The sequence below is a fragment of the Sphaerodactylus townsendi genome, linkage group LG15 (assembly GCF_021028975.2).
Source record: "Sphaerodactylus townsendi isolate TG3544 linkage group LG15, MPM_Stown_v2.3, whole genome shotgun sequence".
NCBI lineage: Eukaryota > Metazoa > Chordata > Lepidosauria > Squamata > Sphaerodactylidae > Sphaerodactylus > Sphaerodactylus townsendi.
This window is the reverse complement of record NC_059439.1, coordinates 12,802,621-12,873,859: the sequence shown is the minus strand read 5'-3', so window position 1 is coordinate 12,873,859 and position 71,239 is coordinate 12,802,621. Positions and strand designations below refer to the sequence as shown.

Below are 71,239 nucleotides of genomic sequence, written 5' to 3'. Positions count from 1 at the left end.
TACATTTACTTCAGAGCTTCTCCTCTCAGGAGCATTAAATTCATTCCTTGCAAATTTTACCTTTCTCTTCCCTCCCCATCCACTGCAAACATTTCAGCATTTGCTGTTTCCCTTTCGACTGTTGAAAGGAGGCTGAAAGTGACAGGCCAAAACCTCTTCCAGGGTTAAAACAAACAGCAACCAGGGCCAGATCTTTCCGGTTAATGCTGCTTCAGCCCTGAGGACTCCTGACACATTTGCAGGCCGCAGCTGAAGTCACCTATCCAGACCTGTCCATCCATCCAGTATCTGGAAGTGTGTTTGACTGACGTTTTGTAATGCAGGATGGTTATGATTGCTGCTCCGTTGTCCATCATCCCATTCCTCGGACCCCACCCCAGACGGAGTGGAAAACATAGCCGATTCCCCCGACATTATTGCAGCTCGCCATTTAGCAGTTCCGGTAGCACCGGGGAGATAACGCTGGGGGCCGCATTGAACTGTGGGTAAGGTCCCTTGGTGCAGCGTGCATATTGGGTGGGGCAGAAGCCGGTCAGATGAGGAAGTCTCCAATTTCCCTCCACAGTTCAGCTTGAGAAATGGGGTCCAAAGCTGCTTTCAAATCTAGGAAGGCAGCGTAAAGGGGAGTTGTGCTGCAAGAAGCATCTCTTTCGACGAAGTCTTGGAGTCCTGGGTGTTGAGTCCTGCCTTGGAGTCCTGCCTTGCCTAAAGCCCACGCGCTCTTCTGTCTGTAGGGAGCAGGGTCCTCCCTACTGGGAACGTGACCACGGGTATCGATGCAGGATGGGGGCCCAACAGTCCTAGTGGCCTTTAGTGGCCTCGGCGGGAATGAGGGCTTCGACTGGGGCCTTCCCCGGTTTTGGTTGGGCTGTGAGATTCTTAATCTCTGACCCTACAGAAGCTGTCCATATTGGGGAGTTTTCTGTATTTGTTTTTTCATCGCAGCTGTCCATTCCGAATTCCTCAAAGTATTTCCGCCAGGTGCCTGGAGGGATATGGCCATCAGCCGCAGGGGACCCCCATCCCTTTGGCGGCATGGCACAAGGAGGCCAAATAACGTCGAGGCGCTGGAATCGACTGCCTGAAGGAACGGTGGCCAGTTGTTTCCCGTGGCTTCCTCTTTCTTGCCTGCTAGCAGCTGTTCATCAAGTCTCCTCTGCTGGAGAAGATCCAGTGCAGCAGTTGGAGTCGTGTGGGAAACATCAGCCGGATGTGAGGTAGCAAGAGCTTTCTTGGCACTAACACCGTCCTCCTCACACCCTGGCCTGGAGTGGCGCTGTTGTTGTCGCAAGGCTGCACTGTCATCGGGGTTGTGCGCTGGCGTAATTCCTGAATTCCTTGGGCATTGCAGCCGAGGAAAGCCATAAGAAAGCGAGGTGCGGAGATCAGGCAGGCCGCAAGCCAGGTCCTCCAGAGGGAACAGACAGGCGAGGTTCGTGGGTGGAACGTCTCTGAGGCCCAAAGCTCCGATAAGCTCCCCTACTGGATCCCCTTTGCAGGCCACAGGACTCGTTGATGGATCCTGGTGTCTCCTCAGGCAGGAGAAAGGGAAGAATGGGCTGCAGGAGGAGGAGGAGGAGGAGGAGGAGGAGGAGGAGGAGGAGGGGCGCTCCCGCATTTATTGGGGGTCATCTGGGTGGGAGAGAAGACAGAGAAACTCTTTGAATGATCTATTTGTGTTGCCTGTCCAGGATTGGACAGACCTCTGAAAGAAAGACAGGGAAGAATGGCTCCTGGCCTGGGTGGGGTCCCAAACGGTGGGGTCCCAAGCAGGGCAGATTCACTCTGCATTAAGGCGCTTTCTCAGAAGGAGCCATTCTTGGTTGTGGGGGAAGGGCAACGTCTGGAGAATGACCAGCATCCGGTCGGGTCTCTTTCAGCCGTATTTCTGCAGAATAGGGGCCCTCGGGGCTCTTAGGGGCCAGCTGGGGCGACTGAGGATGAGCCTCGTGGAGCTTCAGCACCTTTGGCTCCTTTGGTGGCTCTAAGGACCCCCCTCTTTGGTGGCTCTAAGGACCCGCATTTCCATGGAAACTGTGGCCTTACCAGTCTTGGGCAGGAGCGCTTGGATCTCACTCGGAGCCTCCCTGCCCTTCTAAAGCTTGTAGAGGAGGGCAGAGAGGCTCATCCGGAGGTCGTCTTCCTGGAGAAGAGGGGAGAAAGCCCCCAGTGATCCCGGTGCTCCTTTTTCTGCCAGCACACGGCTGGGATGTTGCCCTCCGTCGCCTCCACACACACCCCTCCGCCCCCGTTCCCTTCCCCAGCCCAGCTGCTCACCTCCTCCTCCTCCAGGAGTTGGCGTGCCCGGCCCAGGACGGAGTACAGGAGGACGAGGCTTCCCTCCCGCACCCAGTCCTGGGCCAGGTGGGACACATTGCCTCATGCTGCTTGGGCGAAGGCTTCCTTCTGCTTCTGGGTGAGGTGTCCCAGGAACACCTGCAATCAAAAAGTCACCCTTTGAGTTCTCTCCTGCCCTGCCCCAGCTGAAGCCGCAGTGGGGAAACTGCCCTGACCTCCCTCCCTCCCTCCCTCCCCGGACAGCCGGGCTCCTGCCCTGCTCCTTTGGCCTGCCTCCTGCCCTTTCCAAACGGAGGCCTGAAGCTCCCAGAGGAAGGGACGCCCCTCTTTTCTTCCAGGCAGGGCCGGGCACTTTGAGGGGACACGGAATTCAGACCAGAGTCCAGGGGTGGCCCTTGAAGCCAAGGGAGAGGGCAAACTATCTCTTTGGCCTTCCTGGCCCCGGGGGAGGGGGGAATCCAGAGGCCCCTCCCTTTCACGAGGACGCCTTCCAGCACCCCCAGAGACCCCGCTTACCTCACCCACGTGGCGGAGGTGCAAGTAGCCCTCCTTCCAGGGCTGCCCTGGGTTCGCCTCCCAGCGGGGGGCCCTGGTCTTCTTGCGGAGCCCTGAGGAGAGGAGAGGAGAGGAGAGGAGGGGTGGCCTGGGTGGCCTCGCACACGACAGCCGGCCTTCTTTCTGGCTGCTCGGCTCGGGGTGTCTCCCTCGCCTCAGCAGGGAACTGCCCTTGAGACGAGGGCCTCTCGGCCCGATCCAGACCTCCCGCCTCGCCATGGCAGCGTTTTCAGAGAGGAGCGCAGCCGAGCGTTCCACTGTGTTCACCGGCCCTTTCAGGTGGGCCTATGTCAGTGATGGCGAACCTTTTTGAGACCAAGTGCCCAAATTGCAGCCCAAACCCCACTTATTTATCGCAAAGTGCCAACCCGGCAATTTAACCTGAGTGCTTTTAGTTTAGAAAAAACCGGTTGGCTCCCTCTTCCTCTTCCCCACTCGCTCGAGCAGGGGCCAGTCTTCTCTAGCCTCCAGCAAGTCCCGCATGCACTGCTCTGTGCCTCTCTAGCATCTCTGCCTCCTCTGTTCCCCCCCCTGCTCGGGTGGCAGCCACCCGGAGCACAGGCACCAGGCCTGCCAGCCGAGTCCTCCCTGCTCACTGCGGTGAATGCACACCGTGCTTAGTGGCCCAGGCCAGCCTAGATGGGTGTGTGTGTATGTGTGAGTGAGTGTGTGTGATTTTCTGCCCCCCACATGATGAACTCTGTGTGCTCGTGCCCACAGAGAGGGCTCCGAGTGCCACCTCTGGCACCCGTGCCATAGGTTCGCCATCACTGGCCTATGTGATGGAGCTGTGGGGACTAGTGGGAAGAGCACCATGGGAAGAACTGTCACAACGTGAAGAAAGGAGACCTCCAGCAAGAAGTGGGGCCAGAGGACGTGACCCAGTTCCAGTGAGGTCAGAGAGGTGGGGACCGGCTTCCAGCAAAGACAGCGGGCCTGATCCTGCCCCGGTAACTTACCCCGCCGGCACTACAGCAGCCTGTGCAGCTGGCCCAGGGTCCCCCTGGCCTGTTCCCAAATCCCGGTGTCCGGGTCGACCAGGGAGACAGCCAGCTGCACCAGAAGTTCCCCAGGGCAGCGCTGTCCTGGATCTGGAAGGACAAGGAGAGAAGGCGTGGCTCGCTGATCCCCGGGGAGAAGAGCAGCTCCTTCCAGTGAGCTTTCTGCCTCCTGGTCCCACCTGTCCACAGCGTGGGGAGAGGCAAGAACCCGAAGGCATAGGTGGGGGACGCTCTGGCTCGCCTGAGAGGTGGGCACGGGACCCAGGGAGACCCACTTGCACAAGGGGGAGCTGGAGATGAGGAATCTGCAGGGTGGGAGATGGGGGCGGAGGCAAGGAGAGGCTGGAGCGGGGGCCCATGAAATTCCCCAGCTGAACCCACCCCCAGTGAGGGAGAAAGAAGACCCCCATAGCTCGCCAGCCAGCCCAGCACTATCCGCTTGCCCCGGCCCCCTGCCAAAGTGTTCCTCTTAGCAGAGAGGGGAGGATGCCCCACGGTCAGTTGGGGGAAGCCTGAAGGTCCGGACCTCGGCTCCCCCTCCCCAAGTGGAAGCAAAGGAGCTTGGGATTCCCCCCTTCTCTTGCTTTGCTCTGTGGCCCTCGGAGTGGCGGGCGGGGGACTCACCTTGAAGGAGGGCAGGCGGCCGGATGGGGGGTGCTGGTTCTTTCCGGCAGGAGGTCTCCCTGAGAGGAAAGGGTCAGAGGACTCTCCACCAGCCGGAATCCGGGGGCCCATTTCAACCCTCAGCAAAGTGCAGCTTGGACTGGACTGCTTAACGCTGCAGGTGTGGGGCTGCAGGTGTGGATGGTCCTCAATCCAGGGACGCTCTCCAAATCCCCCACCAGAGCGCATTGCTGTCCCCAGGAGGGCAGGCAGCTGTGGGGGGGGGGATTCTACTGAAATGAAGAAATATGATTGAATGCTAGCCATCAGGCACCCGGAGTGGGGGAATTCCTGAGCCAGCAGCCGAGACGGGGCCCCAGTGGGAGTGCAGTACGGCTTCTGCTGACCCCGAGGAGCCGCCACCTCCCGCTTGCCCCTGCAGCCTCAGCGGGGACCTCCCTTCCGCCCCTCCTAGTCTTCTCCACACTTACTTCCAGGAGGCCCACCACGTGCCCTGCCGACGGGTCCTCCCTCAGCAGCTGCTCCAACATTTCCTGGAGGCCCTTCTCGGCCCTTTCCTGGAGCTCCTGAAAGGAAGGTGGAGCTGGTGTGGGTGTGCTGAATCCACCGTCCTCCTGGAAGACCAGCCTGTTCCCCTCCTGCTGTAAGCAGGCCCGAGCCTTCGGGACCCAAAGAGTGGCCCCATCTCAGAGGCCTTTCCTGCCTTGCCTGAGGAAGACGGCTCTTCCCAGGGCTGCTCCTCAGCAATCCAGGAAAGACCTGGCTCCGGCCCCCAAGACCAGCAGGCCACTGCGCCACGCCTTGACAAGGAGGTCAGTCGGCATTGAACTTACCAGCTGGTTTGGGCCTGGGCTCCCGCTCACTATGAGCCGGACAGCCCAGGCCACGATGGAGCTCCTCAGATCTGGGCCCAGTGGAGGCTGGAACTGGCTGTCAGGAGGAAGGACAGTTGTCAGATTCCATGTCGCAAGGGAGGGAAAGTCATCCCCAAACCTCGTGCCCGGTCCCTGACAGCGCCCCCTTCTCCAGGGCCCCAAATGCGCAAACTCAGAGTGCAAAGGCTTGGGGGAGGGTCCTAGCTCCAGTCTGTGTGCAAATCTTCTCGTGTTCGGGGGTCCCTTTCATTCTCCCTCAGACTGTGGAGGGCCCCCCGGTCAGCCTCTTCCCTTCAGGGGATCTCTCTTCTTTCCTGGCTCTGCCCACCGTCCCGCAGCCCTGAGGGTCTCCTGCTCCATTCAGGCCTCACCCAGCTCCTTCCCGTCCTACTGCTGTGGACAACGGTGCTCTCCGAAAAAGACATACCGCAGCTTTTGGACGGTCGCCATGGCCTCCAGGAAGGTCTCTGTGAGGTCGAAGAAGGCCTCCTCCATGATTTCCTGGGGGTGAGCAAGGGGCAAAGCAGAGGGTCAGGGCTCCGTCAGCCTTTTCCTGCCCTCACATTCCCTCCCTCCCTCCTTCCCCGTGCAACGCTGGACTGGACACAAGTCCTCGGAGCAGAAAGGCTCCAGGTGGCTCAGGCGCCTTGGCCCAGCCTTCCGCCAAGGCAATCGGGAAAGGCCCAGTCGGTGAAGCGCCTGCCAGCCACCGACACAACCCTGCAAAATGGCCTCCGACCGGAGGCTGAAGGCAAGGAAGCCTTTCCCCCGGGGCCCCCCGGGACCTCCCTCCCAGCCCTTCCCGCTGGCCCTCTGTAAGGAATTCCATAGACGCAGAAATAAAAGGCTTTGGGAGTAAAAGTCCATTTATTAAGACATCTTAGAAAGCTCAAGTACACGCAGTGGCAGGAATGACACTTCCCGCCAGAAGCACAGGTTATAATACCAGTCACCCCATCCCCCCTTCCTGCTTCCCATGGGAACAGAGGCTTCATCTCCCGCGCAAAGATAAAGTCTCCGCCGATGCATCTGGCCCATCGCCCGGGCTGTGGAATGCACTCAAGGTTACCTCACCATCAACACCATTGAATCCTTTACACTCTGCCTCCCCTAAAGAAGACCCCTTCCCCCCCCCCGGTTTGTGCGGAAAGGCGCGGTGGAAAGCAGCAATAAGGGTGGGGGCTTCAATGTTTTCGGAATAAACCCATTGATTATACCCAGAGGAATATCCCACCCAAGAAACTAAATATTGCAAGCGTTTGCGATTAAAGCGAGAGTCCAGGATAGCGTCAATCTCGTAGTGTTTGTGGCCATCAATAATAGTCGGTGAGGGCCTCTCCGGCGGGTCGTGCCAGGCATCGGAAGCGGGAGCCTCCTTGAGCAAGCTGGAATGGAAGACAGGATGGATGTTACTAAGAGAGTTAGGCAAATCTAAGCGGGCAGTGACATCATTAATCACTTTAGTAATCTGAAAAGGTCCCACAAATCTCTTGCCAAGTTTGGAATATCTATGCAACGTCTCTGAGATTTTTTGTAGATAAATACACCCAGGAGCCCTGCATGAGAGGAAAATCCGGCGGTGTTTATCCGCTCCCAGTTTTGGGAGTCCTTTGCTTGCTGTAAGGCGGTCTGGACAGACTTCCATCCCTCGGCTAGGGATGAAATCCATTGTTGAAATTGTGGGGGGTCCAAAGCAGCTGTGGGTAGTTGTGGCAACGGCGGGAAGGAGCGACCAGACACAATTTCAAAGGGGGGTTTTCTTTGTACTACTATGAACCGCATTGTTATAGGCGTACTCCGCAAACGGAATAAGCTCGCACCAATTGTCTTGGTGGTAGTTGGTGTAACAACGTAAATACTGCTCTAGGGTTCTGTTCGTTCTCTCCGTCTTCGCCGTCACTTTGAACGTGGTAGGAGGCGGCAAGGCGGCCCCCAACAACCCCAAAAACGCTTTCCAGAACTTTGAGATGAATTGGGGGCCGCGGTCGCGGACCACCTTAACGGGGGCGGAATGGAGACGGTAAACATGTTGAATAAACAGCCGTGCCAACTTAGGAGCGGAGGAATGGAAGCACATGGAATAAAATGGGCTTGCTTTGAGAATAAAGTCCACCACCACCCATAAAACTGTGTATTTGCCATGACTTTCGGGCAAGTCTGTAATAAAGTCCATAGAGATGACCTCCAAGGGCGGGAGGCTACGGGGAGAGGTTTCAACAGTCCATGGGGCTTTCCCGGAATGGTCTTGGCTTCTGCACAAACCGAGCAGCCTTTAATGTATGCCTCAATGTCTTCGCGCATTGCGCGCCACCAGAACTGCCGGGTGGGCTAAATGCAGAGTTTTCAAAAGCCAAAATGTCCAGCCGAGCGGGCATCGTGGCAAGCCTCAAGAACCTGCTTGCGGAGGGGGGGAGGCACGTACCAACATTCCCCCTCCGCCAAACTCCATTCTCCAAACGCAATTGGGAGTCTCCTTCGGCTGCTGGAGGCTCGTGCAGCCCCGCCTCCTCCAGTTCCCGCAGGGAAAGGAGAGGCGAGACTGGGAATGGGGGGTGGAGGAAAGCGGACGTTTGAGATCGGGTGACAGCCAACCCCAACTGGGAGGGAGAAAGAACAGTGCGTGGAATGTCACGTAAGGCAGCTCCACCCCTCCCGAACAGGCGCTGAGAGCGCGTCAGCCAGTTTGTTGGTTTTCCCTGGGAAAAAAATGGACTGTAAAAAGAGAAAGCGAGAAAAGAAACCGGCCCAACGAAGTTGTTTTGCGGACATCTTGAGGGGGGTGGAAAGAGCTGCCAGGTTTTTATGATCCGACCAAACTTGAAAAGGGTGCTTAGCCCCCTCCAGCCAGCGGCGCCAAGTGGAGAGTGCTACTTTGATGGTCGCAGTCTCTTTGTCTCCCACAGTCCAGTTGAGTTCAGGCACCAGAGAATTTCTTTTACAAATAAGCACACAGAATCAATCTACTATCTTTATTTTTCTTCTACAGGACTGCCCCAAGCGCTTTGTCCTATGCATCCACGTGAACCACAAACAGGAGATCTGGGTCAGGGTGCTTTAGGATAGGTTCAGTGGTAAAAGCAGATTTTAACAGTTGAAAGGCTGTTTGACATTCCTCAGACCAGGAAAGGGGGGGCCCCGGGCTTGGCGCGACAAGTGGATCCTTACCCTTTTAGTCGCGTAAGAGGTCTGTGAGAGGGAGTCAAGTCAGGACTTCAGCCGATTCAAAGATTGGGGTACCTCAAAGTCACGATTAAGAAATTAGCAAAAGGCTCAAGAAACCAGACTGGAGGTTTCTTACTTGCGGATTTCCAGTTGGGGAGACAGAGCCATTGAGCCAGGAGGGACTTCGTCCAATTTTGTAGCAGGATCCATTTTTAAGCCCTCGAGGCTGATGCATCCGATAACCCAAATGAAGTCAATGGAGGTCTGATGGAAACAGCATTTGGAGAGTTTGGCAAAGAGAGAGTTGTCAAGCAAGCGTTTCAATACCCTCTCGAACCAACATTTCATGCTCTTCTATGGTTTGTGAGTAAATTACAAGCGTCAAATCTAAGTATACAACCAACTCCTTTGTACAGTAAATCGTCACTGGATAGGAACTTCGTTGACAGTAAAGGACCGCCATCACCAAAGCTCCGGGGGGCCCCCCACTTAACCCGAATGGCATTATTAAATATTCAAACTGTCCAAACTTTGTGTTAAACGCAGTCAGGTGTTCATAGCCTTCAGCAATTCTGACTCTGTAGTAAGCTTCTCTCAAGTCCAATTTAGTAAAAATGCGTCCTTTGCCGAGTGCATCTAAAAGGTTAGCAAAAAGATGAGAACTTTGCTGTTTTTCTTTCATGCCCTCCATAAACACTGACCTGGCTACAATCCCATTGGTTGTCTTGGACTTTGAGATCATAGAATCATAAGAGTTGGAAGAGACCACAACTACCCTCATGTCCAACCCCCTGCCATGCACAGATACGCTATCAGAGCACTCCTGGCAGATGGCCATCCAGTTTTGTTTTGGAAAACCTCCAAAGAAGAAGAGCCCACCACAGTCTGAGTCAGAGTTTTCCACTGCTGAACAGCCCTTACTGTCAAGAAGTCCCTCCAAATGTTTACATGGGATCTCTTTTCTCACCATTTGAATCCACTAATCTGTGTCTCAGTCTCTGGAGTTGCAGAAAACAAGCTTGTTCTAGATCAGTGGTGGCGAACCTATGGCATAGGTGCCAGAGGCGGCACTCAAAGCCCTCTCTGTGGGCACACGCAAACAGAGTGCCCCCGCCCCATCTAGGCTGGCCTAGGCCGCTGGGCCCGATTATTAGCATTAAACCTAAGACCTACTTTTGGGGACGCAGTGTAGGTAACCCTGTTAAGCGCTGTTAAACCCCACTGATTTTCATGCAAAGAACAAAAGCGCAATCCTTTACCTGGGAGTAAGCTCAGTTGCTGGAAATGGGGCTTGCTTCTGAGTAAACCCTCCTAGGATTATGATTCACCTGTTGGAAGAGATGCATGGTTACTTCAAAGCAAAGCCACTGACTACCACCAAGCTTACTCCTGAGTAACAAACGCCTCGGAGCCAACCGGTTTTTCTAAACTAAAACCTCAGTATTCCGGTTAAATTGCCGTGTTGGCACTTTGCAATAAATAAGTGGGTTTTGGGCTGCAGTTTGGGCACTCGGTCTCAAAAAGGTTCGCCATCACTGTTCTAGATCGTGTGTTTGTGGGGAGTATTACATTGTTTGAAACGGCGATAGACATCGAGGTCTTCGCTAGACACACGCTGCAGTGGGGAGGGAGAAACAGTGATGAAAAAGGTGCTGTTTCTTTTGGAACCGGGATGTATTCGGATTAATTTCTCAGTGGGGATTCGACCACTGTCTGATGAACTAACACTCCTTAACTCTCATGCAATATTCCGACAAGAGAGATCTTTCCAGCTTGTTAAAGTGTGGTGGCTAGGGTTCAGCATGTGTTAAATAATTTAGATCACAAAATCTAAGATATGTTTTCCAAAAGTCAGCGCACTTTATTTTTCCCTTCATAAATATTAATTAGAAATAAACTTTTTTAAAAATCTGACTTCAATAGTCAGAAAAGTATAATTTTGTATAGGGTTTGCAATGATCACTGTCTTATTCCTTTGTAAATAAATATGATGGGTGCAAAATGTTTGTTTATTCCTTTATTTATATGTCTATATATCACTGTCACCAGGAATTTAATTCCAAACCCCTTTTTATTTCCTCCAAAAGTAATTTGTCTGAGCTCTGAAGCAGTCTCAAAGGGCTATATGATTCTGAGGAAATTACTAGTGCAGAATTGCAGGTTAAATTTAACAAATCAAAATTTTATTTATATATGTTCTTTAGCTTAAGGGTTTCAGGAAGTAATGTACAATAAATAAAATAATCTGAGGCAACAACTTCTGTTTGAGGTGACTTTCACTTCATATTAGTCCACTCTCTTACTCCTTTACATCTCTGAGACCCTATTAGAATTTAACTCCATTTCTGTGTTCCTGCAGCCTTTCTTTCTGAATGTGAATCTGAACTATGATTTAATTTCCTTGACTCCTAAAGAAGAGTAACATGAGTTTCCTGCACCACAATTTCTGAAATTCACTGGAGCAGCAGTTGCATAGTGGTTAAGAGCAGGTGCACTCTATTCTGGAGAACTGGTTTTGATTTCCTGCTCTGCCACTTGAGCTGTGGAGGCTTATCTGGGGAACTAGATTAGTCTGTGCCAGCTAGATGACCTTGGACTAGTCACAGATCTTCGGAGCTCTCTCAGCCCCACCTACCTCACAGGGTGTTTATTGTGAGGGGTGGAAGGAGATTGTCAGCCCTTTGAGTCTCCTTACAGGAGAGAAAGGGGGGGGGATATAAATCCAAACTCTTCTTCTTCTTCTTCTTTTTCTAATCCCGCTGACTTCAATGGGCTTAGACTGGAGCAACTCTGTTCTGGATTCCACTGTTGGGTTGGTAATCTTCAGTAGGGTTCAGAGGAATTCTATGTGATCTGTGGTCTTCATTGGAGTTCTCCAGTTCTGAAATGAGGATATCTGTTATGGTCTTGCATTTGACAAAGGCTGCACTAGGGCATGGAAATGTTCATTCTTCCAAGGGGAATTTTAGTGCCCAATAAGTTGTTTAGTCTGTGATTCAACAGGAAACTTGATTCCAAGACTGCTGAACCATCTTTTTTCCCCCTGTAGTGAAATAGTGTTCCTGCAGTCTTTCTTTCTGAATGTTGGTTGTGCAGCACACATAATATATAATGCCATTCAAACAGCTGCTGACTTGTTGCCAGTAGATGTGGAAAATATTGTTATTAAAATAAATTCTTATCTCTATATATACACTGTGTGCGTTGAAATGCTTAAAGAATTTTGTGAAACTGCCGAAGCTGAATATCAGAAAATACTTGGATACAGCAAAACGCGTTGGTTAGCTCTTTTTGCCAGCTTTCGAAAGAATTTTGAAAATATACGATCCTTTGAAATCCTACTTTCTATCACAGGATAAATGTCCTAGAATTTTAGAAGAGTTTTTTGAAAAAGGATCTTCAGAAATTTGGCTAGAGTTTGTACACAATCAAGCAGCTCTTTTTCAAAATGCTATTAAACTTATTGAAGGTGACAAAATTTCGGTAATTGAAGTAGCAAATGAAGTTAATAATTTAAAATATCAGTGTCAAGAGCAGTTAGAAAATAATTTTCTTCCGTTAACTATCCGTAATAGTATAAGCCAGCTAGAAGAACAAGGCTGAATCGTGCAGATATCATGAATCACGTTAAAAAGTTCTATAGTAACTGCATAAATTATTTAGAAGAGTGGACAGAACATTACAATGATATTGAACATTTTCATTGGGTTACATTAAAACAAGAACTTAATTGGAATGATGTGCAAAAATCATTTGATCATATTACTCAAAAATTCCCATATAGTAATATTTCCAAAAATGATCTTTTTAATGAGGTATCATTATTAAAAAAATATATTGATAAGGAAAAGGTTAAATCTAGGGCATCCGCAAAAATCACAATGGAGAACAAATGGTTAGAAATATTTCATCATTTTGAAACAAACCATGTTCCATACAATAATGCACTAAAAACTGTGGAATATGCGCTATCCTTACCAGGAACTAATGCTGCAACTGAATGCGTTTTTTCTTTGGTAAATAAAGTGTGGACATCAGAGAAATAACAATTAAGTGTTGAGACTTTGAAAGCCATTTTATGTGTGAAATATAATTTAACAAATTCTTGTGAAAAATTTCATGACCTTTTAAACAATGACAGCAATATACTAAAAAAAATCACTCAAATGAGAAATATGCCAAAGAATAAAATAATACTATACATAATTTTGAATGTATTATATTTGTAAATTGTACTCACGTTGAAATTTAAAAAATATTACAATACTATTTTTGTGTTCTATAAAATTTTTTGTTTCTCCATATAGACCAAATTTTTAATCAAGGAACCCCCCCCCCCCCCCCGGTCAATGGTGTCCCACTTTACCAATGTTAAAATCTGGTCACCTTAATCATATCCCCCCTCAGTCATCTCCTCTCCAAACTAAAGAGTCCCAAACGCTGCAGCCTCTCCTCATAGGGAAGGTGCTCCAGTCCCTCAATCATCCTTGTTGCCCTTCTCTGCACTTTTTCTATCTCCTCAATATCCTTTTTGAGATGCGGCGACCAGAACTGGACACAGTACTCCAAGTGCAATCGCACCACTGCTTTATATAAGGGCATGACAATCTTTGCAGTTTTATTATCAATTCCTTTCCTAATGATCCCCAGCATAGAGTTTGCCTTTTTCACAGCTGCCATGCATTGAGTTGACATTCCCATGGAACTATCAACTAAGACGCCCAAATCCCTTTCCTAGTCTGTGACTGATAGCACTGACCCTTGTAGCTTGTATGTGAAGTTTGGATTTTTTGCCCCTATGTGCATCACTTTGCATTTTGCTACATTGAACTGCATTTGCCATTTCTTAGCCCACTCACCTAATTTATAAAGGTCCGCTTGGAGCTCTTCGCTCCTATTGGGCAGGGAGGTTGCTTTAGTAACCCCTTTTCGGCACTCAGAAAAAAATTAGTAACCACTTCTAGAGAAGTGGTGAGAACTGGTTGGATCCCACCTCTGGATTGGCTGGCCATCTAATAAGGTTGCTGAGTCTGGACGGGGAAAATTCCTAGTAGTTTGTGGGGCAGTGGTGGGGAATGAATGTTTGGGGAGAGGAGAAAACTGTGCAGGAATGTGGTACCAGAATCCACCCTCTCAAGCTGCCTCTTGACTCCACCAGGAAGTTGCCAACTCTCATCACCTGAAGTATCTGTGCCCAGGGAGCAGCAGAATCAGTGAAATAACTCCCCCCAGCCGGTGTGTCTTTGAGTGAGAAAAGTGCCTGGGGGAGAAGCAAGAGCCCCAGGGGCGTAACGAGGCAGCCCTGGGCAAACTGTAGCCCTGGGCAAAACCTGAGTTGGATCCCCCCCCCCCCATGGGCGGCCACTCCACCACGACCAAATTTTTTTTGCACCAGGACATTGGTGCCTGCAGGGGGTGAATTTTTAGACATATCAGCACCTAAATTTCAGCATATAATCAGGAGACTGTCCTTATGCTACTCCCCATGTTTGGTGAGGTTTGGTTCAAGGAGTCCAAAGTTATGGACTCCCAAAGGGGGTGCCCCATCCCCCATTGTTTCCAATGGGAGCTAATAGGAGATGGGGGCTACAGTTTTGAGGGTCCATAACTTTGGCCCCCCTGAACCAAACCTCACCAAACCTGGGGGGTAGCATAAGGACAGTCTCCTGATGATATGCTGAAATTTTGGTGCCGCTAGCCTAAAAACTGCGGTGCCTGCAGGCCAAAAATGGAAAACCACTAAAATACCCAAAAACGAACCCAGCATTTTGATGCCCCCCAGAAGGTGATGCCCTGGGCAGCTGCCCACCTTGCCCAATGGGCATTACACCAGTGAAGAGCCCCTCCTCTCCTGGGCCACTATTCTGTGCAGGGCTGCCACCTTCCAGGTGGTGGCAGGAGATCTGCTAGGATTACAAATGTTCTCAAGGTGGCAAAGATCAGTTCACCTGGAGAAAATGGCTGCTTTGGAAGGTGAACTCTGTGGCATTATATCTCATTGTTTTCTAAGCCCTACCCAAGCCACACCCTCCCTAGGCTGCACCCCCTCCTCCAAGTCCCCAGGTTTTTCCCATCCCAGAACTTGCACCCTACTTCGGTGTCTGTTTGAGCTCTCCAAAGAAGAAAAAGAAGTAGTACCAGTAGTAATAGCAGTAGTAGTAGTTCCTTTTAGCTGCTGTACTACAGTGGGGCACATTGGGGAATAATTGTAAGTGGGTTAAATATATACACACATATATACAAAAATGTACACATACACACACATATATATACATACACACACATATACTTACATCTATATATATAAAAATCTAACAGTGTGTTTGTCCCTGATGGTCTCCCTCAGAAGCTGCTGGACGGATCACCCCCAAATTTTCACAGGATGTCCCTCCCTGTTGCAGGCAGGTAATTGAACCTTCAAATCGCTGAAAGTCCATATCTGAGCCAGGTAAAACGTCTTTTTCCTGGTGTACCAGGCCATGAAGCTGTTTGTGTTTAACTGTCACCCTTAGAATGTTTGTGCAGCCTGTCTGTCTGTGGCCTGAGGGCTTGGTAGGAGGGCTTAGGATGCTTGCGCAGATGGGCAGAGATGAGCACTGAACACAGTAAATAGGTAATACTGCTAGGTAATAGGAGTGGAAGTGAAACACATACACACTTTGCCATGTGAGACGTCAGGTGGGGTTCCCCCCCCCCACACAGGTAACTTTTATTCTCTGTGCCTCACCCACTGCTACCACACAACACACATCCAGCTCATCCTCACACACCTCACTCTGCCCTCCCTCACATCCAACCACCACTTACCCACTTCCTCACCCATATTCGCCACAGCTTTGGGTGTCAACCAGCCTCATGGACAGCAGGATTCGCACTCTGGACAGTTCTGTTGTGGAATGGAAAGGGTTACAAGACAGCACCATAAACAAGACAGCACCATATAACGAAAAGGGAAAGAGGGATTCCATTTGACCACCCCAAAAGGCTATCCTGGGGATCATTGGACCTGCATGGACATCTGTGTGGGTTGCAGACTGTGATGAGAAGGACAATTGCCACAGCAACACGTGGCTGGGCCCGCTAGTATATACATATATACACATGTGTGTACACAAAACTAGCCAGAAGGACTGACAATAATTATTTTGTTTTTAATATAGTTTTGATAGATATGTAATATTTGTAGAATTTAGGTTCTATTTTGATTTTCTGTAAAGTTTTCCTTCCTGCTGTAAAATGCATTACTAAGTCACAAGCTTGCTGAAACAAAAAGATTAGATGGTGCTAAAGATGGACCCAGAGAAACAGGATACAGACAGTACATGAATCATTTTTACTTAGCCCTAAGTAATTGTCACACACACCCAGGACAACTATCTGAAGGTGTTTCCTCACCAAAGATAAGACCTGGATGTCTCGGAAGAATGGACCTTGATGGCCCTGTATTGTCACTGTATAATTCAATCTATGATGTAACCTCTACAATTTACTATAAGAAATCTGTATTTTGCTGTGTTCAGGGTGTTTTTTGCCAGGCTTGGCCATGCGTCTTGCCTGGTGCTGACCAAGCTGCTGAATTCACTTCTTACTGAACGAAACTCTGTTCGACTGCATTAAAACTTTATTTTATTTTTCAATTTGAATTTTGTGGCTTCAATTTTATTTGCTGCCAAGCTGAAATCACTGAAATCACTATTAAAGTTGCCCATGGCAGTTGGTGTCATGCCCCCACAGAGGCTTTTGCTATTTTTCCATAAAGCTTCAGTTTCCCCATAGTTAGTAGGGGAAGTTTCCCCATAGTTCATTGTAACGTCTTCTAAGGGAGGGATATTTTAGTTAGCCCCTGTCCCTTTAAGACATTTCCCAAGAGGCAGTCTTCCTTCTTTACCCAGCAACCCCCCTATTTTAGCATTAGCCAGTCGGTCAGAGCAAGGTGCCAAGGGTAGCTGGAGACTGTAATATTTGTGACGTATTTGGTGGTCCATAATAGTCTATGGTGATATATACAGCATATATACAGCACAAGCAATTAGAACTAGACAAAGACTGAAAGAACTAAAAGGAAGCAAGACACAGTGGACTTTCTTGAAAGCAACCAAGAGAAGACACAGTCTACAGCTTCAAATCTGCTCAAGACAAGCAAGTACTTTGATTTAGGCAGAACCAAGGGAGGAGTTAGGGTCTTAATTCTCCTAAGTAATAAACCTATTGTTTCAGTTGTTGAACCTGGCTTGTGTCTCCCCCACTCTGTCCTAGCCAAGTACAGGGCACCAAAAACAGATTCACTTGGGGGGCAGAACAGTGGGTAACACACACATACAGACCATACATATATAGTTTGGCAGTGATCACTTCTTGGTGATCAAAGAGGGAAGTATTTGTAAATCTGAAGACAGCCAGTGGACTGTGGCAAGTTAAAAAGCAAGAAAATAATGCGCATAAAGCTATTTACAAGGCCAAGTTGGAGGTTCTTTGGGCGTAACCTAATATGGAAGAGTTTTATTACATCATAAGAAAAAGTGTTCCGGAATGAAGAGACAGAGCCCAGTAGACCTTGTAGGAGATGAGTTCTGTCCCAAGCTGATGCGGTGTAGCTTTGACTTAAAGATGTCCTTGGCAACCGTATGAAAGATTGAAATTCAGGCGTGGCTACGCGGTTATTTTTTTACTATGAAAATGTGTTTATAGAAACAAGGTACACATATTCATTTCTGTTTCTCATGCAACGCCTTGCTGTGGATGTAAAATGGTGGCAATCTGTGCCAGAGTTAATTGGGAGCATGAATTTAAATACTGTGGATTAAGGGGCTGGAGTGCCTCTGAGCTTGTGCAAAGTGCATTGCTCTGATTGCAAAGTTCATTGGTCTCTGAATATCCCATGGAGAACCCTTAAACTGAAAGGACTGCTGGAGAGAAGGATTTCCTGGAAGTTACCTTTAGAATGAGCTGAAAAAGAGGCCTCATAAACATTTTTGTCCTCCAGTTTATTCTAGGAGCTCGGGGCAGTGAGGTAGTTCTGGCTCAGAGTTGTCACCCAGCAAGATTACATGACAGAGTGTGGGGATTTGAACTTGGATCTTCCAGAACCTAGTTCAGTGATGGCAAACCTTTTCGAGATTGAGTGCCCAAATTGCAAGCCAAAACCCACTTATTTATCGCAAAGTGCCAACACGGCAATTTAACCTGAATACTGGGGTTTTAGTTTAGGAAAAACGGTTAGCTCTGAGGCGTGTGTTCCTCGGGAGTAAGCTTAGTGGTAGTCAGTGGCTTTGCTTTGAAGCAACCGTGCAACTCTTCCAATGGGTGAATCACGACCCTAGGAGGGTTTACTCAGAAGCAAGCCCCATTGCGAGCAACTGAGCTTACTCTCAGGTAAAGGATCGCGCTTTAGTTCTTCCCATGAAAATCAGTGGGGTTTAACAGTGCTCCCCCCCCCCACATGACGCACTCTGTGCGCACGTGCCCACAGAGAGGGCTCTGAGTGCCACCTCTGGCACCTGTGCCATAGGTTCGCCACCACTGACCTAGTTTGATACTTTAACCACTCCACCACACTGGCTTAATTTTACTGTGTGGTATCTTTAACACCATATAAGGCAGCGATTTTATTGTGCGTTCCTTTTGTTCCCTTTACATTTTGTACTGAGCAGTTCTGCAATCTTCTTGAGGATGCAGCATAGAAATTTATAATAAGCAAATGTTCCTCTCCTCCATTCAAAAGGGCTTGAGCCCCAGCACCTCTCCTCTAGTAAACAAAATACTAACAGGGACAATTTTTTTCTTCCTTAACTGGGGAAACAATTGCCAGGTGCTTTTACTACCCCTCTTTGCATTCTTGAGTGCTGAGCTTTGCAAAAGGAGTTGGTGGGGAGGGGGGGAAGGTTAAGGCTTGGTGAGACCTGGCTTCTGTGACAAATTTCTAGCAAGAAAAGTGCCAGGAGGCTAGAAAATCATGCTGTTCAAAGCTCTTGGATTCCAGAATGGTGTGAAATGAATATGCTTCCTCAGACAGGGCGGGTGCGAAAGGAATGCTCATGTTCCCAAGAATTTTGTTAAGGTTCTTGAACTTGCAAAAGGTGTTTCATTCTGAATGGAAGGGGTATGTGAGCAACCCTCTGTCAGCCACCTCTGCAGGGTAGGCCACCTTGGCCCTCAGGGACTCTGGAACAAACAAGATGTGAATCTGACTTCTGTTCATAAACTTGGGCCCCTGAACCACACTGTTATGTCTCAGGAATCAGGAGTCGGAGGAACAAAACATAGTACTTTATTTCATAGCTGCTACTCACACATAGCCTAAAATCACTCTGCAGCTGTGTTCAATATAATACACATACTAATTACCAATTCCAGTGCAACAGCTGCAGACTCTTAAAACAATACAGTACCTCACAATCAATACAATACAGTACACACACCAACTTCCTCCCTCTTGCTGTGCCTCACTTTTATCCCTCTCATGAGTTCCCTCCCTCCTGGAAGGTCCCTGCTCCAATCTGGCAAGCTGTCTGTCTTGCCTTGCTGGCCTGAGACTGGCTCTTCAGCTGTCCTGGACCTCCTCTTTGATTGCAGCCTGGTTGGGGCTGAGCCAGACCCACACCACTTTCTAAGGCTGCAGAGGGCTGCTGATTGCAGCTTGGCTAGGGCCGTGTTGCCTCCACCCTATTCCTTGAAATTGCTGAGGCTGGCTCTTGCTGATCAGGCTCTCCTGCTATTTCTCTGCTGTTCCTTTTGGCTGCTGGCTTCTTGGAGGTCCTTGCTCCCTGTGTTGTTGTTGTTCTCCAGGGTCCCTAGGTGAGCATTTGTGGCAAGGAGGGTGGCAGAACAGGCTGCTGGGTGCTGGGAGGCAGCCCCGTCTCTGGACAGAGTATGCATGTGCGGAGGGGCCTCCCTTATATTCCAGGGATCTCTCTGTTAGAGGACACAGTGGGTCTTTATATGAGAAACCTTTATGTTGTTAGAACTGCATATACCAAGAGCCTCCCATCTGTACATAGATGCTCTCAATATTTGCGGTCGCCATGTTGGCACAGAAGGGGTATTTTGCACTCTTGTACAGCTTTAGTACCAACCCCGGGGTGCAGAGTGGTAAACTGCAGTACTGTAGTCCAAGCTCTGCTGATGACCTGAGTTCGATGCCAACAGAAGTCAGTTTCAGGTAACGGGCTCAAGGTTGACTCATCCTTCCATCCTTCCAAGGTCGGTAAAATGAACACCCGGATTGCTGGGGGTAAAGTGTAGACGACTGGGGAAGGCAATGGCAAACCACCCCTAGTAAATGTTGCAATGTCTGCCTAGTAAATATTGTCACTGCATGTGATGACACCCGGTGCTTGCAGAGGGGTCTACCTTTACCCTAAACCTCTGAACCCCAGTGCTAGGAGGCAACATCAGGGGAAGGTCTTTGGCTCTGAGCTGTGTTTGTTAGCCCTTTGGTAACCAGTCATCTCCGTTGTGAAACAGGATGCTGGACTAGATAGCACGCAGGGGTCTGGAAGAGCACTTCTTATGTTCTTAGGCAATGCTCTGGGTCTTCCAAAACGCTGATGAACATCTTTCTAACCATCTCAGCTGGTCTAAATATTCTTGATTTAAACAAAGTCTCAAGCTATTTTGAACATCTGGGCTTAGTCTGGACAAAAGAAATTACATTGGTTCATGTGCCTTCCTGCTGTCTCTGAGTAATCAACAATAACAAGAAGAGAAGAAGAGTTTGGATTTATACCCCACCTTTCTCTCTTGTAAGGAGAGTCAAGGTGGCTTACAAGCTCCTTTCCCTTCCTATCTACAGTTGTGTTTGGAAGAGAAGGGCTTCCAGCCTGCAAAGAAAGACTTCAACCCAAACACTTCTAGTTCTATCATGCGAATACCGAATAACATCATTTTTTCTTCTTTCCGTTCTGTTAGGCGCACTCCTCTTTCAGAGACCAGTCACAGACTTCCATGCTGTGGGAAGCTACACCAGTGTATTTTCTGCCTGGTTTGTAGCTATGAAGATACAGAGCTTCTCCCAGGAAGGAAAAAAAAGCACCCAGTGCAGTGATGGCGAACCTATGGCACAAGTGCCAGAGCCCTCTCTGTAGGCACACACAAACATCATGTGGGAGAGAAATCCGTCCTCCCACATCTAGGCTGGCCTGGGCCGCTGGGCTCGATCATTAGCATTAAACCTAAGACCTAGTTTTGGGGAAGCAGTGTAGGTAACCCTGTTAAGCGCTGTTAAACCCCACTGATTTTCATGCAAAGAACTAAAGTGCGATCCTTTACTGGGAGTAAGCTCGGTTGCTGGTAATGTGGCCTGCTTCTGAGTAAATCCTCCTAAGGTCGTGATTCACCCATTCGAAGAGTTGCACGGTTGCTTCAAGCAAAGCCAACAACTACCACCAAGCTTACTCCCGAGTAATACACGCCTCAGAGCCAACCATTTTTCCTAAACTAAAACCTCAGTATTCCGGTTAAATTGCCGTGTTGGCACTTTGCGATAAATAAGTGGGTTTTGGGTGCTGTTTGGGCACTCAGTCTCAAAAAGGTTTGGCATCACTGACCTAGTGGTATAAAAGTCCAAGAGGTCTGTTCAATGCTAACGTGAAGATTAATTCCTAAGGAGCAGCAGCCCTGTTGGGCTGTCCTAGCAAAATTAAACCAGTCACCAGTATTCCAGCACAAAGCCCGGGGAGCCTGGACTCACTGGCAAAATTTGCATCAAATGCAAAATGAAATCATGTTCAGCTCATTACAGCCGGGCAAAGGGACGGGCCCTTGGCAGCCGTCCAGGGGGTACCAGACCCCCACTGCAAATGTTTGGAGACGCCATCTGTCCTCCGGGGGACGGGCTTAATGCCGATCGGGGCGTGCCCTGGCCGAGGAGGCGGGGTTGAGCGGCAAAGGGGGCGTGACTTAGAGGAGCATCTGCCCGCCTTCTGGATTGGAAACAGCAGATGGGGCGGAGCGAACGCGGGGCGGAGCGCCCAGTGCGGAAAGGCGCCGCAGCCGCGCTGGGGCTGGTCACATTGGAGCGCGCATCATCGGTGGCATCAGCGGAAAGGGAAATCGGAGGGCGGGCACGGCCTCCGCTCGGGCGGGCCCCTCAGCCAGCCTGCCTGCCTGCCTGCCTGCCAGCTGGCCGGGGTGCAAGCGAGGAGCCCCCCTCCCGAGCTGGAGTCGGGTCCGGCTTCCCCGTCGAGGCTTTGGCTCCATGCAATGCGCCGCCTCCCTTAGCGCCATGCAGCGGGCCGGAGGAGGAGCGGCGGCGGCGGCTGCAACGGCGGAGCCTGCAGGAGGAGGAGGAGGCGAGGCGGTGGCGGCGGCGGCCTCGTACCGGGTTCTGAGCCGCTTGCTGGGCTACGCCGGGGCCGATTCCGCCGCGGTGGGCTTGGCGCTCGGCGGAGCTGTCGCGGAGACCGCGGGCGGGGATCGAACCAGGGCCGGCGGGCTGCGGGGCTCGCAGCTGCTGGTATTCGGGCCTGGCGAGGCTGGGGAGCCGGCGGGGAGCGCCCCGGCCGCCTGCCTGCCGCCGGCGGCTCCTCCTCAACAGCCTGCGGAGCTGCTGTGCGCCAGGCACCGGTGCGCTCTGCTGGACGCCCCCAAAGGCGAGCCCGGAGGGGGCCGATGCTGGAGCGGGGCGGCCGGCGGCCTCCTGTTCCCCCCGGGGGCCGGCCTGGAGCTGCAGCTGGCCGCCTTGGGACTGCACCAGGCACCCCCGACGGCGCCGGCAGGGCCAGGCAAGGCTGCTGGCGAGTGCCCGTGCCTGAGTCTCCTGCCTCCGCCGCCCGCTCTTCCCTTGCTGCCCCCGGGGGAGGAGACCAGCGACGCCCTGCTGGTGTTGGAAGCCCTGGGCCCCGACGAGGAGGACGGAGACGAAGATGCCGGCGTGGGGGACAGCCGCTTCCAGCCACCCCCTCCGGCTGCCCCCGTGTCGTCGTCTGCCCCTGCGCCTCCTCCGGCTGTCCCGGTGCCCCCTGCCGCCGGTGGGGCCAACCGCCCCGGCTCGTCCGCCCCGTCCAGGAAAGGCTCCTTCAAGATCCGCCTGAGCCGCCTGTTCCGCACCAAGAGCTGCAGCGGACCGTCCTGCAACGCCGCAGCCGGCTCGGGCGCACGTCGGCCGGGCGACAAGGAGTTTCCCCCAGCCGCCGCTGCCCCCGCCTGGGGCACGGCCGGGAGTCTCCCCAACGTGTCCCTGCCCGGGGGTCGGGACCAAGACTCGGGCAGGTAGGAAGCAGAGGAGGGTTCTTGGGGGGAAAAACATGGGGTAGGGGAGGCAGAGAGGTGGGATCCCACTCTGGGTTTGAACAAGGGTGTCCAGCTCTGGCCCTCTAGATGTTCATGGACTACCATTACCATCAGCCTGTGGTCCTCCAGATGTTCATGGACTACCATTACCACCAGCCCCTTCCAGCTGATGGGAAGTCCCATCAGCCTCTGGCACTCCAGATATTTGTGGAATTGTCCTCCAGATGTTCATGGACTACAGTTCCCATCAGCCCCTGCCAGCTGGTAGAAATTCTCATCAGCCTCTGTCCCTCCAGATGTTTGAGGACTAGTGTTCCCATCAACCTTTCCTGAAGATAAGGATAATGGGAATCATGATCCATTAACTTCTTGAGGGCCAGAGTTGGAGACCCCTGCCTTAGAACCTTAAAAAGGTTTGTGGTGCTTTGTAGAGGGGAAGCAGGGCCTGGATCTGAGTTGAGGGATAGAAGAATATTTTCTTTGAACCCTACTAGCTTCTTCAGTATGTTGCTCGCTTTCTGTATCCCTCCTTCAAGCATTTTTCCCCTTTGACTCCAAGCCATGTACTTGAGCTACCAAATTCCTTGACCTCTGTCGATCCCCCAAAGTAAATGGCTGTGTTGATCCTTAGCAAAAAAAAAAACTCCAACAGAAGACGATGAATACCTCTTGTTACAACCCATCCATCTGAGAGGACAGATGAGTGAATCCAGCCAGCTATGTCATTCAATCTTGTTCAGATCTCCTCTTGACTACAACACCCATCCCACATGGCTGTGGCACATTACAAGCTTCATGATCATAACCCCCCCTCCCCACCGCATAGCCTTTCCCTTCCTTTCCCTTCCCCTGGCAGAAAAGCTCATCTTGTGAACTGTCAGGTTCCCCAAAGTGTTCTGGAGAACATGGAAGGCTTGTGCAATGTGTTGTTTGGGTTGGGTTTTTTAATAAGAAGTGTGGCATGCTGATATTGATCTGTAATTTAATGCAGTGGAAGTATGGAGCACTGCTGGAAAGCTGGAAAGAGAATCTGTCTTGGTAGTCTGCAAAAGGTGACTGACAATGTGATCCTTAGCACATTTATTCAGATACTAGCAGTAAAGCCCAGTGTAGGGTAAAAGCAATTCAGCAAGCCTAGATAGGGTACAGGGTGAGGGCAGGTAGGGGACTGATCATCAGGCTGGGGGGGCTTGTTGTGTGGGGAGGCCGGGAGGGCTTGCCGGATGTGGGGGGGGGGGGGGCAGGAGGCTTGTGCAATCCCAGAGCAGTGGCACCAAGATACCGCTGCTCTGAATACCCTCCACCAATAGAGAAGCAGGACTTACTTCATGAGTCCTGCTCCCCTATTGGTGGAGGATTTGTTGTCAGACATTCCATCCCTTAGCCTTTTATTATTGGTAAGATAAGTTCTGCTGAGTTCACTGAGACTTATACCCGAGTTAGCATAGGCCATTTCTGCACAGTACAAATAAAATGCCTTGGAGACATTTTCGAAAGAACCGTTTTGGCCTTTTTTTGTCCACATAGCACAGATTTTAAAAAGTGTTGCCAGGGAAAGCAGTTCTTTTTCCTGCCCTCCTCCCCCCCAAATAGCTCTCACTTCTGTTTTTGCCGCAACCCATGCTTGCCATTTTCTCCCTCTTGTGATTCTCTGTGCCACCCGCCATTTGGTGAAGGTTTTCCTCAGAAGGTAAGAGCTGTTAGAAGTCGGGCGGGAAATATAAGACATTTCCCGCTCTCTGCACAGCAAGCAGGAAACGTGGACTCCGTCTGGGGGAGAAAAGATTGCTAGTTTAGCATTTTCTAAAAAAAACCCAGGTTAAGCAGAAAAAAGCTGCCCTGAAGATATCTTGGGGAAAAAGCTGTGCAGAGTTCTTCCCCAAAAAGCTTCCGTTAGCGTCTTCAGGATGCTTTATTTGTGCTGTGCAGAAATGGCCTTACTGAGAATGGCAGTCTTCTAAGATCCTGATGAGATTTTGTTTTTGCGGTTTGAAGAATCTGTTACAAATTACCGGTAGCTTCTCTAGTGTTGAATGTACAATTGGCTAGTTAGAAGTTACGGACTTGTCAGTGAATGGTTAGAATGCTATATGTCAGCCAGTGGATTCTTTGATGCTGGAGGCCTCTCCTCAGTCTATTCAGTCTGCATGGTGTAAAGCCTTTAGGAGAAATAATTCATAGTTCTGGGGTAAGTTGTCATCAATACACAAACACCCAGCTCTATATGCCTTCATCCGCATTGCCTGGTGATATAGTAAATGTCGTGACTGTGCATAACTGCAAAGTGCATAACTGCTGAGGTTCAATGCCTGAGGGCGAACAAGGGGAAACTAAATCCTGACTAGATGGGGTGATTCTGGTTGGGAAGGCATGGACCCTCCTCACTTTTGCAGGGGTCCAGCTGACATTCGCTGAGTCAGTTGCAAGCCTAGGGCTTTCGTAGGATTCAACTGTATTGCTTGGAGAAACATGATAAGGCAATTGCCAAAAAAGGCATTATTTCATCTTCTTTTATCTTGGAAGATGACCCCTGCCCCGCACCTTGATTTGGCTGATTTAGCCATGGGGGTCTATGCCATAGCTATTTCAAGGCTAGACAGCTGTAGCACACTCTACCTTGATCTGCCTTTAAAGTCAGTTCAGAAACTCCAGTTGGGTGACCTTGGGTCAGTCACAGTTCTTTCTGAATCTCAGCCCCACTCACAAGGGGTCTGTTGTGGGAAGAGGAAGGGAAAGAGTTTTTAAGCCACTTTGAGATTCCTTACTGTAGAGAAAAGCGGGGTATAAACCCAAACTCTTCTTCAGAATGCCATGGCTCGACTACTGTTGAGTACAAAGCGGAAGGTGCTTGTCACACCCATTCTGTAGACAGTCCATTGATTACTGGGTTTCAGTTCAAGGTTCTGGGTCACATACCAACACGGCCACCTCTTCTATTCTACCTTGCTACAGCTTTGGTTGTCTGAGCGAAATCTTCTGAAGGTCCCAGCCTGCAAATGAGTAAGATTGGCAACAGCCCAATATTCTCAGTGGTGCCCCCCTTTGTGGAATGGCTTCCCTGAGGGGATGGGGAAGGCCCCCATGTTCCTGTCGTTTGGGAGGATATGCAAAGTAGAAATGCATTTTGACAAAGTGATTAGAACCGAAGTATAGTGGAACAGCACAGGAGGCGAATTCTATAAAGAATAGTGTTGTACTCTGTTGCAGTGCTTACTGTATGTAAGTGCAAACATAGTCCCTTATCAAGCAATGGGTCTTGTAACTGACCCATGGGGTGATGCCACATTACGGGGTTTACAGGGTGATTTGTTATTGCCTTCCCCAGTCATCTACACTTTACCCCCAGTAAGCTGGGTACTCATTTTACCGACCTGGGAAAGATGGATTGCTGAGTCAGGCTTGAGCCAGCTACCTGAAATTGACTTCTGTTGGGATCGAACTTAGGCTGTGAGCAGCGCTTTGACTGCAGAGCTGCAGCTTCCCTGCTCTGTGCCATGACCCCCTTTTTACTGCAGTGTTCTTTGTCTTTGTACCTTCCTTCTTCATTGTGGAATGTTATGCCTTAGATGGTTTTTGCTGTATTAGCTTTTTGTTTGCACTGTTTTCTAGTTCTGTCTTCCTGGTCCTCCTACATTGCTGAGTAAGGGTCCTTGCTGACTCTTTGAATTGTTGACAGACAGAAAGAAAACCTTTGTTGGCATATAAGACATCAGGCAACTGTGATCAAACCATAAACAAAACTAACAGCAAGCCATAACCACAACTTACAGATGGAAAAAGTAAACGACAATTCATCTCCCAATCTCATCTTGATGCAGCTTTATAGCACCTTGCAAAAATTTTGCTACTTCCTCACTTATTTCAAGATTGGGATTATTCAAGAGAAGAATCAGCTTAGCAGAATCAGAAAGTCCTGTCCTATTTACTAAAATAGGGCTTAGATACTTATTTTGAATTTCCGAATAAAAAGGACAACAAAATAGAGCATGCTGGATAGTTTTTGTGCAGTCTGCCTTAGAGAGGCAATGCCTAGCTCCGTGGTGGCGAACCTTTGGCACTCCAGATGTTATGGACTACAATTCCCATCAGCCCCTTCCAGCATGGCCAATTGGCCATGCTGGAAGGGGCTGATGGGAATTGTAGTCCATAACATCTGGAGTGCCAAAGGTTCGCCACCACTGGCTGAACGTGCTACATTTTGACATCTTCCATAGAGAATTTCAGATGGCATAACATTGAAACTGGCTGAAGGATCTATGTTGATTTGGATTTTGGAGAATTGCTTTCCATATTTTGTAATCTGCCTTGAGTCTCAGTGAGAAAGGCGACTATAAATCGAGGCAATAAAACTTACAGAACTAATTTGGGTGTGTGTTCTCATGATTTGCAAGAAGGGAAAACTGTATTCTGTTAATTTATAACCCCCCTTACAGCTAAGCATAAAATCTCTCGTTTCAGGAGCTGGGGTGATAGTTATGTGATGCATTCTCCAGTTCTGGAGGTCTTGCAATTTGAATTCTGGTTCACTGAAAAAATAAGAGTTTGAGGATCCTGTTTTATTCTTTGTGGCGTTGCAGTATTTGTCATTTTTATTTCACACTTCATTTCTAGTCCACAATCAAGGTGGATTACAGAAACTGGAAACTTGCAATGGAAACATTAATAAATTATTAAAAACGACAAAAGTACTTCCTTCATTAAAAAAATCCTTCTTAACAGTTCCACTTCATCAGTTAGATTATTAGATGATCCTGACCTCTTTAAACTGGCCATTCTATAGTGTATATAGGACACAACAGTTCACAGTTATTTCCTGACTCTAGACAAGTTTCTGATGGAGTGCGACTTAGAGCTGGCTCTCACTCAGCGTGGTGTAGCAGTTAAGAGCAGGTGGATTCTAATCTGGAGGGTTTGATTCCCCACTCCTCCACCTGAGTGGTGGAGGCTTATCTGGTGAACCAGATGTGTTTCTGCACATTCTTGCTGGGTAATCTTGGGCTAATTACAGTTCTCTCAGGACTCTCTTAGCCCCACCTACCTCATAAGTGTCTGTTGTGGGGAAAGGAGCTTGTAAGCCACCTTGAATCTCCTTACAGGAGAGAAAGGTGGGGTATAAATCCAAACTCTTCTTCTAAATCTGATGTGAGCAGCTCTGCCTACGATACTAGAGTTCCTGCACAGGTATTGGTTATGTTGGTTATTGCTGTCAATTAGGGCATGTTTCTAAGTCTACACACTTGAGGTGGGAATGTAGCTCATGTTGGAAGTGAAGGACTTGGTACTCAGACTTCAGACCTCAGACTTCAGAAGAGGACTTGACTAGAGAGTCAGGGAAATAGAGGGGTCAAGACGCTGAGCAGCCTTTCTCTACGACTCTGACACCCTCCCTTTGAGGTTTAGGTTGCTACTCTCAATGAAAGTTCTGCCTTTCACACCTTCTCTCCACACCACTTCTCCATCTTGCAGCCATGAGGGCAGGATGCAAATCCTGCATCTCCCTCCGTCCTAGTTTATTAGATGATATTAGGAGGCAATATTTATCATATTCAGAAATGGAGTTTCTATAATAAATGAAGTGTGTTCGTTTAAATGGAGGAACGTAATTTTTGTTCCTGGCACACACAGAGACTAGATGGGCTTTGCTCCACACGATAGCCTTTGTACACTCTGAAAAATTGCCAGATCCAACATCTGAGAGGTTGAGAGAGTCTGAATCCAATGGCTCAGTGGTATGCAAAAGGGGGCAGATTTCCAAGATATAAAAAGGGCCCGGCTGGATCAGACCAGTGGTCCGTCCAGTCCAGCCTCCTGTGTCAAACTGGTCAGCCAGTTGCTAAGGAAGGTCTTCCCCTGATGTTTTCCACTAGCACTGGATTTCAAAGGTTTACTGCGTCAAAATGTGCACATTTCCTTGACTAACCAAAACTGGTAACCTTGGAGAGCCATTTCCAGTGAGTACTGGGCTGGAGACACCCTTGGTCAGACTTGGCCTAAGGCTGCTGTGTACATCAGATCTTCATACTAGCATCTTATTTATTTTACCACTGCTGTATAGATTTCCAGGTCGCACAGAACAATTTTATATTTCCGTGCTGCTTATTGGTATCGATCCTGACATCAAATAGTGCTGCCAAAGTCAGTGTAGCTGCTGTTGAGATAGGTTGCAGGATGGCTTGTGTCTCAGAGCAGGTCTAATAACCTGATAGTTATAGCCTTTTATTAACAGTTCTATTGATCCTGTATGTCTAACCCCTTTTATAATCTTTCATAGTTTTTTTTTAAAATTAAACTTTTTCTCCCTTTTAATTTTTATATTTTTATTCTGTTTTATTTTTCCATACATTTTTGTGTTCCCAATTACTTTTTACCAGTAGATTATTTTAGAAATATAGTTTTAACACATTTTACTTTTTTAGTAATGTACCTTATGCTGGTCTATGACCATAATAAAGATTGATTGCTTTTGGCAGGTCAGTATGGTGCAGTTTGGGAGGACTGTCTATTCTCCGCTGTCTTCACAAGGAATCCATTTTATTTAGAAGATTTGTAGACTACCTGTCTTCCTCTGCTCGAGGTTGCTTGGCAACTAAAACAGTAAAAAGGAAGTAAGCAAACAACAATAAAAACTTACAAATAAAAATGAGCTAAGGAATAAAAGTTTTCAGGACTCTAAAATGAAGCTGATAGACCAGTCCTCAGTCTAGGAGTAGACCATAAAATAGGATTTTATTTAGTAGGTTGAGTAATATGGGAAGATCTGGAAGTGCCAGAGAATGAGTTTGGGGCATGAAAGTATGGTTATTATTCTCTCACTGGACAGGCACAAAGGACACTCCCCCTCTCAAATAAATGAGCTGTATTTATGGGTATTAAGGATCTGCAGTTATAGGAGCATACTTGGTTTGATTTTAGTGAGGCTTAGTCCATTTCAACCATTTCTGTGCCTTTTTTACTCCTGGCAATTAAATGGTAGTAAAGCTGAGATTTTTTCCCCCTTTCTTCTCTGACTGCTTCAGGACTCCCTTAATTGCTTGTAGTTAAATCAATTAATATATGCTGACAACGTATAGTGCTTCCCTTTTCCCTGCAAAGAATAACTGTGTAATCTATTCTCTGCTGCTGTAAGACCAGGACCCCTTCTGCACGTGCTGAATAATGTACTTTCAATCCACTTTCACAATGGTTTGCAGGTGGATTTTGCTAAAATCCAGCTGCAAAGTTCATTGAAATGCATTATTCTCCAGGTGCAGAAGGGGCCCAGGGTCTGTAGATAATTTTAGTGGATCTTCTTGGTGCTGCATTCAAAAATGTTAACAGTGTTTGGGGTAGTGGATTCTCTGGGGTTGGAAACATTTACTTTCTTGGGGGTAGTAAAGTGCAACTTGTAAAGTGGTGGGGTGAGGAGAAGGCCTTAAACTGAGCAGCCCTGAAACTTCTGGTGGCAGTGGGTTCCGTAACTTCAGTCCTAAACACCCTTGTTTGGGAGTGAATCCTGCTCAAATCAGTGGGGTTTACTTCTAAATATACATGCTTAGAATTACACCATCTATTTTGGGGGTGAATAATGGGTTGGGTGCGGATCAAGGGTTGCATACTAGCTTGTGGTAAATGAAAACAGTCCCCTTCCACAAATTCCATGCTGGGATAAACACACATTCTGTAGTATGAAAAACAAATTTCTGCAAGGGATTTCCCCCCCTGTGTGTCTGAACATTGAGAGGATGAAGATGTGTTGCCCCAAGCACTGAAAATCTTAACTGAGTCTGAGGCTCATTCCGCATGGGCCAAAAACAGCGGTGTGAAAATGGTATAAACCCTTTTACACCGTTTTCACACCACTGTTTTTGGCCCATGCGGAATCAACCTGAGATTTTCTGGGTGGTATCCAATTGAGACTTGAGACATCAGGAAGTGAAATTTTCCAGCCAGTACCAAGTTCTGTGCTTGTGTGGAGCCTTGGAGTACATGCGTTTTGCGCTCACTAAAGAAAACTCTGATTCTATGATGGTTGGAAGCTTCGCGGAGCAATCTGATGTAGAGTTGCATCTTTTGAGGGCCACAGAAGTCAATGGACCTAGAATGCCCTAATTCTGTGTATGACTTCAGTGACAATGATGTGGTTTTTCTGGAGCATGTTTGGTGTGGGAGAAGGTTGCTGGTATTTTTGGCTGGATATAGGGGACCAGGTTCTATTTATTTGAATGAAAGCTTATTGTCTGCTGTTTATAGATGGCAGATGAAATACAGTACCAGGCTCACCTTTGCCATTAAATGTACTATTTAACAGTGTATTAAGTGCCTAAAGCTATTGATTAAAAGGAGGCGATTCTACAGCATTGACTCATGTAGAGGAAATGCATGGGGCAATTAGTTCTGGGGCTGGGTAATTCTGCATTGGGAGTGGTGTAACAATCCTGTTGCACCTGAAACACCATAGAAGTGCCCTTCCCTAGAACAGACCAAGTGGAAAGAGGCGGGACAAAACAGTACATTGATCAGAGAGATGCCAGGCTGCCTTCTTGTAAGTGTGTACTAATTATGGATTCACCAGAACAGCACTCTTTCACAATATACAAACAGGTTTCCTGGAGTGCCGTTTAGGAATTATGTTGGGATTGGAAAATTTTGGATCCTGTGGGTGGTTGGTGTTCTCTTGGCTGTAGACATGACTGAACTGTTTAGATCTCAGAAAGAGAACAAAGGAGGAGTATGTGAACTAGTAACAGTTTGCTAGAAGTGTAAAAGGGAACAAGGCCGTGTGACGTGGTACTGTCGTACTTATATTGGAGACATGACAGTTCAAAATCCTTAAGCAATGTTGGAGTTTCCTGGAAAATGTAAGATCAGGAAAATTTCCTAAATGGGTTTGGGATCTGATTTAGCATATTTGTCTTACTTTAGTGAATAGTATGCCATGTTTATTTTATATGCTGTTGAAATGCATCAAAAGCTCCCACCATTGCCACAATGCTCCAAAAGTACCGGTAGTTACTTCAATTTATTTAATCCAAATTGGGGCAGCTTATAAGTAAATACAGTAACGTAGAATAATAAAATATGATAAATTGTCATAATATATAGTTGAACAGTTAAGAAAGCAATAATTCAGTCAGGGTCTTTGAGTCTGTTTGTGATAGCTCAATGCAGATGTGGGAGGGAAATGCATCTCTCGCTTTTCGAATGAGGTCTTGATGAATGATGGAGATTTTTCTTCTTGCTCCCTGCTCTTTACATCTTGCAAGGATGGGTTAATTCAGTTAATTTGGGGAGAATTTCTCTCTTGCACCCCCATATCAGATGTACTGTTGCTCTGCGCTTGCTTTCTGCCCTTTCTTTCCTGGCTTGCTGGAGCATTGGAATGATGAGGTGGGAATACTGAGAGCAAGAGCACATTCCTCTGGGCCACTGACCTTTGACTTTACACCCTTGGTGTAGTGGTTAAGAGCAGGCAGATTCTAACCTGGCAAACCGGGTTTGATTCCCCACTTTTACACACGAAGCCTGCTGGGTGACTTCACAATTCTCACACAACTCCCTCAGCTCCACGTACCTCATAAGGTGTCCACTGGGAGAGGCAGGGAAGGAGTTTGTAAGCCTCTTTGAGAGTTGAGAAAAGTGGGGTATAAATCCAAATGCTGCTGCTTCTTGAACGTGGCTTGTCTCTCTTTGTCCTCTTTGGATTTTCTGACTGCATGGTTGACTTTGTCCCATGTGCTTGCCATTGGTGAGTCCCAAGTCTGGAACACTTGAAGAGCACTCCTCTAGAATCCATCTGCTCTCTGGCGATATTGTGGTTTAAATTGTGTAGAGTAACGTGACGGCATGAGTTGATGGGTGCATTCTTGCCCTATTGTAAACTGGCAAAAAAGGACACACAAATGCAATCCCCCACTCCCAGTTATTGTCATCTGCTAACCTGACATGGGTAGGCTTAAAAATCTCTACTTGCTTGGAGTCAGTGTTTCACTGCCTTTGAAATCTACCTTTTTAAGGCTGTTCTTAAGCCATAAACGTCTTTGGTCAATATGTTGTGTTGCAGGCATACAGATTTCATAGAATCATAGAGTTGGAAGAGACCCCAGGGCCATTGAGTCCAACCCCCTGCAATGCAGGAACACACAATCAAAGCACTTCTAACAGATGACCATCCAGCCTTTGTTTAAAAACCTTCAAAGAAGGAGACTCCACCACACTCCGAGGTAGCGCATTCCACTGTCGGACAGCCCTTTCTGTCAGGAAGTTTTTCCTGATGTTTAAGTGGAATCTCTTTTCCTTCACCTTGAACCCATTACTCCTGGCCCTAGTCTCTGGAGCAGCAGAAAACAAGCTTGCTCCCTCATCAACAGAACATCTGAAAGAATGTAATTGGGCTAGTAACTTTTATAGGCTTGTACACAGTGTTGAATATGTGAGAATGCCTTGCCGTTTCCTTGTGTAACTGCTTGTCAGTGAAGGTAAACAAAGCTCACCCATCGGTTCATATCAAGTAAAGATTTTATCGGAGTACCAGTACCCTTGAAGAATATCAGGCTATCCTCTTGGATATTGTCGATTCGTCTAGTTTGTAATTTGATGCCATGACGATGGGTGACTGGCTGGGCTTGTAGCTTTTCAGCCTGAATGTGGGGAGTTTGAAAAATGAACGGCACTTCTGACAGCTGAGGTAAACGTTCTTGGATTAAAGATGAAGGCACACATCACTTGTTGCTGGAAAAGCTTATTTTTCAAGTGTGCAATAATTACCTTCTGTCAAGCATGCCTCGGGAGTGTCTGAGCAAATTGAATTAGTAGTTCTTGATGTATTTAGCATGTGTCTACTCTGGCTCTAAACTCACACATTAAGGCAAGACGGAATAACCTCCTCCCAAATAGGCATTCATTTGATAGTCAAGGGGCTATCTAAAACTAGAATTGATGGCAAAATAAAAATTTAAAAAACCCCGAGGCCCGGTGGTAGACTCCTTCACCACCTCAGAGTGCAGAGAGGGGGGTTTATCATAATTTTGAATGGGACCGACACCACATAACTTTTACTGGCATTATAAAAAGCTTATTATGCAAAACAATACATAATATAGTAGCAAAACTAGAAAACTATATAATATAAAATACAATATTGTCTCAGTGTGATTTGAACCAAGAATCAGTTGTTCGGTGAGTATACACATCAGGCTCTTGTGTTTAATTGTGAATGTTGTTTCATAGCAAAACACAAGAGCCTTTCGACCTTGTCAGTTACAACACAAGACTTAATAACAGGCAGATTTTCTGTTGGTCTATAAATCCTCCTTTGCTGACCAAAAAAGGGGTCAACAAGCGGTGTCTAATTGTGCTGTGAAAAGGACAGTATAAAAATATGTGACCAACTGTTTCTACATGGCCCCTTCCGCACATGCAGAATAATGCACTTTCAATCCACGTTCACAATTGTTTGCAAGTGGATTTTGCTATTCCGCACAGTAAAATCCAGCTGCAAAGTGGATTGAAAGTGCATTATTCTGCATGTGCGGAAGGGGCCCATGGTTTGCATTGCAATCACATGTTATTTCCTGATAGGGAATTTTTGAACGTCTCCTTAGCATAACTGCCATTTTGAACGAATGTCCTTCTAAAAAGCTGCTCCTTTCTATTCTTTCTCCTGCATTTCTAGTTTGCAAGAAGTTTGTTTTGTTTCTAAAGGCAAGGGGCAAATTCAGCACCCACACCCGGCCATCTGAATTGGTACAGTCCCTCCTGTGACTATATTGTACTTTCTATGTAGGTCTGATGCAAGGGAATGAGGGGGGGTTGAACGGACAGTACTTCTTAAGACTACAGATTTCATCTGTAAACTCCACATGGGTAAATTCTCACTTCTGAAAGTCATCTCACTTAAATCCAACCTGATGCTGTTGAGGAATCAGGGTACGTTTGAGACGTATGCATTGTGGCAAGTTCTGGTAATTCTCTTACTTATATGTTCTTCTCACTGCTTTTTCTTTTTTTGGCAGAAAACCGAGATTGATGCGAACTCAAAGTGCCTTTTCTCCCGTTGTTTTTGGACCCCTCTTCACGGGTAAGTGTCGCGCACTTATATCTCCTCCCCTCCAGCTCTTATGGTTTTATGAATGTTTTTGTGTGTGGTGTTTTGCCATTCAGTTCTCCCATTTTTATTTCATGATATTGTGCCGCAAATGGTTTGTATTAGGGTGTTTGTGGGCGAGCATCCTTTTAGGAGAAAAAAGTGTTATTTGGACTGGCAGCTTTTAGAGACTTTTTATCTGAAGTTCTGTAGGTTTGGGAAATGTTTTACTTTGTCCTGAAAATGAGCAAAACCCAACCGCTGTAAGAGAGGCAGGCAATAAATGAAGTAAATGATTGTTGATAATAATAATAAAATTAAGTAAACCTTTATTGGCATGTGGGGACCCTTGTAGAATACCAGTTGTTTTTCTTGGATGACTGATGAGTTGGGAGAATCTATAACTGTTCCTTCTTTCTTTTTTCTTCTGTTCCTTCTTTCTTTTTTCTCTTTCTCTTTCATTCTCTTTCTTTCCTGTTCTTGCATTCTCTCTCTCTTTTAGCATTCTACAATGTCACACTCTCCTCAAGCCCTAAGCAGAGCTACACTTTTCTAAATTCAATTGGCTTCAAGGTGGAACCGCCCTTACAATTGTACTGTTTATTTTCCAAAATATTATATAAAACATATGTGAAAGTGAGCGTGGACGTGCACCACTCCCATACGGAGGAGTATATATATCTAGGGTGGGAATATAAACTCATCCCTCCTGTATTTTTTTTTGGGGGGGGGAGGAAGGACAAGAGGGCATTCAGTGCTAAGCACAATATTACAATAGTATTGGCTCCATGGGGGCCTCTGGTGACTGAATCGTTTTGTGGATGTGTGCATTAATTTATAAGAAATCCAAATTTTGCTGATTACACTGGTTAATACCTGGAGGTTCATACATTTCCTTAGCCAAGTGGCTGCAAAGCTTTTTGGAGTTGTTATATATGATGAGTAAATCCACTGTTGTAGATTCAGGTAGCCATTCTCCAAACTCATATGGTGGGGACACCTGAAAGCCTTTATCAGGAAATGCTGAAAACTACCTCTGGGGTCTTTGGACTTTTCACTAAACAGCAGCCTCTTTGTTGCTCTTGGGTTTGATACCTTTTTTCTGTCTTTAAAAATTCTTTCTGGAAGCTACACCCACTTGCCTTTGGGCTGTCTGTGGTAGCTGGCCATTCATGGAGTCACTCCATCTTTTACTTTCATGGAACCTTCAAGACATTAGGAATTAGGAAGATTTCATCGACACAGTGGAGCTGACAATACTGGGTGAGGAACGCATCGGCAATCTCTCTGAGGCAGATGGCTGCTCTCAAGCGCTGGATTGGGACTACTGGAAAAATGTGACACAAAGGAGTAGAGTGTCTAGGGAGCATTCTTTGAGCTTAAACCTACAAAATCGTTTTGAAGTTCTCTCCCTTCTCGGTGAGGATGAGGATAAGGAAGACGCACAGGAGCAACTGAGTCAGACCTCAGAGAATGTGCAAGTAATAGAAGGTTCAGTCCACAGAATGGCAAAACATCAGAGGAGATGTGTAGTTGTGGTTGGGGACTCCCTGCTGAGGGGAACAGAAGCAACGATTTGCAGACCTGATAAGATGTCACGAGAGGTATGCTGTCTCCCTGGGGCAAAAATTTGTGATGTCACTGAGAGGCTGACGAGACTTGTTAAGCCCACTGACCGTTACCTGTTCCTTCTGATCCATGTGGGGACAAATGACACAGCAAGGTGTAGCTTTCAGGACATCAGAAGGGATTTTGAGACTCTGAGAAAGAAGCTGAAGGATCTGGATGTACAAGTTGTCTTCTCATCTCTACTTCCGGTTGAAAGACGTGGCCCATGGAGAGAAAGAAAAATAGTGGAGGTGAACAATTGGCTTCGCCAGTGGTGCCACCAGAAACAATTTGGGTTCTTGGACCATGGTCTGTGGTTTCATGAAGAGGGACTACTGGCAAGGGATGGGTTGCACCTCACTCCTGTAGGAAGAAACATCTTTGCCAGGAGGCTCACAAACCTGATTAGAAGGGCTTTAAACTGAGTTATGTGGGGGAGGGAGACAATATTCAAACAGATAGGAGTTCAAAAAATGATAGTGATAGTAGTCCAAAGGTTATAGAGAGAACTGAGCAAATAGGTCAAGAAGGCAACAGCGGGAGGGGAAAAACCTTAAAGAAGCAGCCAGAGGAAATGCACCATGGCCTTCGATGTCTCTACACCAATGCACAGAGTATGGGAAATAAACAAGATGAACTTGAACTCTTAATACTGCAAAACAAATATGATATTATAGGCATCACTGAAACCTGGTGGGATGAGTCTCATGATTGGAACATAAGAATGGAAGGGTATAACCTATTTCAGAGAAACAGATCAAATAGGAAAGGAGGAGGAGTAGCATTATACGTAAAAGATTGTTACAGCTGTGAGCAGGTCCATGACTTAAATCCTCCAAGCCAGACTGAGAGCATCTGGGTAAAAATAAAAGGGGAGAGAAACAACACTGATCTAATTGTGGGGGTCTATAATAGAGTCTGAAGTCTGAAAAGGTGGATGAGGCATTCTTGGAACAGATGACCAAACTTGCACAAAGAAGAGAATAGATGACCAAACTTGCACAAAGAAGAGAAATAATGGGAGATTTGCTGGGACTCAAACTCTTCCATGACAGTCAGGTCCAACAAATTTCTCACTTGCCTTGCAGACAATTTCATGGTCCAGAAGGCAGAAGAAGCATCAAGGAGAACTGCTATTTTAGATCTGCTCCTAGCCAATAATGATGACCTGATTAGTGGAGTGAAAGTGGTCAGATCCTTAGGTGGGAGTGATCATGTTCTTCTGGAGTTTGTTATACAGTGGAAAGGGGATGCTAAGTATAGTCATACACACATTCAGTAAGCTTAGGAATCTACTGGGTGCGATCCTGTGGTCAAAAATACTAAAAGAGAAAGGAGTGCATGATGGCTGGGAATTTCTTAAAAGTGAGATCTTGAGAGCACAATTTCAAACTGTTCCAATGAGGAAGAAAAATGGCTTTCTAAAGAGCTTTCAACTGAGATAAGATTTTAAAAGGACATGTACAAGAAATGGAAAAGGGGGGAAATAACCAAAGAGAAATTCAAACAAATAATCAGGATGTGTAGAGAGAAAGTCAGACAAGCTAAAGCTCTTAGTAGACCATAAACTAAATATGAGTCAGCACTGTGATGCGGCAGCCAAGAAAACCAATTGGGTTGTATCAATAGGAGTATAGTGTCAAGATCGAGGGATGTAATTGTACCTCTATTCTGCGTTGGTTAGACCTGACCTGGAATATTGTGTGCAGTTCTGGGCACCACAGTTCGGGAGGGATATTGACCTGCTGGAGCGGGTCCAGAGGAGGGCAACTAAAATGGTAAAGGGTCTGGAGTCTGTGCCCTATGAAGAGAGGCTTAGGGAGCTAGGGATGTTTAGTCTGGAGAAGCATAGGTTAAGGGGTGACATGATAGCCATGTTTAAATATCTGAAAGGATGTCATGTCGAAGAGGGAGCAAGCTTGTTTTCTGCTGCCTCAAGGACTTGGACACGGAGTAATGGGTTCAAAGTGAAGGAAAAGAGATTCCACCTAAACATTAGGAAGAACTTCCTGACCGTCAGGGCTGTTCGACAGTGGAATTCACTGCCTCGGAGAGTGGTGGTTGTCTCTTTCTTTGGAGGTTTTTAAACAGAGGCTGGGTGAGCGTATGTTGGGAGTGCTTTGATTGTGTGTTCCTTCATTGCAGGGGGGTTGGACGTGAAGGCCCTTGTGGTCTCTTCCAACTCTATGATTTTATGATTCTGCATGTGCTGGAGGAAAGAGAAGATATCTAGCTCCTTTAACACTGAGACTTACAGACAATTAAGCTAGAATAGAAATGTGATACACTGGGGGTCCAGACCTGGAAAAGGCCGTGTATGTAGCTTCTCCCCACACCAAGGAATGTTTAGAAATTTGGAGAGTGTGTTGGTGGGGTGGAGGGGCCTATGAAAGGTGTTTTTTTTAATGATAAAATACTATTGAAGACAAATTTTACTCACAAGGAATGTGATCTAAGTACTCTTGTGAATATTTTTATATACAACTGTGAACTTTTTTGCAGATAAGGTTACGGAGGTCCTCTGGCTGGGCCGCGATGGGGGACATGGGGGTTTCCAGCCGCCAGTATTGGAGGGGGTGTCTCTAACCCCCACCACCCTGGCTTTCAGTCTGGGGGTCCGCCTGGACTCTTCTCTTTCTATGGAGAGCGAGGTGGCCCATGTTACCCAGGTTGCCTTTTTTCATCTTCGCCAGGCCCGACGACTGGCCCCCTATCTCTCCCAGACCAACCTAGCCACTGTGATCCATGCAACGGTCACCTCCAGGCTAGACTATTGTAACTCGCTCTCATGCAGAGCCTCACTGCCGACTTGATCCCGAAACTTGAAAAACTTGGTCCACAGAACGCAGCGGCAGCCGACTTTTGGTGCGAGTCGGTTCTTTTTGTGAGCATATCACCTCCCCGTGTTGCGTTTCACCTGCACTGGCTCCCAGTGCGGGAATTCCGGGTGCACTTTCAAGGTGTTGGTGGTATTAACAGCACGAGGCGTCTCTTGGCGGCCTGGGACCCTCATACCTTCGTGGACTGTTCCTCCCACCCCCATATAAGCAGTCCTGGTAGGGCTCCTACGGTCGGCCAGAGGCCAATTTGCACTGGTGGTCCCTGGTTCCATCCATGATGCGACACTTGTGGCCTCTACCCAGGCCAGGGCTTTTACGGCCCCTGGCAGCTACCCGCCTGGTAGGAACCACCCTTCCGGCAGGATGTGCCGGACCCTGCGCGGACCTTGGAGAATTCCGCGAGGGCCACCAGTAAAACAGTTTTGTTCCACCCGGCTTTTGGTGAGGCCGGCCGCTGCCATTCCCTCTGGGATGCTCCTATTATGCCATTTCATCATCGAAACGCCCAATATAACTTTATCTTTGACACTGCTACCCCCAGCTAATTCAGATTGGAATCGGGCGCCGCACAATTTTATAATCTTATTGTTATGTATACTGTATTGATGCTGCTAGTTTTATGAATTTTGTAAATTGTTTTAACTTGCTCTAATTTATTTTAGTTGGTGTGTTGTTGGTTTGGCCATTGTATGTTTGGCCCAGTGTACACCGCCCAGAGCCCTTCGGGGTTGGGCGGTTTATAAATTTGACAAACAAACAAACAAACAAACAAACAAAGAAAGTGATGATTGATGCATTTTAGGTTTTTAAAGCAGTCTAAGTTTAGCTTTAACAAGAAAATAAACACTGGAAGAAAACCGAAATCTGCAAACCCCCCCCCCCCCCCCCCATCTCAGTACTTCAAAACTGTGCATGTCTAAGCAGGAGGCTATGTTATCCCCACCACCAAACTGTCCTGCCTGCTACAGTGCAAAAATATCCTCTCTGATCACCACCCCCAGAACAAAAAAAAAAATTGTTTGCTGAGCCTAGGGAAGTAATTCTTCATTCTTTGTCAAGCTTTGTTTCTTAATCAGAGTGACCAGAGACAGGCTGCACCTAGTTGGGCGAGGAGGGAAAGACACACACGTTCTCAGAGGCACTCTTCACATATTTGTGTCCCAGGATTTGGCCTTTTATGCTGGAAACAAATTCTAGGGTGGCACTTTGAGAGTGATTAAGTCCTGCTTGTAGCCAGAACGGTAGAGCTGCTAGAACAGGGTGTCGTGGGTTGTTGGGAATACAGCAAATTGTGTCACTGTGCTTTCCGGAACAGAATTATGTCCTTTTAAGCCAGTTGACTTGGAAGGGTGAAAACTCAGGGTTCCACTGTTATTGGAATCGGCTTCTATTTTAAAGGGACCGAAGGCTATAAACTGCTACCCTCTGTTTCACCCCGTGACATGACTGTGTATAGGCTGTATTTTGCCAATACACAGGGAATCAAAATCTGGTTATACCCTCCAGTTAATTTCAAATATTGCATTCAGTTTCACTTGATGGAGAAGAGCCATTATGCAAAGCCAAGACCTACGGTGAAAAGAATTTGGTAGTGGAAGTGTGGGCATGTAGACAGCAGCAGCTACATTCCAGAAGAGAGCAAGAGATTCTGGTTCAATTTTTTAAATTGTAAATACATACATTCATGGGTCTTTACTGGCATGAAAAATATAATCCATTATAATAATTAAAAGGAGACACAATCGATTAAAATTAAAAATATAGAACAGAAAACAAAATTATAAAAACACTTCTATTATATATTTTACAATATCTTAAGTTAACACTTATTTCTAACAATGCAACGGTGTATAACACCTTGTAGGAAACTAGCTACTTTCTCACACAGATCTGCGGAAGGGCTTTTTGATAAAAAGGACGTCAAAATTGCAACAGAAGAGTCAGCTCTCAATGCAAGAATAGGGGGTTATTTTTTAATTTCAGTTTCCTGCCTTTTGTTATGGATCTTTTGTCGTCCTGTAGAATATAATCTCTCTATCTAGTATACTAGCATTGGAAGTTAGAGCCTGCGTTTTAATCCCTTTATTTCCTTGACACAATTCTGTGTTCTTAGCATGGGTTATAATAAACATCTTAGTTAAGGGAAGCTTCTCGTGTTCTGATTGGAGGTGGAGAAATTCTACCTGGTCTTTCCCGTCCATCCTTTCAGCCAGGTTAGGGGATGGGCACATGTGTATTTCAATAAAGTTTTGTCCCTCTGTATAGGTTTTCGTGCACTGTGTTTTACTGGAAGCTGGATTTGCTGTACGGGTCCTTGCAATTTTGTGCAATTGTAAACTGCTTCGAGCCCAGGAGGCCTGAACCAACACTGACCCCCTTGGAGAATTGATATAGCTAGCAATTGAAAGCTGGCTAGGTGCCAGCCTGTTATTTCTCTCAACTAAAGCAACTGTTCTTCCCTTTTATTATTATTGTGGAAGAAGAAGAAGAGTTGGATTTATATCCCCCTTTCTCTCCTGTAAGGACACTCAAAGGGGCTTACAAACTCCTTGCCCTCCCCCCCTCACAACAAACACCTTGTGAGGTAGGTGGGGCTGAGAGAGCTCAGAAGAACTGTGACTAGCCCAAGGTCACCCAGCTGGCGTGTGTGGGAGTGCACAAGCTAATTTGAATTCCCCAAATAAGCCTCCACAGCTCAAGCGGCAGAGCAGGGAATCAAACCCAGTTCCTCCAGATTAGAGTACACCTGCTCTTAACCACTACACCACTGCTGCGTTGTGGTGGCATTTTAAAAAGCAAAAATGGATTTCGTATTTCAAAAATTAAAAGTTGTAGAAAGGCCTTTTTGCTTGAACCAGCAAGTCTGGGATGGTAAAAAGGTGCCTGGCTGTGGACTCTTTTCCCTTTGACCTTGCTGTTAGTAATCCTACGGGTAAAACTATAGTAATGAGACACCTGTCTAAGCTACCTTGTGACCTGGGAATGGGCCCCTGTTGAGAGTAGGAATAAGAACTCTGGCTTCTCTGTTGTCCTGCTGCCAGGATGGGACATTTCCGTTCTGTTCTGATTGCAAATGATGCTGCTCCAGCACAGCTGGGTATTTTATTTATTTGCTTAATAATTTTATTTGTAGTCCGCCTTTCTTTGTGAGAGCCAGGGTAGGTTATAGGACCGTGGTGGCGAACCTTTGGCACTTTAGATATGGACTACAATTCCCATCAGCCCCTGCCAATTGGCCATGCTGGCAGGGGCTGATGGGAATTGTAGTCCATAACATCTGGAGTGCCAAAGGTTCGCCACCACTGTTATAGGATATTAAGCAGTTTAATCAGACAGCTTGAGACAGCCAGAGAACAGTGCAGTGTGACCAGTGGCGTATCTAGGGAAAATGTAGCCTAGTGCAACATCTAAGTCCTGCCCCCCCCATCCCGTATGGGTGGCTGCCCTCCCCCACGACCAAACAACTTTTTTTGCACCAGATCTTGAAGTCAGTGTATGGACAGGAGGAGGGGTGTGTGGGGCGATTTTCTGCCCCCCACGTGACTAAATGATCACAGCCTGGGGACATTTGACCCCATATGTCCTCCTGGGTGCAATGCCCCTGCTGTGGGCTTCGTAGCACCCACTGACACCTTTCCTGCTACCTCCCAAGAGCTTTGAGGAAGTGGGCAGGGCTTGGTGGGGCTTTTACTCTGCAGGGCTTCTGATTGCCTGTGTAGTTTGAAAAGTGTCATGTTAGACAGAGCTTCTGCCTGACGTTTTGAGGTTGGCTCCACCTCTTTCAGCAGCCATTTTGTGACTGATTTCACCTAGCACGGCAACTGTTGGGTAGTTGTAGGTCAGAATTCTGCTGTGGATCAGAATCCCAAAGGTGTCCGCAGGCTGAAAAAGGCCGCTCCAAAAAATACAGAAAGTCGATTATCAGGTTTAAGACAATGAGTGAGACTTGGCCTCCATGATGTAGTCATTCGATGCAGGGGAAATGGCCCGCTGAACAGCGAAAGACTGTGTATGATGACTGAGCTCCGTGCGTAGGACTGAATTCCTGGCATAATGTGGTCCTTGCAGTACAAAGCCTGCTCTGAGGCCTTTGTCTTTCTGCCCCCTTCCAGGTGAGACGGTGTCACTGGTGGATGTGGACATCTCTCAGCGTGGCCTGACGTCCCCACACCCGCCCACGCCGCCGCCACCTCCACGGCGAAGCCTCAGCCTTCTGGGTACTACCAGCTTGCCTTCTCTTCCAGTTTTTTTCTAGGGTTGTTTCCCAGGGGAAAAGACGGGCAATCTCTTTTTGGGTGCTTTATGATGATTGGTTTATTTTGGAGAGGGCCATTTTTTCCCCAGCAGGCCTTGCATGCTCTTGTTTCGACAAACCCCTGGGAAGTAGAAACCTTGTATGCATGCCTTCTTGGGGCTCTTCTTTCCCTCCTCCCACCTCCCTGCCCTGGTCTCTGCCTTGAACCAAAGTCTGATCCAAGATATAAAATTCTACACTCTTGTGCAAGCTGTAAGTGGCATATTTACGTTGACACAATTCTGCTTTCTCTACTCGTGAGTAAGGGGTTATTCAGGGTTCTAAATCCTCTTTTCCTTCACCCCTGACTATCCTGCTTTGGTTTTCTGACTTAATTGTGTGGTGGTAGTTCAGCCACAAGACTGGGACATTTTGTATTTTTAAAAGAAGTGACCACAAATGACAACTTGTATCCTGACCCAGTCTGTACAAGAGACTTGTCCTCTGTGATGTGTAGTCTATATACACATGGGAATGAGCCTGTATATAAAAGTATGAAGGTTTGGTTGACTGTTGGTTCATCTACCTTCTGTTGGGTAGGGCCACACAGCTTTTCCACTTGTGAAAATGGAGGAAGATGTTCTTGGACCTCTCAAAAAGGATACGTTGGGGATCACATGGAGCCTTCACGGATGAAATCCGTGTGGAGTAGGGGCTGTATTGAGAAGGTGATTTAGGCAAGGTTGAGCAGAAAAGGGGATTGGGATCCCATTTGTTGTTATAACGTTCCACCAAGTATGACTAAAGAGGAGTAGAAGAAGAGTTTGGATTTATATCCTGCTTTTCTCTTCTCTACATAGGGCAGCTTACAAGCTCTTTTCCCTTTCTCCACAACAGACACCTTGTGAGGTAGGTGGGGCTTAGAAAGTTCTGAGAGAACTGTGACTGGCCCATGGCCACACAGCAGGCTTCATGTGGAGGAGTGGGAATCAAATTCAGTTCTTTGGATTAGAGTCCATCTGTTCTTAACCACTGCACTGCCTTGGTGCATCTTATGTACCACTTAACTTTACAAACAGTTGTGCTGAGCATCAACTGTAGCTCTGAAAAGGGGTTGGACAGCATGACATACATTTGGATCTAGGGAATTCAGGAGCTTGGGTGGCAGGTATTGGACCTGTTGCCTATTTAGATCAGTCAACTAGATTGGTGGCCTTCAGCCCATAACGTCAGCAATCTCAGGGGAGTTGTTCTCCTCTTGTTGAGCCATGAGCATTGCTTTATAGGGCTTCTTGCTTTTTAGAAGGACCTGGTGCTACTGCGCATGTGTGGAAAGTGAGGGCGGGACACTTCCTTGCTTGTTTGCACTGACAGTGAGAGGAGCAGTAAAACAACTGGTTGAGCTCATTCAGCAAGCAAAAAAATTCCTATAACCCAAGTAGGTTTAGAGTCCCCACCTCTTCCAGTCACATGATAATGATGTCAAATGACTTCCTTCCCCAAGTCAAAGTTCATCATCAAACACAAAAAGCGTGGGGAGGGAAGTTGTACAACTAAATCTGAAACAGTAAATGCAATTTCACAAATGACTGAATACTTTCACACTTGTACTAAACTACTAACATGCACAGTAGGGCTCAACATGTGAACTTTGTTCAAATTCCGAAACCAAAATTCTCTTCAATAGTTACACATTTCGAGAAGCAGGTCTGCAAATAGATATATACAGTCTGAATTGTTCAGGAATTTGAATGAAGCTCATATGAGCCCTGTTGTGCATGTTGCAAATATTAGTAGTTTAGTAAACATCTGAAAGTATTTAGTCAATTGGATTGCTAGCTGCATTTGTGCAATTGCATTTACTGTTTCGAGTCAAAGTTCAGATAAGTAGAAGAGAGAAGACAAGTTTGGATTTATACCCCATCTTTCTCTCCTGTAAGGAGACTCCAGGTGGCTTACAAGCGCCTTTCCTTTCCTCTCCCCACAACAGACATCTTGTGAAATAGGTGGGGTTGAGAGAGTTCTGAAGAAGGAATGTAGGAGTGCGGAAACATATCTGGTTCACCAGATGAGCCACTGCCACTCAGGTGGAGGAGCAGGGAATCAAACCTGGTTCTCCAGATTAGAATCCACCTGCTCTTAACCACACTGGCTCTCAGCAGGTCCCAAGTTGTCACATAGGGATAAAAGATGTGTCTGGATAAATTGAAGAGAACTAAATGCACCAGTGGTCCGACTCTGGGGAAGACTGCGTTAAGAGTCCAAAGTCAGAGAGTGCCAACTTGCTTCCTGGCCTGGTGGCTTTCCCTCTTTCTGAATCTCTCCGTTTTTGTTCTCTTCTAGACGATATCAGTGGGACTCTGCCTACGTCTGTCTTGGTGGGTCCGATGGGGTCGTCGTCCCTCCAGTCTTTCCCTCTTCCGCCACCACCTCCACCGCATGCCCCTGGTCAGTTGAGCTTGGGTCCTTGGGGCTTCCCAGATTTCTGCTGTGAATTTGCCCCTGAGCTGGCCTTTTATTTAAGTCTTGGGTTTTTGGGTTCAAGGCAGTGTGCATGGATGATGAAAACTGTTTTTTTTTAAAGAGGCAGACAAAAACTTCACAGTAGTATGTGTGCACGCCACTTCCTTCTGCATTTTGTCATCACTCTTGGCTTCTTGTGCAACATGCTTTTTTTTCCCTAGAGAGCATATATCTGAGAAGTCCCAGTGGGATATGCACAGAAATCTATTGCACGCCCTCCAAATCCTTCCAAGGTCCCTCACAATTCACACCACCTTGCATAGGATTTGATGGTTCCTCTTGGCTTTTTGAGAGGTCCTTGTGGAACTGCAGTTATTGATGTTGGAATGAAAAAATATGTATCAGTGTGTCAGTGGGAGGAGGATTTTAAAATGGAAACGATGGGGAAAATGTATACGATCCCTTCATGGGCATTCTGATTTGTTTTTCAACCAGAGTCGCTATTGGAGGAAACATTGCTTTTATGTGCCCTGAATGTGACTCATGTTGGGGTTGGAAGTGGTTTGGACAATCCGCAAAACATGCCTGCGCCCCTGGATGGACTTTTCTGCATTCTTATTTTCCTTACTTCTGAATTCCTGTTTCTTTGGGGAGATGCTTTTTTCCCATTTTTGCATAAATTTTGCTGTCCCTGGTGGTCTATTTGACACCAAATCTGCCGGGATTTACACTAGATTTAAAACTGATTGCTATTGAATTGATCACGAAAGGAAGCAAAATGTTTCCAGAACTGCAAATCTCCCCTGGGAACTTAGAAGCAAGAAAAGGAACTTAGAAGCAAGAAAAGGAACTTAGAAGCAAGAAAAGGAACTTAGAAAAGGAACTTAGAAGGAAAAAGAAACAAGAACAAGAAGGTCACAAGTATCTCAGAGGGCCTGACAGTTTTTCCTGAGCTCTCAGCTTTGTCTCTGAAAGCACAAACTGACATGCTGCCATTCCTGGTTGTGTAAAAGGCGAATATGCATGTTCACACAGCCCCAATCTATCCGTGGTGGTGGCTTCCAACCTGTGGAACTCCCAAACGCATGAAGCTTGCCGATCTCTAGGCCTAAATCCTCTTCCAGAGGTGGTGGATTTGGGATGTTGCTCTTTGGTCTGTTAGAGGAGATATCAAAGCCATTTTAATGATCAAAGGGTTTTTCTCCTCCAAAATACATATTTTTAATCCATTGTTTTTTCTTTGTAACTGCCCCAGTTTAACTAAATTCTGTCCATGCACAGAAACAAAAGTTCAGTGGAAGTGATACACCAGAGTGCCTTGCTCCACCAGTCTCTGGGCAAACCGAACTTGCCGTCTTCTCTGACTTGCTTTGGCTTTGCCGTTTCTTGTAGTTCCCAGGAATTTACTTCTAGGTTCTGACTTCCTTCCCCTCTCAATTTCTGCTTTTCTCCCTCTGTGACTTTTTTCTAATAAAACTCTCTCCCTGTCTTTTGAGATCTGATGATGTAGCTTTTCTCTGTGCCCAATTCCTCTCTTACTTTCTTTCCTCCACAGTTTACTGAGTTGTGATCCGTGTGGGTACAGGGAGAGATTTTTGGAGGAGGGATGAAATCTACCTCTTGAAATATCCTGCTCAGAGAAAAATCCACTAAGAGATCCCTTGGACTTCCCTTATCCCACTGCAATTAGAACCTGTAACTTCCTGGCTAGGGGTTGCTGTAGATTTTTATTTTATTATTTGCAGTTTGGTTTTAATATATTGTGCTTGGGCTAATTGCTCTGAATGTAATTAACTCTCAGCTGCTCTCAATTCAGTCCTCAATTGTTTTCTTATTCATGTCCTACATTTCATCCCAGTGGGGACCCAAAGCTGACATTGTTTGTCAGTCCTCCATTTTATCTTCACAACAACTCTATAAAGTAGCTTGAGAGAATGTGGCTGGTTGAAGGTCACCCATCAAGCTTCCATGGCAGAGTGGAAATTTGAACCCGAATCGCTCAGATTTCTAATCTGGGAGAACAACTGCTATACTGTGTTGACCGTCATCATGCTGGGATTTCTCTAATTTACAAAATTAATGTTTTTCTGCATATTTGGGGAGTCTCTTGCCCATCGGCAGTGTTGAGATCTCTGCCTTTTCAGGGGGGAATTCTGTTGTGAAAAAATTTCTACCTGAGTGGGTGGCTTGCCAGCTTATTAATGATTATGGGAAATGTGTAATTATACACTGTCCAGAATCCTTCGTGTATGTTATTTTGGGGGAGCGGGAAACTAGCAGTACAAAGTCATGCAGGAAAGAGGTGTGAGGACTATAACTCTGTGGAAGAAGATTGTGGAGGAAACGAGAGCTTGGAATACTGAAGAACATCTGGACTCTTGAAGAAGTAGAGTTTGGATTTATATTCCCCCTTTCCTAGAAGGAGACTCAAAGGGGCTGACAATCTCTTTTCCCTCCTGCCCCTCCACAACAAATGCCCTGTGAGGTGAGTGGGGCTGAGAGAGCTCCAAAGAACTGTGACAAGCCTAATGTCACCCCACTGGCGTGTGTTGGAGTGCACAAGCTAATCTGGTTCCCCAGATAAGCCTCCATAGCTCAAGTGGCAGAGTCGGGAATCAAACCCGGTTCTCCAGATTAGAGTACACCTGTTCTTAATCACCTGCTCTCTACTGAGTTAATGTATTTCTCTGCAGGGTCTCCTTGTTCTTCATCAGTAGCTATATTTTAGTTAATTTCAGAACCAAAAAAGGGAGTTCCAAACGCTAGTCAGTCCCCCCCCCCCCCCCCGAAGTTGTTCCCAGCAGGATTTTGTGTTCTTACATCCTTTCTTTTCTCGCTTGCAGATGCATTTCCCCGGATCATCCCAATCCGAGCGCCTGAAGCAGTCCATAGCCAACCCGCACAGCACCTTCAGTGCCCGCTCTACCGGCCTGATTCGAGCAGCTTTGCAGCTAGCTTACGTGAGCTAGAAAAAGTAAGGGCCTCTCTTTTTAAAAGCAGCATTCAGTGGAGTTGCGTCTACTGTAAGCCTCTTGCTGGGAAAGGAGCTGTGTGCCTGCAGTGAAGATAGAGAGCCGGGACTTGCGAAGTGCCAGTTGTGGTTCATGAAGCCGATGTTTGGCCCTGTCACTTTTTAAAATAGTGCTGTGCTGAATTCCTTCTTTAGCAGGACATCACAAACCACGATATCCCATTTGTCAGTAAAAGGGACCTAGTGGGAAGGATGCTGCACAAGTGGTCGTGAATCTTGGTTAGCCAGGTTAAGTTTCTTGGAAAATAAGTGTAGAAGCTTTAAACAAAAAGACTTGCGCACCTGTGAAGAGCTTCAGTGATTAAAACGCAAAAACAGAAAGCTGGAAACCTGGGAAGGAGTGACAATATATGGAGAAAACATGAGTTGAGCCAAAACAATAGGCTAGCTAGCCAAAACAGCGAAATAGACTGATGTTATAGGGTTAAGCTATAAATTATTGCCTGGCTAGAAAATTAAACTTCAAATGAAGTGTCAAATCCTGTTACATCACAGATTAGATCATATATTCAAATTAAATCTTGTAACACCGTATAACTTTCGCAATAAACCAATCTCGAACAGAGACTGCTTTAGACACCCTTCTTGTTACAAATATCTTTAAACGTGCTGAGAAGATTGGTTTGTTGTGAAAGTTATACGATGCCACAAGATTTAATTTGAATATATTCAATCTAATCTATGTGGTAACAGGATTTATTGGAAGTTTTAATTTTCCAACTAGACAATAAATTATAGCTTAGCTATATAAGCAATTGGTACTTAAATAGCTGTCTGTTTCGCTGTTTTGGATAACCTAATATTTTTTGCCTCAACACCTGTGAAGGGTTTCAGGAGTAACTTTGTCACCTGCTACTAAATCGGTAATTTTGATAGATGCTGCATTTTAATGGGGGTCGATTTTAACATATAGAGCCATATTTAATAACTATTTAAAATTTTGATTTTATTTGTGCTCTATCTATTTGTTTGTTCACCACCCTGAGCCCTTCGGGGGAGGGCGGTTTATAAGTATAATTAATAATAATAATAATAATAATAATAATAATAAACTCACCTGGTTATGGAAGGGTTAGTAGACCAGTCTGACTCCAAATCAAGGGCAGCTTGTTGATAACAACTACCCAGGAGGATAGAATTTGCTTTAAAAGTATAAACTTCGCTGCCTGCATTTACATCTGAGTAATCAGGTGAGCTTTGCAGAATTTAAATCAGAGGTCCTCAACATGGGGCCCAAATGTTTTTAGGAAGTAGGCTAGGCCAGGTAAGGCTTTTGCCTATTACAGATTTGATTGGCTTTAATTGGCATTCCTCACATATAATGCAGTTGCCTTTGCAGATTTTAAAAATGTTGCTTTGATGCCAGCTGCTATCACAGCACAAGGATCTACACTGTGTTAATGAAATTAAGCTGTGGCAATCATTTTGTGGCTGGCTCCACAGCCTGCGGCTGCCATTTTGTTGCTGCGCCCAACATGCCACGTCAAAATTCCAAGTGTGTCCACAGACTAAAAAAAAAAAAGGTTGGGGACCTTTTATTTGGAGCTTGTCTCTGCAAAATCAATAAATAATATTAATAATGATGAAATAGATTTAGGGGGAGAAATTTGTCTTCCTAAAAATAGTACAGCTGCTTGCTGTTTGTTCTAGCAGTTAATAATATCTTGTGGAAATGAGTTCCACTGGCCAGCTATACACTTTGTGAAAAGCAAGCATTTGGTTATCTTTTGAATCAAATTTCTCCCATTTTTTAAAACAGTGTGGCTGGTACTGGGGACCTATGAACTGGGAGGATGCCGAAATGAAACTCAAAGGGAAACCTGATGGATCCTTCCTGGTTCGCGACAGCTCTGATCCTCGCTACATTCTGAGCCTCAGCTTTCGATCGCAGGGTATTACCCATCACACCAGGATGGAGCACTACAGAGGTGAGTCTGATGGATTGGAGGAAGGGCGTGGGCATCCTCTTGGGTAGCTGAGAAAGAGTTGCCCAGAGGGCCTCCTGGTGAGGTGGAACTCGAACCCAGATCTCCCAAGTCGGGGTTCCGGGCTGACGGTCCGGAGCAGGTTTGGAAGGTCAACAGGTATATTTTATATACTTATAAGTAAGTATAAGTAAAGTTCTTTCGTTTATGTTTTCTGAGGTAAAAAGGCTGGTCTTTACCAAGATAACTTTTCTTATTTAAAGAATATATATATAATCCTGCATGCAGAATAACAACAAGAATTTAGATTGTGTGTCACTTTAAATAAGAACAGTTATCTTGGTAAAGACCAGCCTTTTTACCTCAGAAAACATAAATGAAAGAACTTTACTTATACTGAGGGAAAAAAGACTATATATATAAAAACATAGTAACACTTATATGTTGATACATTTACAGTTCATCATTTTGGTTACAATTTGGTTACCAATAACAAGCACAATTTACAGTATTAAATTTTCAATCAGAGGCATTTACACAGCTTTAGTTAACAGAACACTAAACAACGTCTTTCCTCAGTCAGAGTCAGAGAGCTACAGTAATAACTGTCACTTTTAGAACGTTCACTGAGCTCTCCCAACATTCCGTGCCTGCTGCATTCAAGGCTGTCAAATCCAACACACACTAAAAGCATGTTCTTCCCTCGGCCCCTTCCTCTTTCTTCTGTGAAACTGAATCTCTGTGTTTGGTTTGTCGTGGACAGGAACCTTCAGTCTTTGGTGTCACCCCAAGTTTGAAGACCGCTGCCAGTCTGTGGTGGAGTTCATCAAGCGGGCCATCATGCACTCTAAGAACGGGAAGTTTCTGTACTTCTTGCGCTCCCGGGTTCCAGGTGTGTGAATATTAATATAGCTACCTAAAATTCATAAAAAACCATCATGGGCTGAATACAGCCAGATTTTTTTTATTCAATCTCAGTTACTTTCCATACTACATGCCCTCATCTCCTGACTTTTGTTCACGCAGGTCCCCAGAGTAGCCTTTTTTCGAGCGGGGTGGTCAAAAGGGGCCTTTGTGTATTGTTCAAGGCTTCCATGGCCAGAATCAACTGACTGTTGTGGGTTGCAAACTTGGGTCTCCCAGATGCTAATCTGAAACTCAAACCACTACATCATACTGGCTCTCACCTGTTTCTAGATCTCACCTTGATTTTCACAGAAAAAATTTCTGACCTGCTGCTGTTACATTTTCTGATCCTGCCCTTTTTTAATTTACAGGTCTCCCTCCAACACCTGTCCAGCTTCTCTACCCAGTCTCTAGGTTCAGCAATGTGAAGTCCTTACAACATCTCTGTCGTTTCCGGATAAGGCAGCTGGTCCGCATCGACCACATTCCAGAACTCCCTCTTCCAAAGTAGGTCCTGTTGTTGTCCATTGTTAATCAGCAGATGGCGCTGTTGCTTTCTTCTAACAGTTCTGTGCCTCCATTTCCCTAAAATTGAACCCCCATATTAGCAAACCCATTATGTAATTTTTTTTGCATATCCCCAAACACTCTGGCATGTACTCCAGGTTAGGAACCACTGATGTACAGCCAAGTTCCCATCAAAGTCAGCCATAACCAAGCCATGCAATTGAGAGTGGGCTAAATCTTTCTCAGATTTTGGGGTCTCCAATAGCAGGTTCATCCCTCCTGTGTTAACTGTGTCCTTCTTTAGTTTCTCTGTCACTTCTATGGGGAACAGTGATTATCTGTGGGAGGGATAAAAGTGGTCAACAGCTATCTAACATAGTGGTCTAGTACAAACAAACGAGAGTCATGTGCATCTTACGCCAGATGTTCTGGCATGCACGAACTTTCTTAATATATTCTCAGGCTGCATCCACATGGTGACAGTTCTGCATTGTGAATTTATTGCTGCTGCAAATGATTTTGGGTTTGTTGTAAAGCAATGGAGCATCCATGAGAACATTTCCTCTGTCCCTCCCTTGATCACCCACTTATGGCTGCCATTTTCCCTGCTATTCCACCGGAGGACTTTTGCCCAGTTTTTTCTCAAGTTGGTGCTAGTTATATTGTCACAGCATAATGCTACAGCTGTATAGCAACTACATATGTAAGTTAATCTTTGTTTAAAAGCCAGCAAAAAGCTGTCTAATGACATGGCAAAGAAATGGCAGCTGTGTAGTCAATGGTGTCAGTGTGGATGGGGGTTTGGAAAATGTCCACCTTTCCATCCGGACTGCACGCTAACCTGCTTGGACTGTGTTATTTCTGGAAAGACCGGGCAAAGGAGAAAAAGCAGCAAGCAGATGACTTGAGGCCCCGATTGTCTGGATTCTCTAAAAAACACTTCTCTGGTTTGGAAGTCAAGGTGGAGCAGAGAAGCTGTTTGGATGCACCATTGTTGAGCTACAATCATAGAGCTGGAAGGGGCCAAATGGGCCATCTAGTCCTAATACTGCTTGAAGACTGTTGGGGAACTCACCATTTCCCTAGGACGTCGATTCCATTGCTGAATTATGCTTAATGTAAAAATCTGGTTCTTAATACTGAACTGGCACCCTTCAGGGATAGGGCGGGATATAAATCCAACAAAATAAATAAATAAAACCCATTATTGCAAGTCCTGTCCCCTGCTGCCAACAGAAATAGCTCCTGTCCTCTACATGACAGCCCTTCAGATACCTAAAGAGAGTAATCATGTCTCCCCTGCCCCCAAGTCTCCTCTTTTCCAGATTGAGCATTCCCAAATTCCCAAATTTTCCTTGTAGGGAAATCTGAGTTAAATCTGAGTTAAATCTGAGTTTCTAGTTAAAATCTGAGTTGCTAGTTTTTGGGAAATAACCGCCATTTTGGCCTGGTCACATCTGAACAAATCCTCTTGGCTTTTTCCATCCATCCAGGCCTCTGATCTCGTACATCCGCAAGTTCTACTACTATGACCCCCAAGAGGAGGTGTATCTTTCACTGAAGGAGGCACAACTTGTTTCCAAACAGAAGCAAGAGCTGGAGTCTTCAACGTAGCGAGGGGCCCCCAACTACTTTGCTTCTGGCACCAGTGGTAACCACCATTATTTTATGTACATGACAACTGTCCCTATGTCTGGTTCTCTCCCCACATAACACATTGCTTCTGTTTTGCTCTTTAGTAAGATGTAAGGAAAACCTTCCAAAAACTGGTGTTTTTTTAATTTTTAAAAGTGCTTGTATGCTCCTTGATGGTTCTTTGGCTGATTCTGCACAGGCAACACCAATGGGTTAAATGAACCCGAGTTGCCTATGCCACCATTTGCACAGAGGGTGCAGGGACCATCTGGGATTGCTGGGATCCCAGTGGTAGGAGTTGGCACAGTTCGCACAGGAAACACGGTGTTTCCCTGTGAACCACACAGCTGAGAATCCCCTCACCTGAGAATCCCTGCCACCCACTTATCGGCACTACATAGTGGCCGTCTATTAGAGAATCCACTCTAATGGCGACCCCCTGGAGACTCCACCATAGTAGTGGACGGAAGTGGCTGAGAATAGAATGCTTCCTGCTTGCCATAATTCAGGCAAGCAAGCAGGGAGTGTTGAAACCCAGGTTAAGGGGAAAAAGTCCCTGATTTAGTGACTTTAACTGGGTTCAGGCAAGTATAATGGGTTAGAAGCATTGGGGGGGGGGGGGGGGGGAGTTCTGTAGAAACTTCTCTCCCATAATGTTTTTAAAAAGGGCCTGAACCCGTTATATATGGCCTATGCAGAATCACCCTTTTATGTACACCCAATCTAGAAGATGAATTATCTGCTGAAGGGTATTGAAAGAAGGGCCTAAACAGACTCTAGGGCCACATGGATGTACTGGAACATGGAGGGCGCTTCCATACCTTTAATACACCTTCAGTGCAGTTTAGCTGTCATTTGCAAGTGGATTTGTCCATTCCGTGCAGTGAAATCCAGTTGCAAAGTGCATTGGAAAGGTCTTGTCTGATGAACTGAATGTGTTTCCGCACTCCTACATTCCAGCTGGGTGAACTTGGGCTAGTCACAGTTCTCCCAGAACACTCTCAGCCCCACCAACCTCACAAGGTGTCTGTTGTGGGGAGAGGAAGGGAAAGGAGTTTGTAAGCCACCTTGAGTCTCCTTACAGGAGAGAAAGGTGGAGTATAAATCCAAACTCTCCTCCTCCTCCTCCTCCTCTTCCTCCTCCTCCTCCAGAATCAGGTCTGTCCTGAGGTTGGGTTGAAAAGGAAGGGGGAATATTATGGCCAGGTGCCCCTCTTGGAATTAAAAAGGTGTTGAAAGCCGGGGTGGTTCTCCATTCATCACAGGTAATGCAGTGGCCATTGCCTGCTGAAGCGGTTATAATGGCCATTTCAGAAGGCAATACCATCAATCCCCTGTTGTGTATTGTTTCCCTAGGGGTCTGTTTTGCTGCACTTATTTATTTTGCTTTTGTGTGGGACAGAAGCACAATCTGCAGGGTGGAGACAGTATTTGCAATTCTCTTCCATCATATTCTAAAGTTGATGTGTGTCGAGGCGTCAAGATATAATTCCAGGACTCAGCCTCCAAGCATCTTGCTGTGTACTGTCGAAGGCTTTCACGGCCAGAATCACAAGGGTGTTGTGGGTTTTCCGGGTTGTAAGGCCATGTTCCAGTAGGATTTTCTCCTGACGTTTCGCCTGCATCTGTGGTTGGCATCTTCAGATCCTCTGAACCCGGAAAACCCATAACACCCATCTTGCTGTGGTTGCCGCTTTTAAAGTATTGTTTTCCTATGGCTGCTCTTACACCTTCCTGAATTGGCTCTGCTACTGATGATGGTTCTGTGAGCAGTTTGGTTTAAAATATGGATGTAAGGCAAACCAAAGCAGCTTGCAGCTTGCTATGCTTTCAAGCTCAGAATTCTGCATTCAGGTCCAGATTTCACACGTCACCTCCAGGAAACACAAAGGCCAGTTAACCGCCGGCGCTTGTCCCGATGCACTTCCTGTTTGCAGCGTGCCAAGAGAAGAGGTGCATCGGGACAAGACACACTATCTCTTACCCTGTGGGTGCTGAGAGCATTTCTGGCGCAACCTTTCGCACCAGAGCGGAGCAGGTCCAGGAAAGGCCACCAGGGGGTAATTAGCCAGACTTTACTTCTCTCCCCATAGCACTGCAAATAACAAAAAGCTGTGTTGTATTCAGTGGCTTAAAAGCCTCTTGTCCTGTGTTTTTTTTTTTTTTTTTGCTCCCCAGAACTAGGAATTCGGTCACCGATGTCCTGTAGCGATGGAAGCTGCGCTGTGAAGCGGTTCTGGCGTTTTGCTTTCTGGCCGTTTCTGGGCCTCCAGAGAGAGCGCGACTCCTGGCCTCTGACACAGCCGTGTGTGGAAGAATGGGAGCTGTGACTACCCCCCTGCCCCCTCCCTCAATCAGGTTCCATAAAGGATGTTGGAATCTAATGAAACTGGATTACAGAAGCTCCTTCAAGGATGGAGAATGTCATGATATTTTTCTTGTTAAATCTCTATTTTTTTTCGGTGCTTCTCTGCCCCTTTCCTACCCTTGTCCCGTTCTCACCTGGCATGGGAATAGTGAGCCAATTTTACATTTTTTGTTTACTTGTTGGCATTTTGAGGCTTGGGGATGGGTGGGGGGGCCCAGCTGACTTTTAAAACTGCATTTCCGGTCTGGTCGTTCTGCGTTTTGGAAGTGAAAGTTTGATCCTGACACTGTTTTGGGCTGCATCAAAGTTGTCTTGGTGGGAAGGTAGTGTTGGGGTGGTGTGGAGGGGGAGGCAGAGAGCAGTCAGTTGGGGGGGGAGGGCTGCAGTTTCCTGCCCTCTTGAAGGAGGGAGGGCAGCATGATGCAAGAATCGTAAGCCCAGAGAAACAGCAGAGCTCACCGTGGCATTTCATGTATAGTGTGAATTGCAGGGCCTGCTGTCTGGATCGAGTCAGGCAGTAGAAGGTGGCTGCCTTCCTTGGAATGGAAAAATGGAACCCTGGTAGCAGCCTCAAACTCTTTTCTTTCTTGCTGCCATTGTTGTTAATTTTTGGAATAACAAGCAAATGGCTCAGTCTCTCTCTCTGCCTAATCCTCCTCCCATTTCTAAACTGGAAACTCGTCCAAGCGGCCTGTTGCAAAGATGATGAGAGCCCCGGCAAGGCTGAAGCAAAAAAGAAACGCACACAGATATCTGAAAAGTTAACCTCGGCGTTGCAAAGCCCGGAGCTGTTCTCTCTCCTCCTTCCTCCCTTGACCTTGTGAACAAAAGGAAGCGCCTCTTTGGCCTTTTAGTGTGAAGAAGCCAGTTAAAAGCACCTTAGTCCAGTCCTGGTGGGAGAATGGGCAAGATGGGATGAACAGGGGGAGCAGTTGTTTGTGGATCCCTCTCCCCAAAAAAATCTCTGTAAGATAGATATCTTCTGGCCTTAGTGGGAATCTGTTAAATATGATGTGTTGGCTGCAAGATCTGGAGTGGGGTTGGGGGTTGGGGTGTCTGTTTCCGGTCATAACCAGTGGGTGGGACAAAACCTGATGAAAACCCCTCTTAGCCCAGAGGTGATTGTGGTGTCCAAGAGTTACTGCTGAACCCCCTCTTGACAGCGAGTTAGCTGAAGTTCTTGGTGACTTTTTAAAAGTTGTGATTTATATTTTTATTTATTTTTTCAGAGGGTTAAAGCTTGTTCCATGTTGCGACCAAACCGGGCTTCAAGCCCTTTGCTTCAAGAGCCCGTCTTCTGTACACTGGATATAGCAAACCACGAGGTTTCGTAGTTGCAAAGACTGTGGGAATTCCTAAAGACATTTGGTTGTAAGAAGAAATTACAGAGTAAGCCTATTGAGGCTAAAGTTTGGAAGAAAACATTATTCCTTCTGTTTAAGTTTTTCAGTGGACTGTGTGATTCATACCTGTATGTTTCGAGGCAGATTCCAGAACTTAGTTCTGCTAACTGCTTGTGTTCGTTTTCCCCCGCTGCCGGCGTGCAAGTGTGTCTGTGCGCGCACACAAAACCAATCAAACGTTTCTCTCCCTCACGCTCCTTTCCAAAAACATTTGCTTCTAAAATTTCTATTGGCAGGTTAGACATCAACGCTCCTTTCAACAAATACTGTGTTCTGTTGCCCATCTGTGTACATTTTGGGGTGTGGTTTGTGGAGTAACTCCTTTGAAAAATCTACTGAGTTTGTTTCAGAGGAATCCTGAATGATTTTGCAACAATTTCCATGGCATTTTGGGGGCGGGGGAGGCCGGTTCTGTCGGTGCAGTCGGGCAAAGTCCTTAGAACTTGTTCTAGGGCACTGACACTATGTTCATTTGGGTGACTGCTGGAGTTGTGTCTTAACAGTGGCGGAAAATGATGCTGAGTTTGAAGCCAAAGAAGCTGTGAGCTGGGGGTGGGATCCTAAATAAAGCAGGTGGAGTCCCTCTAGATCACACATTCTAGGAACTGATACTACAATGGAGAAGCAGTTCACTGTATTACCATATTCTTCAGCTTCTGGGAAGGTTGTGAAGACGCTGGAATTTAGTTTCAAACAGTGAGGGTTAGAGGAAAGCCTCACCTATGTCTGTCAGCCCAGGAAAATGGCTACTGGCCTATTGCGTCAAGGTGGCATATGGATAAATGATGCATTTTTCTGTTCTTAACCTCAGTTCATTTTCTCTGCCGCCTTTGCAGTGTTTAAAGCTCTACTTCCCAGTTCATGGATTTGGAGTCCCCCCCTCCCCCACCCATACCTTTCCCTGTTTCAAATGTAATGATCAGACTGAGAAGCCCCCCCACTCCTAAAGCCAAAACTTGAACCCCCCCCCCCCCCCCGTGCACACACACACACGGTTAAAATGTGGTTTAAACACGCACAAAACCATGCCTTCGGTCTGGTGACTGATAACCTACCACCAGCTTCGTGTCCTGCTGAATTCTTAGTTGGGACTCTTCTTGAATCCTGTTAACTCTACGACTGAGGAGCAAAACCCAATCCCGTGTAAATAATTCTCTGGGAGTTGCTTGATTTCTGGTGGCCACGTTAACTCTGCCGCAGTGGGTTTCCTTCCTGCGTTTTTGTTTTTGAGCTTCTCCTTTTTTGAGGCTGACTGGCCGGAGTTCTTTCGAAATGTGTGAGTGGTTGCCGATGAGCGTCGCTTGGTGAGAATTCCTGCACCGTAGCTCTCCTGTTCTCTGCCAAGCTTCTTGGTTTTTGGTTTTGTTAATGATGCAGCATCTCTTTCTGTTGCTTAGTACTAGAAAGAAAAATAGTTAGCTCGGAATGAGTTAATGGGAATCTTTTTCCAGTCAGTTGGCCTGTTTGTCAATGTTTGCATTCAGGCTGGGCCCCAGGTATGTTTTTAACATTACCACCCAGTTGCTGTTGGAGTTTTCACTGGATCAAATGAACCCTCTTCTCAACAGCTGGAACAGGAAGGGTGTCATGACTGCTTCCTGTCCTTCTGGCCTGCTGTGCCTCCTTGAACAGCCCGTGCATCACGACTGGTTCCTGTCCCAGCACTGTGTGCCTCTTTGAGCAGGGAATGAATTATAACTGCTTCCTATCCTTCTAGGCCACTGCATCTCTTTGATGAAGATCCTGGAGAGTGCTAGGTTAGCCTCTCAGTATAATCCTCATAATGCCGCAGGATGAGGGACTGAACATGAGTAGGGAGATGGTTCTTGCCTTCTGGGCCAGAAATGCAGATTTGATTTTTGTATAGACTACAATAGCAGGTTAGGTGGGGTTTGGATTTTTTTTTTTAAACCTGCAGGGAACAAATGTCCCTTTTTTGATGAAGGGACGGTATGAATGCAGGTCCTTTCCCTCCCAGTAGTCTTGCATTTTGCCTGTTGGGGGAACATTTAAATTGAGGAATCTCTCTTCAGGACCAGCAAACTTGAAAATGGTGCTTGGCACATCCGTTTGTAGGATTGCACGAGGAGCTTGTGTTTCTAGTTTCCCCATGGACTGTATCTGTGCCAGCCAGCTCCCTTAGACACTGGATAACAACTCCCAAGGGTGATAAGAGGACACATGTTGATCAAAGTTGTGATTTTGATGAAGTGTCAGGCACTACTAAACTTCGTTGTCACGCTCATGCACTGGTAAGAGGAACCCACGGTTTCATGCACTGTTCAAAAGAAAAGTTCAACTGAAAAGTCTTTGTGTCCAAAATGTAATATCTGTCCCTTTTAATTCCTCTAGTTATGTAAGCTTTAGAGTTCCACAGATCTCTGGATCAGGCATGGTGGAAACAGACATGAATGTCAGAATCTTTTTCCTTTTGCAGTAGCGTCTGTGCAGAGCGAAGGGCTCTGTTCTGTCTACGCTTACAGTAGCTCGCCTGTTCTGTGCAGTGCTTTTCATTGTGTTTAGCCTTCTCAGGTAGACCTGTTTCCATTTTATTTCACAAATGAGAAGCAGAGATGCTAACGACAGCTGCATAGTAAATCCACTGCAAATGTGGATCTCAAAGACAACTCGAGAGCCTCTTTCTCTCTGGACCAGCTCTCTGTTGCCTTTGGCAAAGGCATGTTCAAGTTACTATTCCTACTGAATACATTCAGATTAATATTGCTGGGAGTTCCCTCTTGTAATGAAAGGATGCTGACCTTGATCTATCAAGAGTAGCCAGTTATACACATGTAACAAAGTAAAACATTGTTAACAAGGTTTTCCTGATCTCAGATAGGAGCTTTCCAGACCATAGCAAGATATGGTCTTTCCCTTCAGTCACATATTACCTGGCCAGGTGGCTGACGTACCAGGTGGGTCATTGCTGTCCTAGGTAGGCACACACAGGTTTATTAAGCCCTTAGCAGGTTGCAGTATACTGTGGTGTGTTCAGCTTGGTTATTAGAAATTGTGTAGACCTGACCTATCCCTGCTTAAACCAGTAGAGTGATGAAATTGACTAGACCAGGGGTGTCCCACTGGTGCCCCAGATGTTTGTGGACTACAATTCCCATCAGCCCCTGCCAGCATGGCCAATTATCCATGCTGGCAGGGACTGATGGGAATCTTAGTCCATGAACATCTGGGGCGCCAGAGTTGGACACCCCTGGACTTGACCTTTTCCCTGTCTGATTCTGGTCAATTTCACTTGCAAAGGATGCTTTGAATTCTTCCTTTCAGAAGTTGTGTGTCTGGATAACCGCCCACTTATACACAGAATATGAATTTTATTAAGACTGTTGCAGGATTACTGGGAGGGGGATTATATTCAATATTATTTGATACGCCCTGTGATACGCCACTTAGAAGCATTGCTGAACAGGGTTTAGAGAGCGTGACTTAAGAGTACAATAACTTGTCTATTGGTTTCATTCCAGAAATGGGTTGTGAAGCATAAGTGTGCGTTCTTCACCCCAATAACACCACCTTTATACTTCTGTCTCCCATGTGTCTGAAAAGCTAAAATAACACACTGCCAGAGTGGTCCGTCTACTCAATAACTTGCATAGCCCTCATAGTTCGGTAAAATGCTATTTTAGCTGTATCGTAAGGTGCTTTTAAAAAACCTGGTTATGCAAAACTCCAGGTTAGCTCTTGTCTGTGTGTGTGCGTGTGTGTGTGAGTGTGTATGTGTTAATTTATTAAAATAGCTGCTGTAATTTATTTTCAGAACTATAAAAAAATGTACACACGGAACAGACTTGCGGGCCAATCTTACAGTTCTGGGATGGGATGAACAAAGAGGTTTATATATGAACAATTTTTTTAAAAAATGCACTTTGGGTGTGTTTCGACATTTGTGGGAGGGTGGGAAATCATACTGTTTTATGGACTAGGTTTTGAATGGCCTTGTCTGTATATATTGTATCAATAGGCACGTTTTGGTTTCTCATTTGGAGGCATTTGTAAATGCTGCAGGGTCCTGTCTGGAAAACAGATGTACTGAACAATTTTGCCCCAGGGGTTGGGGTAAAAGTTTTTTGTTTTTCTTTTTTTCTGTCAATCACAGGAGAGAACTTTGCCCTTCTCCTGTCTAGTATCTCATTTCTATTGTGGATTTTGTTTCTCTGTTATTTTGACCTACTTGTTGTTGTTTGACAGGGTAGGTGGGGTTTGAAATAAAACAATTAAATGGTTCTTGATGTGTTCTTTTTTTAACATTCTGATGAAAACTCTGTTTGGATTAGCCACCTCCTTGGTTTTTCAAGAGTTTAAAACTCTGTTAACATTTCAAATATTTAAAGCTGCATTTCTCAAGTCTGCATTTCTCAAGTCAGTCCTTACAACAAGAAAGCCAATGAGATTCTGGGCTGTATCAATTGGAGTGTAGTGTCTAGGTTGAGGGATGTAATTGTACCTCTCTATTCTGCATTAGGAGCCGCATGGCATAGTGGTTAAGTGCTTGCACTGCCACTCACACAGTCAGGAGTTCGAGCCCCCTGTGGGTCAGATATCCTGGCAGCTGGCTCATGGTCACTCAGCCATCCATCCATTTCTTGGTCGGTAAATGAGTACCAGAGCCCTTCGGGGATAGGGCGGTATATAAGATTAAACAATAAACAAACAAACAAACAAATAAATAAATAGCTCATAGCTAGGGGGTAAAGAATAGCCAGGGAAAGCAATGGCAAACTACCCCACAAAAACGACTTGCCTATAAAATCACTGCTCCCAGTGGTACCCCACTGTCGGACACGAATGAAGGGGAAACTGTACCTTTTAAAATTCTGCATTGGTTAGACCTCACCCGGAATATTGTGGGCAGTTCTAGGCACCGCAATTCAACAAGGATATTGACAAGCTGGAACAGGTCCAGAGGAGAAGAACCAAAATGGTAAAAGGTCTGGAATCCATGCCCTATGAGGAGAGACTTAGGGAGCTGGGGATGTTTAGTTTGGTGAAGAGAAAGTTAAGAGGTGACATGATAACCATGTTTAGGTATTTGAAGGGATGTCATGTTGGTGAAGGAGCAAGCTTGTTTTCTGCTCCAGAGACTAGGACCAGGAGTAATGGGTTCAAAATGAAGAAAAAGAGATTCCACCTAAACATTAGGAAGAACTTCCTGACTGTCAGGGCTGTTGGACAGTGGAATTCACTGCCTCGGAGAGTGGAGTCTCCTTCTTTGGAGGTTTTTAAACAGAGGTTGGATGAGCATATGTCAGGAGTGCTTTGATTGTGTGTTCCTGCATTGCAGGGGGTTGGACTTGATGGCCTTTGGGGTCTCTTCCAACTCTGTGATTCTATGAACACCCCTTTAAGGTAGGCTGGTGCCATTCCTCATATTGCAGTACTGGGTTGCAAGAGAGGCTGGCTGGAACCGTATTGTGTGCAAAGTTTGTCCTGAAGTGAGATTTGAACTGGTTTTTATCCTTTCCACACAACTACACCAGCCCACGGTTGATTAGAAGTAGTGTAGTGTAATGGTTACAGATCTGGGTTAGGATCCCCACTCTATGGTGGAAACTTAGCTGGTGGTCTGGGAAGCTCCTTGGGTGGATGTTGCGAGGGTAAACTGGAAAAGCAGGGAGCAATGTTGGAAACCACTTCAGGTCTCAGTTGTGGAGAAAACAAGGTATAAATCGCAGCTGACTGCCGTTGAGGAGGAAGGCTTTCCAAGGGGGAAAGATTTGAAAGAGATTAAACTCCTGAGTTTAAAAAAGCTGCAGAAAAGTGGATGGAGGGAATCACCCCCGGCTCATCAGAAACAAGGAGAAAATGCAAAAAGATGTTCAGGTGAGTGAAAATTTCCTCAATTGTGTTTGTAGATGGCTTATCTAAATATACATGTTTATAAAGTACTGTTGAGTCACAGCGACCCCAGTAAGGGGCTTTCAAAGCAAATGAGAAGCAGAGGTGGTTTGCCATTGCCTCCCTCGTCAGAGTCTTCCCTGGTGGTCTCTCTTTTAAGTACCAATTCTGCTCAACTTCCAAGATTTGAGGAGATCGAACTATTTGAGAGCCAGCATGGTGTAGTGGTTAAGAGCAGGTGGATTCTAATCTGGAGAACCGGGTTTGATTCCCCACTCCTCCACCTGAGTGGCAGAGGCTTATCTGGTGAACCAGATGTGTTTCTGCACTTCTACATTCCTGCTGGGTGACCTTGGGCTAGTCACAGTTCTCTCAGAACTCTCTCAGCCCCACCTGCCTCACAAGGTGTCTGTTGTAGGGAGAGGAAGGGAAAGAAACTTGTAGGCCACCTTGAGTCTCCTTACAGGAGAGAAAGGTGGGGCATAAATCCAAACTCTTCTTCTTCCCTCTGCAGAGTCTTCCTTAGTGGTCTCTCTTCCAAGTACCAACCCTGCTGAATTTCCAAGATTTGAGCAGATTGGGCTATTTGCTGCCTTTCCTCCCAATAAAAACATAGGGGCCAGAAAATAGATTTCTGTTGCACTCTGGTGCCACCCAGTGTCCAGTCCATGCAACTGGAAATACTTTTTTGCTTTCCTGAATTGTGGGCTGTCAGATTGCAACTGACTCATTTAGACAGCTAAATATGCAAGTGTATAAAGTACTGTTGAGTCACAGCGACCCCAGGAAGGGGCTTTCAAAGCAAATGAGAAGCAGAGCTTTCCGTGCAGGAGACAAGCAGAGGTAATTTGCCAGAGAGAGGAAGAGAAAGGAGTTTGTAAGCTGCTTTGAGACTCCTTAAGATAGAGGAAAGGGTATAAAAACTAACTCTTTTAAAAAAAATGCTCTACAATTACAGCACTATTGCAATTACCTTTCTCCTTTTTAAAGGGCCCTCTGCTGGTGTGGCATGGGAAATAATGGGGTCTTTGAGAAAGTGCGCCTTTTCAGCCAATATGATCTGCACTCTTCCCAAAAAGTTCCAAGCAAAGCAGTCTTGGGAAAAAGAGTGTGCAAAGGATGGAGAAAGGCCAGTTCAAGGATGATGCTGTGTTGATGCCTCGGAACTTCAAAAAAACCCACCCTTGGGTGCTGTGTGGTTTCCAGGCTGTATGGCTGTGTTCTAGCAGCATTCTCTCCTGACGTTTCGCCTGCATCTGTGGCTGGCATCTTCAGAGGAAACCACACAGCACCCAAGTGATTCCGGCCGTGAAAGCCTTCGACAATACAAAAACCACCCTTGTTTGGGAGGTGAAGCGAGAGAGAAAACTCCGTGTGTAAGTGGCCCTACCACTGGTTTACATTTTACCTTCCAGGAATTGTAATAAGAACATAAGACAGAGCCTGCTGGGTCAGACCAGAGTCCATCTAGTCCAGCTCTCTGCTACTTGCAGTGGCCCACCAGGTGCCTTTGGGAGCTCACATGCAGGAGGTGAAAGCAATGGCCTTCTGCTGCTGCTGCTGCCGAGCACCTGGTCTGCCGAGGCATTTGCAAACTCAGATCAAGGAGGATCAAGATTGGTAGCCATGTGTGAACTGGCCTGGCCTGGAAGGTCCAGTTTAGCCTGATTTTGTCACATTTCAGCAGCTAAGCAGAGTTGGCTTTCAGTGCTTAAATGGGAGACCACCCAGGAAGTTCAGAGTTGAAAAACCTATGGAGTCGCCCATAAATCAGCTGCAACTTTCCATCTCCAATGTGTGAATTACCGGAGTTGTTTTTATACCCCCACCTTTCTCCCCTGGGAAGTACATCTTGTGGGTGGTTCCCCTAGTCCCGTGGTGGCGAACCTTTGGCACTCCAGATGTTATGGACTACAATTCCCATCAATCCCTGCCAGCATTGGCCAATTGGCAGGGGCTGATGGGAATTGTAGTCCATAACATCTGGAGTGCCAAAGGTTTGCCACCACTGCCCTAGTCTCATAGAGGAGGCAGGAAATGACTTCTCTACCTTGAAAAAGAAGGGTTTGGATTTATATCCCCCCATTCTCTCCTGCAAGGAGTCTCAAAGGGACTTACAATCTCCTTTCCCTTCTTCCCCCAACCCACAACAAACACCCTATGAGGTGGGTGGGGCTGAGAAAGCTCAGAAGAACTGTGACTAGCCCAAAGTCACCCAGCTGGCATGTGTTGGAGTGTGCAAGCTTATCTGGTTCCTCAGATAAGCCTCCGTAGCTCAAGTGGCAGAGCGGGGAATCAAACCTGGTTCTCCAGATTAGAGTATACCTGCTCTTAACCACTAGAACCATGCTGGCTCAAAGGAGTCTCAAAGTGGCTTACAATTGCCTCTCTCCCCTGCACCTATACAACTGACACCTTGTGAGGTAGGTGTGGCTGAGAGAGTTCTGAGAGAACTGTGACTAGCTCGAGGTCACCCAGCAGGCTTCATTTGGAGGAGCAGCAAATAGAACCCAGTTCTCCAGATTAGAGTCAGTTGCTATTAACCACTGTGCCACACTGGAATAAATTTACTGTTGCAATCTGATTTGTGGCTTCCTAGCATAAACTCAGCCTGCTCATTTTTGGAAGCAAAACTGCAGCTGAGGACCAATCTCCTCTCTCTGCTAGCACATTTCAAGCCTTTGAACCTCTATGTGTATTTGACAGAATGGGGCTAGCCTGTTTTGATATTGCAAGATTATATAAGTGTGCAAACAGCTGCCGGGCACCCAAAAATGCAATGAAACTTGAAGGGGAGTTGACAGTCTGACGTTGGGAGGGGAGAATATAAATAATTTAAGGCTAACACCCACCACCACCCCAGCCCTGGTTCCTTCGTATTTTACATCATCTCTTATCTCTTGATGCGAGATTAGTTCTGTGCTCTTTGAATGTGTGCCTTTGCAAACTAGATTTCCAGTCTCACCAATTCAGCAGTGAGTAGAATCTGATCTGTGTAGAGGAGCAGTTGGTTTTTATACTCTGCTTTTCCCCACCTTTAAGGAGTCTCAAAGCAGGTGACAATCACCCTCCCCGCAACAGACCCCTTGTGAGGCAGGTGGCGCTGAGAGGCAGAGAGAACTGTGACTAGCCCAAGGTCACCTAGCAGGCTTCATATGGAAGAGTTGGGAAAGCAAGACCAGTTCTCCAGATTAGAGTCTGCTGCTCATGTGGAGCAGTGGGGAACCAAACCCAGCTCTTAACCACTACACCATGCTGGTGCGCCAGTGATAAAACTTGATTCCAACTCTTTTGAGGAGCAGCAGTGGCGTAGGAGGTTCTCATGTATCTAATCTGGAGGAACCGGGTTTGATTCCCAGCTCTGGCGCCTGAGCTGTGGAGGCTTATCTGGGGAATTCAGATTAGCCTGTGCACTCCCACACACGCCAGCTGGGTGACCTTGGGCTAGTCACAGCTTCTTGGAGCTCTCAGCCCCACCTACCTCACAGGGTGTTTGTTGTGAGGGGGCAAGGGCAAGGAGATTGTAAGCCCCTTTGAGTCTCCTGCAGGAGAGAAAGGGGGAATATAAATCCAAACTCTTCTTCTTCTTCTTTTGTGTAGCCAGTGGCTTCTGTGTGATAGAAGAAGAATCGCAGCCTATTTGAATCGATAGCCTTATTGCTGGATGAGGTGGATTGGCTGTTTTACTAGGTGGATTTGGGGCACCATCAGAGGTTGCAGAAGAGGATCTGACCCATGTTGGTGGTGTTCACCACTGCCCATCAACTTCCTGCTTTTTCCCATTGTCTCCATACCAATTGGGCACATGCTGGGGTTACCATCTCTGGGGTGCCACAGAGAACACCCTCTGGTTCTGCCATTCCCTCCTGGGGAAGTGGTCTCTCGTCTGGAGATCAGTTGGAATCTCAGGGGAACTCCAGGCCTCAACTGGAGGTTGGAAACCCTAGCCCATCTCACACATTTGCAAATGCCTTAGCAGACCAGGTGCTCGGGAGCAGCAGCAGCCGCAGAAGGCCACTGCTTTCACATCCTGCACGTGAGCTCCCAAAGGCACCTGGTGGGCCACTGCGAGTAGCAGAGTGCTGGACTAGATGGACTCTGGTCTGATCCAGCAGGCTCTTTCTTATGTTCTTATGGGGCTTAAGTGGCAGGGAATTTGAACTGCGCGTTCAGGTTCATCATGAACAAACTTGATTGTTTATGATCACTGAATAGAGCCCAACAGTCTGACTTGGAGGTGGTGAAACCAGGCTCTAGGTGGGGCCTGAGGATTCCCCCAGAATTACAGCTCATGTCCGGTCTACGGAGATCAGTTCCCTTGGAGAGTGGGCTCTATGGGACTGCGCCCCACTGAGGTCCTTGTCCTCCCCAGACTCCATCCCCAAATCGCCAGGAGTTTCCCAACCTGGATCTGTCAACCCGATCCCCCCATCCCCGGCCAGTGGCCAGGGGCAACTTGGCAACCCTACTCATAGGATTTGTACTTAACCTTGGCATCCTTGCAACTGGTTGCAGTCTGTTTACCTGTAACCCTGTATCTGCATTGTGGGCTCAGTCCAGGGTTTTCTGCCCCAATTCAGCTAGTTCTTTCCCAAGCTGTGAAAATGGGTTAGATGGGGGGGGGGAGAGAGAGAGAGAGGAGAAGAGCAGTTTGCTGCCCTGTTTCAGTGGCATTTACATACCCTCTACATTTTTTTGACCTCTTCTGTCCTTTCTGGCTGGCCCCCATTTCTGTCCCCTGGCCAACACACACAAGCTCAGCAGGCAGGGCAGGGCAGTGGTTATATCCCACCCCCACCCCCACCCCGCCCCTTCTTGCAGGCAGTCACAAAAAGATCACAAGACCCGCAGTCTGCAGCCACTCGAGTCTTGGGAAAGGCAGTCTGGTGGGCAGGCCTCATCAATGGGAAGCTTTGTTCCCCACCGCCCCTGCTGAAAACGAGCATCCAGGCAAGTAGAGAACTTGGCAACAGAGTTATCTACTGTGTTCTGAGTCAGGGTTCGCACAGTGGGAGCAAAACGCCACTCCGAAGAGAAAAGGCCTTTGATGGAATCCGCTGCTCTGAAGCCCGCGGAGCAACAATTACTGCCTTCCCCCCCAGCATCCATAGATGCCCTGTTCAGGCAAACAACTGAACTCTGCTGCTAGACACCAGTTTTAGTTTCCTTTGCAAGGTGTCTGGTGTACGATAGAAACACCCAGCAACTCCTGAATGCAAGACCCTCTTAGGTGAATTACAGAAGAAGAGTTTGCATTTATACTCCACCCTTCTATCCTGTAAGGAGACTCAAGATGGCTTACAATCTCATTTCCCTTCCTCTTCCCACAACAGACATCTTGTGAGGCAGATAGGCCTGAAAGAGTTCTGAGAGAACTGTGACTAGCTCAAGGCCACCGAGCAGGAATGTAGGAGTGCTAAAACACATCTGGTTCACCAGATAAGCCTCTGCCGATCAGGTGGAGGAGTGGGGAATGAGACCCGATTTTACAGATTAGAATCCACCTGCTCTTAACCACTACGCCATGCAGGCTCTCCAGCACTCCAGTTTTCTTCCCCACAAAGGTCTTGTTCCAGCTAGGCATCCAAGGACTGTTTTTCGGTTTGAAGCATCCACATAACTTTATCCACTTCCTGGGTTTTCTGCTCCTTCATGCTGAGGGGTCCCAAGCACTTTGTGTGATCTTTTGGGAAAGGTCGTAGCCAAAGGTGTGTCTGCAGGCCAGGTAAATGGGAAGGTGTGCGTCTTTGAAGATGTCAGTCCCATCAGCACCATTTCCTTTGATCTGGGCCCCTGGGGCTGCTGCACCTGCCACTAGAGGGCTTTTCTGACTTAAAAAAGGAAGAAGAAATTTCGACATAATGTTTAAGTATGTATTTCTTTATGTATGTATTTATGTATAACATTTAAGTATGTATTTCTTTATTTATGACTTTATGTATTTCTTAGATTTTTGAGTCGCCACTTGTCCGAAGGGTCTCTTGGCAACCTGCAGCGTTAAAACAATATAAATGAGTTGAAAGCAACGTAATAGCAGATAACAAATATAAAATATTAACATTAAAATGTTGAACTATCAAAATATATGGCAAGGAGGAGGAGAGTAGAGGAGGAGGAGTTTGGATTTATATCCCCCCCTTTCTCTCTTGCAAGTAGACTCAAGGTGGCTTACAAGCTCCTTTCCCTCCCCCCCCCCACAACAAACACCCTGTGAGGTGGGTGATGGGGCTGAGAGAGCTCTGAAGAACTGTGACTAGCCCAAGGTCACCTAGCTGGCATGTGTTGGAGTGTGGAAACACATCTGGTTCACCAGATAAGCCTCTGCCACTTGGGTGAAGGAGTGGGGAAACAAACCCAGTTCTCCAGATGAGAATCCACCTAATCTTAACCACTACACCATGCTGGCTCTCACCATGCTAGCATCATACCATACCAACAAAACAACCCAAACATGCAGATTACACTCCAAAGGCCAACCTAAACAATTTAGCCACTTGCATGCCCTGCAAAAACTAAACAAGTCTGGCGTGGCTCAGGTGTCATCAGCAAGGGTAGGGGACAACTGATGACAGCTAACCGAGCCATCCTGAGGCCAGGCATCAGGAAGGAGGTCCCCTACCCCAAGGGTAGTGGCATGTGTGTAATTACTGCAGGACTTCTAGAGGGCATAATGCCAAGAAGTCCACCTCCCAAAGCAGCTATTTTCTCCTGGTGTACTGATCTCTGTCTCCTGGAGATCAGGTGAAACCTCAGGAGATTTCCAGCCACCACCTGGATGTTGGTAACCTTATGCTGGAGGGAAAAAATAAAGTAGCCCTTCGGGGGTGGGCGGTTTATAAATTTGATATATAAATAAAATAAATAAATAAAGTAGCTCCGCGCCTCGCCCTAATTGCCGGGGGGCACGATCCACAGAGGCTCCACAGTACCCTTCTAGCCGCAGTGAACAGGAGCCTTGCAAGAGTGCGACTCTCCTCTGTAGTGAAAACCCCCAACCAGGTTCTAATAGTTACAGAACCTGCTCCAGTGGGCAGGGCTGCTGGCCAAGTCCCACTGAAAGTCGCAAGTGTGGGCCAAAACCTGGCAAGGGTACTTTTCTCCCCTCCTTGCTGCGTAAAGGAGGCCCCCAGCAACTGTCTAATGCCTCATACCCTGTAGAGAATATTTCTTCAGCAGCTTGGCTGGCCTCTTTGAATTCCAGGCCTGCCTTCTGCCTTCGCCTTTCTCCCCCACGCCAGGACAATGCCAGTCCTTTTGCCCGTGGCCACCCACCCTCACTCCCACCCCCGTAGAAAATCCCACCCTACCCCTTTAGAAACGTGGGTGGCTGCCTTCAGATCTCTGCTTTTAACTTCCCAGTATCAAGGGCAGTCTCTGCTGCCAGGCCCCCTATCTTTTCTCCCGCTGTCCACTTGTTTCCTGGAGAGGTTCAAAGTGACACCAGTAGTCATAGACACACAAAGCAGCATTCTTTTGGGGCTCCAGACTAGGCACCATCTGCTTGATGACCGACATGCGTGCCTCATAATAGCTTTGCTGTTGTGCTGTTGAGGCAGACGGCTGTCGATCGAGACAGAGTCCTCGTCAAGAAATGTTCTGTGCTTCAGAGATTTGCAGGGCCAAAGAAGGGGCTGATCTGCTCCATCTGATATTAAATTCATTCT

The 71,239-nt window shown here is 46.7% G+C and overlaps 1 protein-coding gene across 1 annotated transcript; it reads left to right on the top strand.

Moving 5' to 3' along the window:
- Positions 1 to 19,536: 19,536 nt before the first annotated feature.
- On the top strand, positions 19,537 to 61,964 carry SOCS7 (suppressor of cytokine signaling 7). The gene is made up of 11 exons (XM_048516441.1): positions 19,537 to 19,603; positions 21,451 to 22,723; positions 34,735 to 34,799; positions 43,366 to 43,470; positions 45,831 to 45,935; positions 48,794 to 48,924; positions 50,741 to 50,909; positions 51,670 to 51,798; positions 52,184 to 52,319; positions 53,813 to 53,970; positions 56,133 to 61,964. The coding sequence occupies exons 1-10, from the start codon at positions 19,537 to 19,539 to the stop codon at positions 53,931 to 53,933; spliced, it is 2,301 nt and encodes a 766-aa protein (XP_048372398.1). The 3' UTR covers positions 53,934 to 53,970; positions 56,133 to 61,964.
- Positions 61,965 to 71,239: the final 9,275 nt, after the last annotated feature.

Coding starts and splice junctions, on each gene's coding strand:
- SOCS7 (XM_048516441.1), top strand. CDS start 19,537: ATGTTGGCACAGAAGGGGTATTTTGCACTCTTGTACAGCTTTAGTACC. Junction 51,799..52,183: donor CTTGCGCTCCCGGGTTCCAG/GTGTGTGAATAT, acceptor TTTAATTTACAG/GTCTCCCTCCAACACCTGTC. Junction 52,320..53,812: donor CCAGAACTCCCTCTTCCAAA/GTAGGTCCTGTT, acceptor CCATCCATCCAG/GCCTCTGATCTCGTACATCC.